Source organism: Phaseolus vulgaris, chromosome 8 (assembly GCF_051622355.1).
Source record: "Phaseolus vulgaris cultivar YP4 chromosome 8, ASM5162235v1, whole genome shotgun sequence".
NCBI lineage: Eukaryota > Viridiplantae > Streptophyta > Magnoliopsida > Fabales > Fabaceae > Phaseolus > Phaseolus vulgaris.
The window spans coordinates 51130497-51202585 of NC_143505.1; the positions used below are offsets into that span (position 1 = coordinate 51130497).

The 72089-nt window shown below is 36.5% G+C and overlaps 2 protein-coding genes across 3 annotated transcripts; both read right to left on the reverse strand.

Annotated features, from left to right (window-relative positions):
* Nucleotides 1-8883: 8883 nt before the first annotated feature.
* On the reverse strand, nucleotides 8884-14787 carry LOC137823470 (Protein kinase superfamily protein). 2 transcript variants are annotated; one of them, XR_011083133.1, is made up of 15 exons: nucleotides 13341-14787; nucleotides 12952-13253; nucleotides 12684-12828; nucleotides 12429-12544; nucleotides 11851-12029; nucleotides 11186-11683; nucleotides 11060-11100; nucleotides 10773-10841; nucleotides 10518-10618; nucleotides 10327-10411; nucleotides 10141-10239; nucleotides 9977-10045; nucleotides 9465-9665; nucleotides 9285-9379; nucleotides 8884-9204 (listed from the first exon to the last, which is right to left on the reverse strand). XR_011083133.1 is itself a non-coding variant. In XM_068628624.1 (15 exons), exons 1-15 carry the CDS (start codon nucleotides 14145-14147, stop codon nucleotides 9108-9110), a joined length of 2835 nt encoding a protein of 944 aa, XP_068484725.1. In that variant the 5' UTR covers nucleotides 14148-14787; the 3' UTR covers nucleotides 8884-9107. The 2 variants fall into 2 exon arrangements, 1 of the variants encoding a protein (XP_068484725.1); XM_068628624.1 differs by having other exon boundaries at nucleotides 9465-9596.
* A 28982-nt stretch (nucleotides 14788-43769) lies between these two features.
* Nucleotides 43770-47171, reverse strand: LOC137825327 (uncharacterized). Its single transcript, XM_090294149.1, has 3 exons — nucleotides 45039-47171; nucleotides 44702-44975; nucleotides 43770-44170 (listed from the first exon to the last, which is right to left on the reverse strand). Exons 1-3 carry the CDS (start codon nucleotides 47169-47171, stop codon nucleotides 43770-43772), a joined length of 2808 nt encoding a protein of 935 aa, XP_090150275.1.
* Nucleotides 47172-72089: the final 24918 nt, after the last annotated feature.

The following is a 72089-nucleotide window of genomic DNA, read 5'->3' on the forward strand; positions in this document are numbered from 1 at the left end:
TGGTACCGGTTGCGGTGGAGATGGTTGCTCGGTGGTGGCTGCTAGTAGCTGGAATGTGGCCTTGCTGGTGCTGCTGTCGGGTGTTTGTAATTTAGGGTTCGCTGCACCACTGAAGTGCGGCTTTTCAATTTCACTTTTTCATATAAGTTACATACGGATAATCCGTATGTAACATTTAATTTTTATTTAATTTTTAATTATATTTTTATAGCATTTATTTTTTTTATTTGTTGATATATGATATCATATTAGAAGTAAATAGTTATTTTAGAAGTAAATAAATATCTTATGTAAATAAATAATATTTAGTAAATAATTATTTTAATATAATTATATATTCATATTTTTATAAATTAAATTTATTGTAATATCTTGTTTGTAATAACTAATTAATGTAAGATGTATATTTTTTAACTATATTTCTGGTTTAGTCACCTTCTAAACTTTATTTTATTGAAACATAATAATAAAAGAGTAATTAAAATAAAATTAGATTAAGAAATAAATAATATATTAATTATAATTATTAAATATATATTGAAATGATTTTAATAAATTGGTCGGATTTATATGAAATGATATATTAATTTTTTAGTTATGGAGTGCCTGTTAATAAATTCGCAAGTTTCATTTTTCACATTTTTAATTTTTTAAAAGAAAATAATATATTTCAAAAATAATTATTTTAGAAGTAAATAAATATCATACGTAAATATATAATATTTATTATTAGAAGTAAATTATTATTTTAATTTAATTATATATTCATATTTTTATAAACTAAATTTATTGTAATATCTTGTTTATAATAACTAATTAATGTAAGATGTATATTTTTTAACTATATTTCTGGTTTAGTCACTTTGTAAACTTTATTTTATTCAAACATAATAATAAAAGAGTACTTAAAATAAAATTAGAATGATATAAATTTGCATGTTAAATTTTTCACAATTTTAATTTTTAAAAGAAAATAATATATTTCCAAAATAATATAAGTTTATAAATTATTTTTTTAATATATTACGTTTTTTATCATTTTTAAATATGTTACATGCAAAATTTATAAAAAAAAACAATGAATAACTTACATACGGACACGACACCATCCGTATGTAACAATTAAAAAAAATATTAACAACTTACACACAGAATCAATCCGTATGTAACAATTAAAAAATAAAATTACATACGGACAAAATCTGTATATAATAATTTAATAAAAAATTAATAACTTACATATAGAAATATCCGTATGTAATAATTTTTATTATTTTTTATTTAATTTTATGTAACAGTTTTGTTTTTAATTAAAATTATAAATAACTTACATACGGATTGGATCCGTATGTAATGTTTCCCGCTAAAATCCGTATGTAACGACTTTTTGCTTACATACAGAAAAATCTGTATGTAACGTTTATTTACATGCGACATTTTATCCGTATGTAAATATTCGTATGTAATGCTCACTTTACATACAGATTTTTATCCGTATGTAATAATCTGTATGTAATTTGAGTTTTTCTTGTAGTGGATTTTTAGGAGGATTCTTTTCATGTTTGATACCGTGTTGCTTGCAATAAACATCGAACGATCCACAATACTTACCACCATTGTCAATATGAATGCATTTCAGCTTCTTGCCTGACTGTCTCTCAACCAAAACATAAAATTCTTTGAATTTTTCTAGAACTTGGTCCTTTGTCTTCAAAACATAAACCCAAAGCTTCCTGGAACAATCATCAATAAAGGTAACAAACATCAGAATGCACCAATTCAAGCAACTTTGACTTCTTTGAGGGAGGATGCTTCTTGAAGGATACTCTGGTCTGCTTACCAGCCAATGATAATATTTCTCCAACTATGCATTCTTCAATCTCGGAAGCACATCCTTTTTAGCTAAATAATTCAACCCATTCTCACTGATATGACTAAGCCTTCAGTGCCACAAAGAAGCATCCATATCCATGGCGTTCACATTGTCTTTAGCAACCAATGCTTTTGTCCAATACAATTTACTAATTCTCTCCCCTTTGGCCACAATTAGATTACCTATGGAGAGTTTCCACTTTCCTGAACCAAAGTGATTTTCATAACCACTATCATCAAGCATCTGCACAAAGATCAAATTAAAGCGGACATCTAAAGCATATTTGACTCCTCTAAGCAACAACTGCATTTCCATATTGGTCTGCAAACAAACATCACCAATACCAACTACCTTAGACACACCATCATTACCCATCTTCAACACTCCAAAATCACTAGAGTGTAAGATGTGAAGAACTCCTTCCTTGGTGTAACATGCAGTGTAACACCACTATCAATTATCCACATGCTCTAATTTGATACAAGATTAACTGAATCATGGTCATGGAGAATAATAAGATCATCATCATAGGTAGCAGTAGTAACACGATCATCATTGTCATGATGTTTCTCCTTCTGCTTCCCTTTCTTATCCTTGTTCTCATTTTTTCATAGAAAACAATTGTTGGGTCTATTAGTGTCTAAGTTCAAGAGGGGAGGGGTGAATTGAGCTTATAAAATTTTCGTAAGAACACACAATTTTTCAGTATTCCAGAGGCAAAAAGAACAGATTGTTTTTACATGAAACAGATTGATTTTTCAGAGCAGTATTGGCACAATTTGAATATTGTTCACTGTAAAATTGTGATCAACAGAGAATCAGAACAGAACCAGATCAGCTTATTTTTGTGAGGATAAAAGATATAGCTATGCTTAGAGATCAACCAAAATTACACAACACAAGATTTCAAGAAAAAAGATCCTTTCACAGGTTTTAATGAATGGTCAGTTTGTTCACAATTCACTTAAGCCATTATATGCAGCAACCTTGTTTATGATCAGAAAACTTTAACAAGACAGGAAGAACAGTTTTCACTTAACCCAGAATTAACAGATTCAATTTAAAAAGAACAGATTTAGTTCTTGACAGAATTAAGCGAAAACAGAAAAGAGTGCAGGGATGAGAATGCAAGATACACACATTTTTATACTGGTTCACTCATACAGAGCTACATCCAGTCTCACCTTACCCCAAGGTGGAATTCACTAAAAAACAGTGCCAATCACTTACAAAACCAGCAGTTCTTGAACACTACAAGAACACCACACACAATGCTGAAAAACCCTATTTCAGCACACCTTGCACTCCAAGAAACCCTATCAAGGAGTGACTAACACTTACACCTTTACAAAACAGAATAAAGGAAAGATTACACCTGAAAAGAAGATGCAAGAACTCAAAACCAGTAGTTCAATTTGCTGCAGAAACTGCACCAGCACCTTCACCAAGATTCAAGGTTTCCTAGAACAAGCACACTTGAAAATCTCTTTGGAAACCTTTCAAAAACTCTTTTTAATCCTTCTTCTCACATGGAAATTGTTTGATCTCTGTTAAAAAGCGTAATTCCTCAGCACCTTTTTCATGTGAGAGAGACATTTCTTTATATAGAAAACAGTTTCTAACTTCTTTTCAAAAAACAGTTGAAAAGCAGTTAAGAAAACAACAGATTCAGTTTTGAATCTTAACAGATTTATTTGTGAAAACTGCCAACTCAGCTTAACAGAAATAACTGTCTGAGTGGTACCTTTGGAGCCCTAACTAACTTGTGAAAAACCTTTCAACTCACCAAGGAATAAACCTGTTCTTTCACAGTAAAACAGATTGAAGTATCACACACAGGCCAGCTCAGCTTAACTGAAATAACGAACTGAGCTTTCCCTTGGTGCCTTAACAGAAATTTAGAAAAGCCTTTTTAACAGAGAAGAAATAAACAGATTCTTTCTCCATGAAACAGATTTATTTGTGTACTGTTTTAAAACTGTTAAAACCATTTTAAAAAGCTTTTCAAAAACCATTAAACGAAAGCCTTTTTAACAGAGAAGAAATAAACAGATTCTTTCTCCATAAAACAGATTTATTTGTGTACTGTTTTAAAACTGTTAAAAACATTTCAAAAGACTTTTCAAAAACCATTTAACCACACCATGTGCTTGATCTAGACTTGGTTAGGCATCTAGGATAGGTTACACAGCAAAAGGCAATCATACACACTTACAAGCCTAATTACAAATGAATCTAAAAACCTATTACAATCTTCAAAGCACCCAAGCCATTTTCTTCATCAAACACACATCAAGCCTTGGTAGGGAAGAAGCTTCCTCCAGCTTCAACAACAATTTCTCTGAATGTGTCCTGTTTTGTGACAATAATGACACTCCACATTTTTGTATCTAGACTTTGACTTACTTCTGATGTTCGGTCTACTCCATTTCAGTTCCTTTTTCTGACTTCTTCCCCTATTTTCAGTGACAAGTACCTCAGAATGAGATGAAGTACCATGGGTCTTCCTTCTCATCTCCTCATTAAGAACACTACTCTTGACATTTTCCAAGGAGACAACACTATCAAGGGATGGATTTGTAATTGAAACTCAAAAAGTTTCCCAAGAATCTGGTAGAGTATTCAGTAGCCATGATCCCAACACTTCATCATCAAACTTGATGCCCATTTTTGACAATTGATCTTAGAGCCCTTAAAAATCATTGAAGTGATCTGAAATAGAAATCCCCTCCTTCTACCTCAAATTCATCAAGGAATTCAATAAATATAATTTATTGTTTCCTGTACTAGAAGTATACAAAATCTCAATCTTCTTCCACAAGGATTTTGCATCTTCCTCATTAGCAATGTGATTATAAATATTATTTTCAACATACTGACGAATAAAACCAGAAACCTGCTGATGCTCAAACTTTTATTCCTCACCAGTCTTGTCTTTTGGCTTTTTAGTAGAAAACACAAGAAGATGCAATTTCTTCTCAAATAACAGATCCTTCATTTTTCCCTTCCATAAGTGATAGTTAGTGTCGTTCAAACAGACCATCTTATTTGTATTTGCCTCCATCATTCAAGCAACTTTGATGGGAAATTCAACACAGTAAAATAATAACTCAATAAGAGCAATAAGCAGCGGATAATAATTTCCCCAACTTGCAAGAATCTGTGAGGAGCAATAACAATGGCAACAACAAAAACACATTGAAGGAAGAGACAAAAAATTTAATGTGGAAAACCTTCTCAATGTGAGAAGTAAAAACCACGGGCACAAGCCAGTCAATCAAGTTCCACTATGATCAAAATTAAGGTTACAAGAGAGTCTCAAATCACAACATAAATTGTGCTCAATAATCAACCAAATAGAAAGACAACATAGATGAAATAGAGAACAAGAAACCAAAAAATTCACAAAACTACAGCTACCATATGCGACCTATAGGTCATTCTTCCGGTGACTTTTCAACAATCTGAATGGTCAAATTGAAGCAACACGAGTTATGAACCTGTTGACAAAATTTCAGCCCGATCCAACAATGAACAAAGCAGCAACGACGATCCGAAAAGTTTTCAAAAAAAACGCTGAAAACACTGTTGCAATGTGAGAAGAATTTCTCATTGCTCAAACAAATTCTAAAAGCTCTGAACGGTCAGATTGACGTACCACAAGTTATGAACCTGTTGAAAATTTTTTAGTCCGATCCAATGGTGGACGAAGCGTTGGCGGTGGCTAGAAGTTGTTGGACAAAACTTTCTCTCTTCATTCTTTTCTTCTTTTCTTTTTTCTCTCTGTCTCTACTGACGACTCTCTATCTGTTTAAGAAAAAAACCCTAAAGGTGAATAATATTGGATTGGACCTCCACATAGGAAGTGAGCCTAACCCAACACGTATAATTGCTGATGTGGCGGTGATATCCTGGTTACTTCGAGTTTCCTTCCTCAAGTGCTGGTGCTCGGTCAGTCGGGGTTACCTGCAAAAGGTACTCCAACGCTCAAGTAAGTACTCTAGTTTAAGAGTGTGTTATGGTAAATGGAGAACGTACCTTACTCCTCCACAAAGAACTCTATTTATAGCTTTGGTTTGGATCCTAACTCTGATGGTCGAACATCAGTTATTAACTGACATACATAGTTCCTTATTACTAGTATTATAAAATAAAACAAAGATGAACAAAAGAGGACAAAGATGAACAAAAGAGTAAAAAAGAAGGCAAAGGATATGAGAATGAATATCTCTAATATTATTCCATTAAGATCAAAATAATTAGTCAGAATATATACAAGCGGTATACTCATTCTAGGTCTAACTAAAGAGAGAAAGAATCAAACAATAAATACTAAAATCATAATAGACAAAGACAAAATCAAGGTTATTCACCTCTATAAAAAGAAACAACTAAGAATTAGAAAGACACAATTAATATTAGTGTGCTGCTGGTCATAGCTCGGTTCTCGGCAGCAATTTTGAGACAACTCGGCTCTTGGGTAGAGTGGGGGAGACAACTCGGTTGTTGGGCCTGGGTGGAACTTGCTTAAACGACCTTTTTCAAGGATAGGCCCAATGCGCACGAGAGGGTCGTTACGTAAATAAATCGATATACATGTGCTTATAAATATATTTGTTATTATTGTGTATATTTGTTATTATCGCGCATATTTATTATTATTGTATATTTGATATTATTGTGCATACTGGTTATTATTACGTGGCAATATTTTTTCTATTACATGTTTGTTGCACGTGGCTAGTTGCTATTAACCCTAAGTAGACGGGGAGATGCATTGATAACAGAAAGTGGACCTGCGGATAGCATCAGAAGAGTGTTAGTGACTGTGGCATGCGGTTTTATGTTAAGAAACAAAAGCTAATATGATTATTTTTAGTTAAGATTTGCTTATCTCTAGGAAGAGTCGTTGCATGTTGCGTGTGCGGTGATAAAAAGGGATGAAGTCTCCTAGTAAAGGTACGCTGCTTTTGCACACTAGATTTACTTTTGGTGAACCCTAGCTGACTTGATCGTTGGAGTGTAATCAACAGGTAGGCGCACTTTGTCCCAACAGAGCCTTATTCTAGCATCAAGAAGGAAACGTGGGTCTGACTCCAAAAAAGGCTTTTTCAGGAAGAGGCGTTCAACCTAGTCAACTGACAAGAACAATTAGGATCCTTCTATAACTCTGGTATCCATATCCTTTAATAACTAGGAAGATGTATCTTTTAGTTAATTGATTTTAGATGACTTGTTGAAAATATTTTTCCTATATTGCGAATACGCATCGACTCATTCAACGCCATCATAACTGTTTGATACTTGTTATTATTGTGTACCTTGATGTGCTACTTGACTCAGACGATTAATCACGAAGATCGAGACGGACCGTTACCAGTAAATGAACATTAAAGGATTCTATGTTGGGAAAGAAAATGCAAAGGATTTTTTTTTTCCGAATTCCGTATAGTCAAGGAAAAAAAAATCCCTCAACAATACCCCCAATCTCCGCATAGTTTGTTTTTTAGTTTCCAACTTCCCGTGCCAAGAGGATGATTTTTGTAGATACATGAGGCACATATATAAAAAGGAGGTGATAGAAAAGAATACACAAACAGAGAGGAGCAAAGAAGGAGAAACAAAAAATGCATAAAGAACATAGAATAAAAGGATAAAGGTATGCTTTTTTCCTCATTCATTTGATTGGGGTGTAGATGTTAAGTAAATTTTTTAACTTTGTCAAGATTTTCGTTGTCGTTTCTATGTTGGTATGTTTGTCTTTTGTTTTCTTCTTCGGTGGAACCTTTACATGAAGCATGAAGTTAAGTGTGTGTAAACGTGTGGCACAGACCATTGTGAAATTTGTTTTCATGTGTGTGTGAAGAAAAAGAAGAAACATGTCTTTAGCATGGCATGGTTTTTATAGGCTTTAGTATTTCATCTTTGTTTGGGTGTTCATTTTGTAAAACATATTGCGCGCCTTATTTAATTTATTTTTATTGTCTAAATAAATAACTAAATGAAAAGAGATCCTTAATAAAACAGTCAGTTTATGCCTAAATAAAATAATTTTTGAGTCATTGCAATAGAATTAATTAACACCTGTAGCTTTTGAAAATGTATTTAAATAAATAACTACAAATAGAGGTGGTTACAATTTTGGATAATATATATGCTAATAAAGCTTTTGTACGATATAACTAAATATTTTATTTTTTTCCTTTTAACTTATGTGTCATATATTAAATATAAATGTCTCATGAACCATTCATTTTAGAAATAATTATTTTATTATAACTAAATTTGGCACAGACTCTTTTAATGTAATGTGTTTTATATAATCCTTATATTTTAAAGAGTCGTTATGTTTATTTATTAATTAAAATTCATGTCTATATTTAAATATGATAAAAATAAAAATAAAATGATTTTTTGTTTGTACTTTACGTTATTTCTAATAATATATATATCTAGTATTTAAAAATCACCCAGGTATAATACATTTAAAAAATAAATTATTTAAAACATATACATCACATATATAATTTTATATTTTATATTCAATTATTAAAAAATTAAAATACAATAAGTTTTATATAAATTAAATATTTTTCAAATAAAATTGACGCGATTATCTACAATATTGAGTATAATTTACATAATTTTTGTTTATTATATGGATTGTAAGTAGTGTAGTTTCTCGCCTTATTGTATTATACGTGAATCATGAAAGTATACAACATAATTAAAATATTATAAATACTAAAAATTTAAAATTAAAATACCACTCTCAATTTTTTTTTTCAGAAAGGTTACGTAATTCTAATTTTCTATGAATGGAAATAGACAAGATCTATCCCCTAAATAAATAATTTTATTACTATTGTTTGAATCTAGAATATAATTTTTTTTTAAATTATGATTACAACATTATATAAACAATATATGTTGTCTTAAGAAATAATAAAAAAAGAATATGACATATTTGAGTAGTTTTGGTATTATTGAATTGAAATGGGGAAAAAGAATAGAAAGTGGAAATAATGAAATTTATTGATCTCAAAGCTATAGATAAAAGAGCTCGAGGTCATGATTTGAAAGTTACTAGAGGCTTGATTGATTTTAAGTGGGCATACGAAATGGGTTAAGCATGAATCAACCGATCCATATACAATTGCAACAAACAATCAAAGGCCTTCATGCCATCATCAATAGGTTAATAAATTTCATCAACAAAAAATCCCTATATATGTTATTTCCCACCCATTTTAATCGCATCCGCTGGTGACTTGAGTAGTTTCTTTAGAGATTCAACTATGCTTGAAAATGATGGGCGATCACCAGGTTTACTGTGCAAAAATGATCAATCCTCAGAACCAACATAACCCATATACACACACAAAAAATCACACACATATATAACACTTACTCAGCCCAACAAGATTCCATCAGAGAGGCCAACGCTGGGGAAATGTTTGGAGGGATAGCAAGCCTCCTATTCTGGAAGGCCACAGCTCCCACTACCTGAACAACATAAACATGATTCACTTTAAAAAACTGACCCATATACACTTAGCAGGTTTCAGATCTAAATGTTCAACAAATTTACCTGGGCATGACTAAGTCCATTCCACGGTTGTTGCAGGGTCACAAGTTCCCACAGGATAACCCCAAAACTGTAAACATCAGACTTCTCATTTGAAGGTTCGCCACGAAGAAATTCTGGAGCCATCCACTCAGGCTGAAAATAAAATTAAGAGAGTTACACACTTATTGAAGATGTGGCACCGTGAGTGAATGAAACTTCAACCTGCAAAATATTAATAGAATGACCACTTTGTTGAAATAAATTTGCCTCTATCTACACCAACATGCACAACCTACTAAACCAGACAATTTGCTTGACACAAAGACCGAACACTCATCAGACAATTGACAGCCATACATACTGGTATTCAATAGTTGAACTTTATGAACAAAGGAGCACTAATGTTAGCAACAATAGCTGAACTTTTTACTTCAAACCTGAAATTGCTACTCAAATAATTTTCAAACCTAACGTCCATAATTTCTTTCTTATGACACATGCTTATGTACATAATCTGAGAACAAGAAACTTACAGTTCCAGCGACAGATTTTGATGATAAGAAAGTGTTCGCCTTAAATCTGGACAATCCAAAATCACACACCTGAGCAAGAAATGAAAAAAAAAAATCATTTATAAGCACAATTATTTTACCAAAACTCAACTAGAAACTCGAGTGCTCAATCGGTTCCATTATACCTTGACAGTCCAATTTCTGTCCACTAACAAGTTCGGGGTTTTGAGATCCCAGTGCACAATTGGAGGCTTCAGACAGTGGAGATAATTGATCCCTTTAGCCTACAATCAGACAAATTACGTATTATCATATAACACAATATATAATATCCAATTTATCAGAGAAAAATAACAATATCTGGCACAAACCACGTCTAAAGCCATCCGTAACCTTCTCCTTGGATCTAGAATTTCACCAGATGCTGGCTTATGTATTAGGCGGAATAAACTGCCCCTGCAATAAATAATGCACCAGGAAACAACAGTAAGACACTCAACTCAAACCATTATGAAAGAAAATTCAATATAATTTTACTGTAAAAAAGGGTTGGATGGCTTACCTAGGCAAATATTCTGTTACTATAGATAGATGTGGACGTTTAGTAACTGCACCCATGAAAAGCACCACATTTGGATGACGTACTCGTTTCATTATGGCAACCTAAAACAATGAACATATCAACTTGCATATTAACTTGCTTCATTTGCCCCATTAGATAAGGAACCAGAGAAGTGAGTTTTGTATAATGAATTCCCAATATTATTATACTCAACATAATAAAATGATATAATTTTAGGGGCGACACGACACTTACCTCTCTGAGAAATTCTTTCAACTGATCATCCTGGAAATCCTGAACTGTTAAAACCTTGACAGCAACATCCTGCAATTTTAAAACCACAGTAAAATACCATTGAGTTAAAATTATAACAGAAAAATAATAGGCTGTATTGACAATACAAGATATATCAATGGTTTGATATAATAAATTCATCATGCAACCAACAGCAATCAATCATACTTAAGAAATTAGGAATTACGAAGACAATACGAAGCAACATTCACGAACTTGTTTGTGCATTAAGTAGTATGAAAACATACCGATCCATGCCATTCAGCACGGTACACTGTCCCAAATGATCCTACACAGAGAGAAGAGAATTTAGATTCGGAGTCACCAGGTCAGCCATGTGCTCTAAAAAAACAAACAGGAAGCAGAAAATTTACCAGCACCAACACGCTCTTTGATTCGTAAATCGTCCCACGGTATCTCAAGCCAGTCCATTGCAAGTGATGGTTCAAGGTTCAAGTATCTTGGAATATTACCAGCACCCTGATTTTCATGTTTATTTTTTACGTGTTCCTTTTCTGATTCGGTGGATGAGCTCAGTATAGATTGCTTATAGATACTTTTTAGCCCCGAACTTCCCTTTACAACGATCTCTTTGGAAGCTTCCATAACTACAACTGAATCTTTTCTGAGCCTTGGGTACTCATGTATCGATGCTCCAGAGACTTGGTCAAGATCATCAGAAACACCTTCATAGATGGCAGGAAACTTTAATAAACCCAGAACAGCACATTCCTCATCATTCCCTTTCAAGCCACAGGGAAATAGAGGTTGTTCTGTACCTCCACGAGTTTGATCTATTGCAGCATAAATAGAGCCATTACTATTTTTCAGTCGATCAGTTTCTTCAACTCGTTGATCTTCGTGTACACAGCCTGCAAGATATTGAGTAACAACTAAGAAAAACTTCAGAGAAAAGGAATGATCTCTGAAAGAATGTATCGAGATTAACGGCTACATACATGGATTCTGAACTTGAAATAAGGATAGTTTAATACAGTAGAAAGACCGAATTTTCAGGAATATATAAAGCACAACACACCTGAATAAGAGTTATCAAGAGATTGAGAACATGCTGTAACATCCACATATGGAGATTGGGATTCTTTTAAATGAGAAATTTGAAACGGGGAAGGTATTGATGAGGCATATGCTCCGTTAATTGAGGAATCTGGCCCAAGGATATTTCCTGGTTCCCCAACCAGATCAACTACATATTCTCTGTTGACAACATGAAATAAATGTCAGGTTTTTTATAAGGTGATCTAGAAGACTATAACAATTAACTGAAATGTTCTACAATCTCAATAAACAGTCAGTCTCAAGCCAAAATTTTGACACGAGCAATCTAAACAGAAAAGTGCAACATACAACTTAACAATCCACAAATTGTAAGGATAATGAAGCCCGGCAAATCTAGATGAGTATGAAAAGGTACAAGTGAAATTAACAATAGAACTCTAGGGTAAAAAAAAGTAAAAATGGTCATAACTACTGAAGCGACCCACTACGATTATCACCAAAGAATAAGTACGTGGGCAGAGAGACATATTTTGTTTGACTTTATACTATCAAAACAAAACTCAGAAGAACAAGGCAAAAAAGGACAACTGCGCTAACCTTGAGAGCTGTCTGTCATCTTTAATCTTGACAAGGCAAGACGATCTATGATCTGAAACACAGTACCTACAACCTCGAGCAATGCGACATGGCAAACCTATGTAATCTGCCAATCTCTAAAGCCGCAAAACCCAGAAAGAGAAATAATTATTTCAAATGAATAAATATAGATTATGAAAATCAGTAGGGAAATACTAACACAGCCTCCTCTTAAAGCATCCAAATGATACAACAACAAAGAAACATATTCTTCACCTTGAAGAGAATCGCGCGATGCCTACAGAGTCCACTGGATAAGCTACCAACAGGAAGCACAAAACATTGGTGAAAGTTCCTCAACCTCTTACTAACCAACTTCCACCGCTTGTGTAGATCTCCTTGCTCCACAGGGAACGTACCCCTTCACACACACAATTCAACACCAAATAAGCATACAAACAATAAAAAACAATAAAAATAATCAAAGAAGGACGTAAAAAAAGTAAAAAGTACGGTGTATCGTAATCTTACGATATTATCTTACCCCATGCATATAGCAACGAGTTTTCCGAGTTTCTCCACCAGCACCAACGCGTTTTCCGAAGCAGAATACAACTCCTGAGCTTTATCTTGAAGCTCCTTAAGCCGAGAGTCCTCCTGTCTATCGAAAAGAACCACCTCTATGGAAGTGTCGCTCGGTTCAACCGCCTTAAGCGCCATCAGAGTCGGTAACCGCTTCCCTTCTTCTTCCACATCATTGCACATCACCCAAAGGTACGGATTCATCCCCAATATGTTGTAAAAACCGTCAGATATCTTGTCCGTGTACGACAAACACCCACTCACCTGAAAATCAAGCAAAGGAACATGTTACTAAACGATAACCTACAGTTACAGCAAGTGTAGTTTCGTTTCGTTGTCGTACATACGTACCCATAAACGATACGAAACGGATTCAGCGTCCCAGGTTTCGGGACCAGCGTCGAGTGTGACAACAGGTTCAGAAGCGAGGCTTGCTAAACAAGAGAGTCTCTGCGCCAACGCCAGTTGCAGGTAGTAGCTCTCCTTATACTTCTGCGCGGTATTGCGTTTTACGTTTTCTTCCTCTTCTTCTTTCCTTTTTCTCGCGTCTTCTTCAGTGAAGACTTGAAACGACGACGTTTCGTCTTTCGTAACGTCGCTGGAGAATGTGGCGGTGCCGTCCAGCGTGAACAAGCTCCCGGCGTAGCTGCTCCCGCTGGACAACCTCGGCAAAGAAACCTGCCGGTCGAAGCTCCGGTCAACGGCATCCTTCACCACTTGCGCCGCTGCAGCCACCGCCGGAGGCGGCGGCGTCGGAAGTAGAAGCTCTCGTTCATCTTCTTCTTCGTCGTCGTCGTTGGGATAGGACTTTAAATGGTGACTCGGTCGATTGCGGTCCTTCTTTTTGTCGATCAACCAATCGCAGAAGGCGGCGATTTGCTTCTGCTTGGTGCGGAACTTGTCGGCGCCGGTGAAGAGGTCGGATACCGCGGATTGCTTACCGGATGAGAAAACGACGTCGTGGTTGTCTTTGGCGGCAGGCGTGGGAATCGGTGTTGGCTTTATGGGCGCGTCGCTTTCATAGGAAAAAGTCGTATCCGATGATTTGATTGAGTTGACAATTTTTCTCTTCTCGTGATCCAATCTCTGCTTGGAAGACTCATCCAACCCTCTTTCCGGGAATTGCCTCGGGAAAAAGTAAGTCGCTCTGTGAGGCATTTTCACAAAAATCTCAGTCTTCCTTCACTGAAAAACCGTGATCTCAACAGCAACAACAACCTTTCTTTTTTTAGCCACACGGTGGAGGTACAACCTCTCACGTGCGAAGACGAAGAACTCTTGTCCGTTGCCGTTGTCTTTGTTGGTGAAGCTGTACGCAGACACTATTGGCTTATAACAGTAACCGCCATGGAACTTGGTTGGTTGTGTATTGCACTTGAGCAGCGAGAGTCGCGGATTGGATGAAGGAGTCCGTTGAAATCTGGCACGTGCGTCCAAAGTCGATGACGACTAGGCCAGCAGCGATTGACCCCTCGCGGAACGTGGAGGCATTGTGAGTTCCTAGAAGTAGTTTTTTAATCTGAAGAAGAATAAAATAAATAAATATCGATAAGAAGCAGCAGCAAAGCAAAAGCAGAAGCTAGAACACCGAATTGAGAAATGGCGTTTTGGAGGCGGTGGAAAGGGTAAGAGAAAGAGAGAAAGAAAGAGAGTGATGAATTTGGTGGAAGCTATGTTTGTGAGGACGTTGTATTTTATGCAGAAGAAAGGGTTGGCATGCTAGTTGGGGGATCATGGAATGCTGCAACCGATGGGGAATCCAAAAGTGTGAAGTCAGTGCTAACGTACACCTGCTTCAGTTAGTGCGCACCCTTCGTCATGTGGCGACACGTAAACCAGTCGCCAATGGGGTTGGGACACGTAAACCGAAGGCACGCGCTGCGCACCTGCGCGCAGTAGTCAGGAGCCGCGGTTTTCTTTTCGGCAAAGAATAAACTAAACTAGTTTTTTTATACTTTTAAAATTGTATTTTATTAACATAAAAATTATATATATATATTATTGTATGCAACCTAAACTTAGATTTTGTTACTAATAATTTTTTAAAAAAAGAAGCATTTAGTAATGGTGGTAGATGTGCATTGTTTATCACCTATGGTTTGTTTTTGGTGACGCTAAATAAGTGTGATTAAAAATTGGTTTTAATTTGATTTTATAGAATAATGGGATGTGAGGAGTGTAACGGTTTAGAGAGATAGGAGTGTGATATGGATGGTTGGATGAATGTCTTGTGTGTGTGCTGTAAAGGGTGGTAGAGATACTATTTTGGGGTTGAAATTTTTATTGTTTTTCCTCTTTCTGCTCCTTTACTCACTTGCTCTGCGTGAACCAATCCACATCTTAAAATCTAATCCAAGCTTTTCTACTTGTTTTTTCGCTAAACAGGTATAGTTCCTCGTGCTTAGATTTTCTTTCCCTTTTCGTATTCTTTGCAGGATTGTCCTATATTTCGCTTTATGTCTCACCGTTAAAAACTATACTCTATCATTCTAACTTTCTATTTTACTCTACCATATATATTTATTTATTTTCTACCAACTCTCGCTAATATTTTAATATATATTAAGAAGTGAAGTAAAATTTGTATACACTTTATGTTCTCGTCAAATAGGAAGTTGGAAGCTTGGAGATCATCTCTGAAGTGTATTTTTTTGTGTTTATAATCTTGGATTGCTCGGACATCATAAAAATGAAATTAGTGGAGTTTCACCTGTTGACAATATTTCAACGATTAAGTCAATGAGAACATAATAATATTGATGTGTATTTTTCTTTCGACACTTACCTTTGTTTGAGGATCTTCATTGATCGCCTCTTTTCGAGAAATAATAAAATATTCTTTAAGTGAAATTTAAATCAAGAGCTTATCGAGGGTGGTGATAGAAATTTCTTATTTTCAGTGCTTCAGAAAAATAATATATTAAAATAAATAAATACCCCCGTAAAATAGGCATAATCATAGTGAATAACAAAAAAAATTATAAATTATACGTAAATTAGAAATCCACTAAGTTGACCTTTGCTAGTTAGGTATTCGAGCAATATGATTCAACCGATCACATTCACATAGTAAATTTATATATTTTGGATTTGTCTTATAATTAGTGTATGTGGGTTTTAAATATGCAAAATCCTTAAAAGGATAAACTTATATTTCATTTAATAATATAAATTATTTTTTATTGAATTAGTTTAATAGAAAATAATATGCTAAAAAACTAAAGAAAATAATATTTTTTTGTAATATATATACTAGATTTTAAGTAAAGAATTATATATGTTTTTCATTCTTGAACTTTCACATGAAATTGATTTTCATTTATAATCCAAATTTTACATTTCTTGGATACTTCTAATAAGGAAACTATTGAAATGGGTCTTTACCAAATTTTTTTAAGTAGCATAATGAATTTTCCATGTGGATTAGGATGTTAAAATATTTCATGCTGACTCATGGCTGACGTGAATGTTATAATATTATAATACAGTCCACCTTGAAAATATGCTTGTTACGTAACAAAAAAATACAGATAAAAACTCATTCCAATAGTTTCTTTCCTACAAATACCAAAAAATCTAAAGTTTGGATTAGAAATAAAAATTAATTTCACATTAGTATCAGTACAAATGTTAGGTGTGATTACTGCTGGAATACTGGAGGAGTTTCTGTTGGCATTAGTAAATTCCTGGCATGGCTATTGTTTTTTCTTTTTGGGTCCTACCAAAACTGGTTTAGTTCTCTTGTCATGATTGGTGCACTTTTGCATGCTATTCCTTGTTATATCTTATGGCTCAGCCCCTGAATTTAGGTGCCATCTAAGTACTGTTATTATTCAACTTCAGTTCTTTTTCAGTTCTTATGTTCTTAGCAATTTTTGTGTGTTTTAGCTTCTGTTTGGATTGAGGAGTGGATTTGTGAGGAGGGGAGGGAGTGGATTTGTGAGGATTAGAGAGGATGAGTGAGGATATGTGAGGTTGTTTGGATTGAGAGATGATAAAGTGGATTTATGAGGATGGTTTATTGTAAGTTTACAAATTTGTCCTTGTTATTAAAATAATGAATTATGATTCTTTTTGTGTGTAGGTTTGAATTAATTAATTTTTTTAATATATAATATTCATAATTACTTATATTTTATAATAAAAAATTAAAAAATATAATATAAATTATTTTTGTGTTAAATTGAAATAAAATTATTAAATATATTAAAATTTATGAAAATAATATTTATTATTATATTCATTTATTATTTTATATAACTATATATATTTTGTTAATATTATAATTTTTTGTATTTTTTTATTTTCATTATTTATAATTTTATGTTGTTATTAATAGTATAATTAAATATTTTTGAAATTATAAATAAATTTATGTAATATTTAATTTTGATATTTTAATAAAATGCATGTCTAGGGGTATTGTGGTAAAATACAACTATCCTACTTAATCCCCACAAATTTCTTCATTTTGTGAAGAATGAAAAAAAAGCACTCACCCTCTCCCCCATCCACTCCCCCACCCTCAAAACCCTTGAAACAAACACAAAAAACACCCGCTCCTCCCTCCCCCATAGAAACAAACACACCCTTAGTCTTTTTGGGGTGAATTTTTTTGTAGGTTAAGTCACACATTGGGTGGTTTTTCTAAGCTTTTGGAGAACTAACAATGTGTTTGATGTATACGGGTTGGAATACCTCTGAAGTATTCAATTTTATTTAATTTATTTTATTGTTGATAAAAAAAAATTAGTATCAGTAAAAAAAAAACATATTTAACCCAAAAATAAATATATCATCAAGTATGGTAATAAAATTATTTCAAAACAGATAACCTACAAAATTTAGGAAATTCGAACATTTAACAAATCAACTTTGCATTCAACATTAACTTGCAAAATATGAGAAAACCTTTTTTTTTGGACATGAAAAAACCTCTTTGGTTATATATAAAACTCCGTGGAGATCTATTCCAAAAGATTCATTATCATTATTATTATTATTATTATTTTTAAATAAACTAAGAAAATCCTGTAAAATTTCCTATTCCAAAAGATTCATTTGCTGATGTATAAACTATGAATGCTATTATACATGATATTGCTGAAACCCATCTAAAATTATTAAATTCAGAATCAAAACGAATAGATGTGTATTTGAATGGACATGTTTTGAAGCTATATGAATCATAGATCTATATTTAACTTGATATGACGCAAAAGGAACTTTATATCACTCAATACATACCGAAAGAAGTCATGATTTTATGAAAGAGATATGATAACATGTGACCATAAACTCGTGCCCATATGCTTGGAATATCCTAAAGAACCGTGACATACTTTTGCGTACAAACTGAAAATTTCCCATTATCTTGCAACAAAATTTCAACCACTTTGCTGGTGTGACCCAGGATGAATCACTTGCCTAATGTTTTGTAATCAAATTTCAATTCAATAGTTCATGTAATCCATCTCCTAGCATCTATCTACTTCAGTTGAGTACGAATGTAGACAACTTACGCCGTTTATAAATTAACTCAGATTATTTTAAAATTCATTATATGTGTTGTAATTTATGTGGTATATTATATTGAGGAGTAAACTTTAAACATAACTCAATCCCATAAAACCGACTTTTAGATGAGGTTTGCACCAATTTATATATTATGAAATGTCTTAATCTCTAATTAATGTGGAATCTCCAACACACACCTTTTTCTAGAAAGAATATTTATTCTATTTTATTTTCCTTTATTAAATCAAAGTAAAGAGTTTGAATATATATACAAGCAGTAACTTATTCCTGGTAGCTAAAGAGACAAAATGTAAAATAAAGAGTCAATCAAGGCTATAATAAGAAAAAACAAAATAAAGACTAGACATATGGACAAAAAGAAACAACTAAGAAGTAGAAAAGACAAAATTAATATTAGTTCCTTCTAGAAGCCTTGTATCTTTATCTTTGTTATTGTCACAATATAAAAGAGATGCCCCAATCACTAAAACCAGAAGTGTTGGAAGAGAAAAATGAACCAAGACTCAAGACTCTTTTAAATGACTTTGATACCATATTTAAAAGTGGACTTTAAGACAAACTCAACCTCATAAAACTAATTTATAAGATGAAGTTTGCACACACTTATATATTATGAAATGTCTTAATCTCTAGTCGATGTGTGATCTCCAACACTCACATTTCAAGAATTTATATAATATTTTTTTTTTATTTCAAAGTAATAAGATGAGAAATTGATAACTCGATATTGATAACTCTCTTACAGAGAAATTGAAAAAGGTTGATGAGAAACTAAACAAGGTCAAGGCAGGCCTCGAAGGATATGACAAGGACTTCAAGACCAAGCCTTGCACTTTTCTCCATCTATAAATGCAAACGGTTTCAGCTTAGAAAAAGATGTTGTGGATGGAGAGTTAGTAGATGATAAGTAATATTTATATTAATTATGATTTTTTTTGTAATTTTCTTTTAAGAACTAAGTGTTATAAAGAAAATTTAATGGTTTACTATAACTTTATTCAATGATCGCGACTTGTTATACTTTGATGATTATTTAACTTTGATCAAGCACTATTTTTTTACCTATGTTAATAAAAAAATTCAATGATCTTTTATATCGATTTAGACACCATTGTTTTGATGATCGTTTGATCTCAAATAATGTTCTTTTGACTTGTTTGGTCTTCTGATTAGTAAGAATTTTGAAGATGGTTTGATTCTCGATTAAGCATTGTTGATTTGATGATTGTTTGATCTCAAGGTGTTTTTTAACTGTTTAGTCTAAGTTCATATTTTTTTTTTGTAAATTTTTTATGATCATTTGATCATGGTAAATATCTTTATAATAAGAATCATTTTTTTATAATAAGAATCGTAGTAAATAGTTATGTAAGAATTAAATTTTTATTCTAAGAATAAGTCTCATTAAAACTTTACTCGGAAAAAATCCTCCATAGGGATAAAAATTGAGCTAAGGAAAAATAGTACTTCATTCTCGTTGATTCAACAATAATACATTTTTAAATGAACTACATTCCAAGTTCTTGGCAAGAGTTTACCATTTAATTCTTCGAGCTTGTATGCCCCATTTTGTAATGAATCAACAACTTGATAAGGTCCAACCCAATTGGGTGCTAACTTCCCTTCATGTATGCCCCTTCGAGCTTCTCCGATTTTCATCCATACTAAGTTGTCTTTATGACATGGTCGCCTTCTTATATGCGTATTATCAATTATAAGGTCATTATTATTATAGCTTTGTCGAAACTTTTTCTTCGCCAAGATGTTTTGCCAAGTTCAATTAGGATCATAGCGTATGCACCATATGTTAATCGAAACAGTGTTTCTCCTTTAGATGATTGAGAAATGCAATGATATCCATAGTATATCGGGTATCTCCTCAGCCCAAAGACCTTTAGCATCACTAAGTTTTTTCTTGAGTTCTTTAAGGATGACCTTATTGGTTACTTATGCTTGACCATTAATTTGGGGATGTTGAACAGAGGATATTCGATGTTTAATCTGAGATGTCGTAAGAATTGTTCCAACCCTTTGTCTATGAATTGTCAACCATTATCAACGACAATTTTACTCGGTAATTTATGCCTACATATCACATTTTTTTCAGAAAAATGTTCTATACTTGTTTAGCTATGATGGTTGTTCAAGGTTCTACCTTTATCTATTTGGTAAAGTGATCAATAACTACAATAAAGAATTTTACATGACCCTTTTGCTAAAGGAAAGGGACAAAATATATCCATACCCCATGTTATGAAAGGCCATGGGAACGAAAATGTGTGCAACTCCTCTAGAGGTAGCATGTGAAAGGGGACCATACTTTTGGCAATCTTGACATTTCTATGTGAAAGCACAAACATCTTTCCAAAGTGTTGGCTAATAATACCCATCCCTCAGTACTCGTGACCTCATACACCGAGCTCCCAAATGCATCCCATATATACGCTGATGAAGCTCAACAAATACGTGTGTCGCCTGATTATCGTCTAAGCATTTCGAGTAAGAGAAAGGTAAAACCTCTTTGAAAGAGCTCACTATTATTCATAACATAAAACCATGCTTGCCTGTGCATCATTTTGGTTTTAATCACATCATTAAGCAAAGTATCATTAGTTAGAAATTCGATGATAAGTGCCATCCAACTCGGTGACCTAGGTTTATTTGTAACACGTCATCGTGGTTACAACTTAGTGTATTTAAGGTCTTTTGAATAAGAGTTCGATGTTGTCCAACCTTTCTTGTGCTAGAGAGTTTGGAGAAAACATCGAGTCAGTTGTTTTGCTCTCTCGACACAAGAGAAATCTCAATCGAGTCAAATTTTTTCATAAGATTGTTTGCTATGTGGTAGTATTTTTGAAATAATAGTTCTTTAGCTTGATAATCTCCTTTTATTTAATTGGTGATAAGCTAGGAGTTACTTTGGAACTTCCATTATTTTATCCCTAACTCCCTAGAAAGTTTCAACTCGGTAATAAAAGCTTTGTATTTTGCTTGATTAGATGTTTCAAAAGTGAAATGAATGCCTTTCTCATGGGTAATGTTGTCGAGGCCCTCTAGAATGATTCTATTTCTAATGCATGATGACTATTTTACGACAAGTGTACTGAGTTAGAAGTAATAAATTGTCCCTAAGGACGGATATTGAACCCACAAGGTGTTACAAATTATGGCTTTAAACTAGAGGGGGGTGAATTGTTTAAAGAAGGTTTTCGCAAACTTTTAAGCCAAGAATGAAATTACTTCAAGAAACAAATGATAAGAAATTCAGTTTGCCAAAACACAAAGCAAAAACAACAGCACCAAAAAAACAATCGGTTGTTTCGCAGAAACAATCGATTGTTTATACCAGTTTGCAAATATTAAAATTGAATTTAAAGAGATTAATGATAGAGAGAATGCACACAGATATTTATACTGGTTCACTTTAAACCCAAAGCTACATCTAGTCTTCTCAGAAACCACTAAGGAATTCCACTAAGCAATCAAACCTATATCACTTACAACACAACCAAGAAAGTGACCTTGATCCCCTCAAGACACCCACTTCTATTGGTCAACACACCAACACTAAGAATGCTGATCTTGATCCCCTCAAGAACACACAACACTTCTCAGCAAACACACAAAAGTTTCTTTCAACAGATACAAGGATTACACTTGTTACAGAAGCAAATCTGAAATCAATACAAGAGAAAATTCTATCTCACACTCTTTGATCAAACTCAATCTCTAAGCAATCTCAACTCTTTCAAAATCTGAAAAAAAACTGAAAAACCCAAATCTGTTTTTCTATTTTTAAAACAAAGTTGTTTGTTATCAAATCTTAACAAACTATTAATTGCCTTTAAAGATTGGTCAAAGCATTAAAAACTGGAGCGTAAACAGTTAGAAAATCATTTAATGCTCAGTCAAAGCACAAAACAGTTTTTCTGTTATGGTACCAAAACAAACAATCGGTTGTTTCCACGAATCAATCAATTGTTTTGGTTTTGACAGCTCAACCATTTGAAAAACAGTTTTCAACATTTTCTAAAAACACCTAAGTATAAAATAAACAGTTGTTTCGATAAAACAATCGGTTGTTTTTCACTTAGATTGAAAAACACTTTTCTTTTAAAAAGATTGAGAATGCCTATGCTTTGGATTCAATCAAGAGTGGATTACAATACTCAATCTACCCCAGATCCTATCTAATACAACTCAGTAACAGCAAGCACAGCCTTCAACATCCTTCAAAGGGTTTTGGATTCTTCAAAGCTTGAACACCACTTCGTTCAACAATCTCCCCCTATTTGATGAAGACAAATCCATGATGCTTGTGTTGTACCTGATTGAATCTGAAGCAGTTCCTGCAAAGCACTGTTTTAAGCAAAGCATAGAACTTTTGATATTTGGTTAGCAAAGAAACAGATATAGAAATTTAGAGCATAATATCAGAGCAAACAACAAACAAATATTGGAGCAAAAACCTATGAGGTTTCACTCATACAAACTGTTTTGCAGAAAATAAAAACTGAATCCAAACACAGCATAAATCTCCCCTTATTTGTCTTCATAAATAGACAAAAAGAAGAGATGAAAAAGATAATTGTTCTTAATTCATCAGATAAAAAAAAAACAGAAACAAAAAACAAGAAAAACTGATACAACCATAAAAAACAATCGATTGTTTCAATACATCAACCGGTTGTTTTTCTCTTCATTCATCATCATCAACATATTGAAGATCAAAGATGTGGTTCTGTACTACCTCAATCTGTTCATCTAGAGTCATGAAACGTGCATCCATGCTGTCAAACCTATTATCAATCCTCTGGAAATTGCTGACACATAGATCATGGAGATTCCTTTGATTCTCCGCAAAGCTATCAAGCCTATTAACCATGAGTCTCTCAAAAGGAGTCCTGGTTTGCATGCTTTCTTCTTGATTTCCAGCACCAACACTAGGTCCAGCATCTTGATGTGCTTCAGGTAGATCTTCATGTTGAAAATCCATATCTGCAGCATGTTCATCTTCTTCATGATCAGCAGCAGCACTAGATGAGGCACCAAGGTCACCATCTTTGCTAATCCATTTGCCACCTATTTTGGTGAATCCCATTTTACTGAGAGATCCATTGTTCAACTCTTAAGTTGAATTGACCAACTCAGATGTTTCATCCTCTAGGTTCACTTCAAAATAGAGTAGAAATTTAGAAACCAAAACAACATATGGATAATGATAGTCACTTAACCTCATTGCCTTTTGCATGTGCTCTTTGATGATGAGGATCCAATTAATTATGATCTTCTTCATAATGCAGAAGATGTACACCAGATCCTCCTCTGTAAGAAGAAAATGATTGCTCCCCCTTGAAGTTAGAATCCAAGTCACAATGAGGGCTAGCAACATTTCATCAAGCCTTAAGCCACCAACCGAGCAAGTCCTAACTTGTGCATTTTGGTTCTTCAAACAGCTCTTGTAGTATTGAACTTTGTTGAAGTCCTCCTCTACTTCAAGGTTCCCCTTGTTAATTCTGAGGTCTGAGTACTTTAAACCAGCTACAGCAGCCCACACATCATGTGTAATCTCCATATCTACACCTTTTACATGAGAAACAAGGTTGTTTCCCTCAAACTTAAGATTTGTGTATAAAACTCTTATCAAATCTGGATAGATATTGCCTTTCATCTCCAAGAACTTTCTGAGGGACTGATCTTTGAGGAGCCTTCTGACATTTTCCAACTTTTTGCTTTTCAGCCAATCAAAGCAAACAACTTTAGGGTTGTTTATCACTTTGGTGCTAGTCTCAAATCTATATCTCTCAATAAGATCATTATCACCAGAAAACCATCCTTCAAGCCTTCCTCCAGACCTTATTGCTCTAGTTTTGACTCTCTTTGAGGTGGGAGGAGTTGAGTCCATGATGGCAGAGAAGAAAACAGAGAAAAGCTCACACAAGATTTGCAAGAGATGTTGCAATTGGTTGTTCTTGTGGAAGAGATCAGCTGCAACAGATTTTATAGCAAAAACAGAATCATAAAGCATTCAATGACATGAGTGGGTACCAGATTTTCAGAGAGAAAGGACTTGACCATGCGCTGCAATGAAAACATCAGAAAAAGAAGAAAATCACATGGTCTTCATATGTGATCTTTGACTAGTCATTAAAAGCTCTTGAATTTCCAAGATTTTGGAATATATTCCTTTATGACTGTTGTAACTTCTTTCTGGGCGTAATCAGCTTTCAAAACAGGTTCATTGACCAAGGATTATTTCTTTAATTTGATCTGCAACGGATAGAAATTCAAAATAGAAATTAAATTGATTTCTTCACAGTGCTGTCATACTCAAAACAATCGGTTGTTTCGAGAAAACAATCGGTTGTTTTTCTACAGCAATAAAACTGATTTTGAGTTTTTAAGCATGAGCAGAAATAAATCAAAGCAGATGAAATTGAACACTTTAAAAAGGTTATACAAACATGAAAACGAACTTAAAAACAGGAATTAAGAATAGAGATAAGGAAGGTCTTATCCTTTGTGTTGTTCTTTCAATGAGCCATGTGCTTTGTGATCAAGAAGCCTTATTTTAACTGTTGAGGGCTTTTGGACAGATGCAGAACATTGATTTAGCTTCAATGTTAGTATTTTTCTTCCAAGAACTTGATCAGATGACTCAATCCTTCACACTTCTTTAGATTTCCTGCACAAACATGAGTTCAAGCAACAAGATTTGGCCCCTTCACAAATGTGGGTCCAATTGATTTCTTTTTCTCATTTGGAACCTCGCATCCTTTAGGAATCCATTTCATGTAGCCCCTCGGAACTGAAAACTTTCTTATTTTGCAGAATTTAACCGAATGGCCATTTTTCATGCAATAAAAGCATGTAACAATCGGTTGTTTCGACTTAACAATCGGTTGTTTTACTAGCTTTCTTAAAAAAAATTGAAAACTTATCTTGTTTGTTTTGTGGATTAAAGCCTAAACCAGCCTTTCCAAAAACACAGCTTTGAGATGCCAAGACATTCTCAAAGTTAGATTTCCCTTTTGAAAGCTTGTCCAGAGTGTTAACAAGATAATGCACCTTTTTCTCAAGATTTTCACAATTTTCGCAAATGAGAGTGTCACATTTGCAAGAAGAATTTTTGAAATAATTTTCCAGATTTTTGAAATCATTTTTAGATTTTTCAATTTCATCTTCAAGTGATTTCACTCTCTTTTCCAGCCAGCTGTTAAGTTCTTTCAATCAGTTGTTTGAAAGCACCAATTGATTAGCTTCATCGTGAGTTTCTTGAAAAGCTTCAAGCAATTCACTATAATTTTGTTCATTTAAGGAAGCATAAGAACTTACTTCACTTGAGCTGCAAGATTCATCATCATCTTCAGCAATCAAGCAGATGTTTGCTTTCTCATCTTCACTTGATGAAGAGCTTGATGATGATATGATGGATATCCACTGGGAGAGGATTTTATTAATGAAGGAAGAGGATTTTCACCTACACATTTGAAGTTCTTCCTTCTAGTCTTCTCTCAAATTAAAAGAAGTCAAAGAGAAGATCAAGCCTAAAGATAAAGAAGTCTACAAACTCTTAAATAATAGGCTTCATATTAAATATCTCTCTTTATAGTTTCTTTTAAATTGTAAATAATATAGAATAATGTTTAGAAAGGTGCTTAGAGGGAAACATGAGACACCTCTTTTGTAAAAGCATCTTTAGGCTTTAGTTTAGAAAATTCTAGAAGCTTGGGGAGTGAGCTTAGTAAGGGGGGTGTGATCTTAGGAGTGTTTTGGGTAGCTTAGGGAATAAGCTATGTAAATGACCAGCCCTTACTCCTATAAAAGGAGGGCTTAGGTCCTTCACAATTCAGATTGGAATTTTATAGTAGAGAGACTATACTCAAATTTGGAGAGAAATTGTGAGTCTTGAGTCTTCTTCTTCCTTTGCCTTATCTTGTGAGCAATGGTGAGCTTCAAGTGGCGGCACTCCATCACTTATCTTGGATCAAGGAACCAAGTGGCGTGAAGTGTTCTTCCAATTCTTAAAATCCAGCAAATTCCTTCTATAAGTGTTCTTCCTTCATGTTCTTTCAATTCCATTCGGTAGATTAGCTTTGTTTGTTGTTTCTTTTCATTTCTACCGTTTGAATTTCTTTTTTCCAGCTTTGCTTCTAGTTTCTGTTCGGTGCAGTAGTTTATTATTTCAATTCTGTCCAGCTTGCAATTTTTGTTCTTCATTTCTTGTGTTTTGATTCCATTTGACAATATATGGACTTCCATATGAGTCTTGGTTGGTGCTAAGTCTTGGTGAGTTCTTGAATTAGAACATTGATCCAATTCTAAAGTAAGGTGCCATTTATGACCAGCTCAAGTTGCTCCTAAGAATGTCAAAGAATCATGTATTCTTGTAGTTTCATTCACATCATGATACCTCATTCTCATCCCAAGCTATGTAGGCTCTCTTTGTCTTGTCCTTCTTTTCCTTGTAGCTAGGCTTTTTCTCCTTGCTTTTGTTTGGACAATCTGCCTTTATGTGACCTTGTTCACCACAACCAAAACAAGTATAGTTATTGGAATTAAAATCATTGGATTTCTTGTTTCCATACCTATCTTTGTTGTTGTCCTTGTTGCGGTTCCTCTTCAAGAATTTGCTAAACTTTCTTAACAGCAAGCTAAGGTTTTCCTCATCACTATCATCATTGGATTCATGTTTGCCTTTGTGCTTGGAAGCTTTTAAGGCTATGCTCCTTACGTGCTTGTCTTCGCTTTCTTGAACATTGAGTCGATTCATCTCTAACTCATGTTCCCTAAGCTTACCAAACAAAGAAGCCATACTCTAGGATGTTAGATCTTTAGATTTGGATATAGCAGTTACCTTAGGTTGCCATGCTCTATCAAGACATTTCAAGATCTTGATGTTTAGCTCTTCCTTTTCAAAGGTCTTGTCAAGGCTCATGAGATGATTGATGATGTGCGTGAATCTTTTCTGCACTTCAGCAATTGTTTCACCTTTGAGCATTCTGAACATCTCATACTCTTGGATTAGAGTATGCTTCCTAGCTCTCTTTACCTCATTTGTACCTTCATGAGTTACCTCCAAGGTGTCCCACATTTCTTTTGCTGATTTGCATTGAGAGACCCTGAAAAACTCATTTGAATTTAAAGCAGAGGTTATAATGTTTTTAGCAATGCAATCGAATTTGGTCTTCTTGCTTTCTGAATCAGTCCATTGAGACCAAGGCTTTTCAATGACAGATCCATCCTTTTCAAACTTTGGGACAAAATGACCATTTTCAATTGCATCCCAAATTCCTTTGTTAAGTGATTCCATAAAGATTTTCATTCTCACTTTTCAAAATTGGTAGTTCAAACCACAAAACAGAGGTGGTCTGTTGATTGAAGCACCTTCCCCAAAAGGTAGTCTATCAGTCATCAAAAACAGTTTTAGGATCACACTTGAATAAATTTCAAGAACCAAGCTCTGATACCAATTGTTAGAAAGGATGGCTTTATACTAAAGGGGGGTGAATTGTTTAAAGAGGGTTTTCGCAAACTTTTAGGCCAAGAATGAAATTACTTTAAGAAACAAATGATAAGAATTTCAGTTTTCCAAAACACAAAGCAAAAACAACAGCACCAGAAAAATAATCGGTTGTTTCGCAGAAACAATCGGTTGTTTATACCAGTTTGCAAATATTAAAACTGAATTTAAAGAGATTAAGGATAGAGAATGCACACAAATGTTTATACTGGTTCACTCCAGAGCTACATCCAGTCTTCTCATAAACCACTGAGGAATTCCACTAAGCAATCAAACCTAGATCACTTACAACACAACCAAGAAAGTGACCTTGATCCCCTCAAGACACACACTTCTCTTGGTCAACACACCAACACTAAGAATGTTGATCTTGATCCCCTCAAGAACACACAACACGTCTCAACAAACACACAAAGGTTTCTTTCAACAGATACAGGGATTACACTTGTTAAAGAAGCAAATCTGAAATCAATACAAGAGAAAATCTTATCTCACACTCTTTGATCAAACTCAATCTCTAAGCAATCTCAACTCTTTCAAAATCTGTAAAAAACTAAAAAACCCAAATCTGTTTTTCTATTTTTAAAACAAAGTTGTTTGTTATCAAATCTTAACAAACTATTAATTACCTTTAAAGATTGGTCAAAGCATTAAAAACTGGAGCGTAAACAGTTAGAAAATCATTTAATGCTCAGTCAAAGCACAAAACAGTTTTTCTGTTATGGTACCAAAACAAACAATCGGTTGTTTCCACGAATCAATCGGTTGTTTTGGTTTTGACAGCTCAACCATTTGAAAAACAGTTTTCAACCTTTTCTAAAAACACCTAAGTATAAAACAATCGATTGTTTCGACAAAACAATCGGTTGTTTTTCACTTAGATTGAAAAACACTTTTCTTTTAAAATGATTGAGAATGCCTATGCTTTGGATTCGATCAAGAGTGAATTACAATACTCAATCTACCCTAGATCCTCTCTAAGATAACGCAGCAACAACAAGCACAGCCTTCAACATCCTTCAAAGGGTTTTGCATTCTTCAAAGCTTGAACACCATTTGGTTCAACACAAGGAACAATAAAATTTAAAGTATAACATTCACTAAATCTAAGACAATATGTAAAAGTTTGTTTGAAAGGTTGTTTGTATCATGAATTTATAAGAAATTAAATAAAAGCAAAATAAATTATTTGAATGAGTCAACTGAGAAAATTGGGATTGTGGTTCATCTTTCTCACTCGTTTGTATTTTCAATGAATAAAAACATATAACATTCTTTATTTACATTGATGCACAAATAAAAACCATTCATATCAATTCCTTGCATACAAAATTATTAAGAGAGTCTCATAAATATCGATTCCTCGCATACAAAATTATTAAGAGTCTTCCAAATATCGATTCCTAGCATATTTATAACAACACCTTATCATTATGAACAAATATTATAAAGCACTTAACATTTCAAATATATTCCTAACATTCAAATATGTTAAGCATTATCATGAATAATTTCAAGCTTTGAAAATAAAATGATAATACTAATCATTAATCAAGAATTGAATATTATAAATAAATATCACCTGAATACATAAGAGATTGAAATAATTACTCTCAATCCCAAAGGGAAAAATTAGCCACTCATGTTGGCCATTACAAGAATGGAAAGCAAGAAAAGAAGATCCAGGATGTTTCTTCTTTATGGCTACCTCCTGTAGGGTTTTTTTTATCTCTCAATATCCTCACAATGATGTTTGGCGTTATGCCTCACGCCTTCTATGATCCCACTTTTTGCTCAAGCGAGATATTGCTTGCTTAAACAAGTTTCACGAGAAAAATTCCAACTTCATTGGAGTGAACTCGCTTAAATGAGTTTTGGGCAAGTTCCTTTGGAGTGATCATGCTTCGACGAGTTTGGGCCAATTTTCAATGTTCTTACTTTGTCTTTTAATCTTGTCTTTAACTTGTTCATTCTCCTTTTGCCCATTTATCTCCAATTTTCCCTATAATCCTGAAATTAACATAAATTTGGGAATAAATCATTCACATTCATCTTTTAATTCAAAAATATGTAAAAAAGTTCAAATTCCTAAATTAGGGGTTGAATTATAATAATTTATCAATTAATATCCATAGGTGTCTGCCTATCTTTTTGTGTGAAATATTACTGAATTGTGACACTTATCAATGTCCTTCTTGTTTGATGAGTCATATACACTAAGCAAACACCCAATTATGACTTTCACCAAGCTGAGGTAATTCAACAAGGAAATAAGCCAAAAATTGTGTTTTCATTGGTCCTCACTTTCAAATTTTAAACTGAACTCATATAACTTTATTGATCAAGTTGTCATTCAGTCCACGAAATCTGGTTTTTTGAGGATTTGTTTGATTGGGTAGTTGATTCTCATGGAACTTTAAAGCTTTGAAAATAATTCCTAAGCCTTTGAGCTGAAAGACAAGGGTTGAAATCTATTTTTTTATTATCTGGTAACATTCCTCAACTGGTTACAAGGTTCGACTAGTGAAATGTACAATTTATTTTTTTTCTCTCTTCATGCATAATCACCAAACAGAAGTCGAGGTTGATACTAACAAATTTAAGAAGAGAGTTGAATGTGGCGGTGGGCTTACAAGCACTAGTAGAAATGATATTTCTCTCTTTATGTTGTGGAACATTTTTTCACACTCTTCATCCCATTCAAACTTCTTCCTTGCCTTGAGGAGCTAAAGAAATTTTTTCCTTTTTCCAAATGTTTGGGAAGAAAACTTGATAATGCAATTAGCCTTCCAGGTAGGCATTGGACTTCCTTCACCTTACTCAGGCTTCTTGTGTTTAATATGGCCTTGCATTTTTCATGGTTGGAGTTAAGGAGCTAAAGAAAATTTTTCCTTTTTCCAAATGTTTGGGAAGAAACCTTGATAATGCAATTAGCCTTCCAGGTAGGCATTGGACTTCCTTCACCTTACTCAGGCTTCTTGTGTTTAATATGGCCTTGCGATTGGTTGTGCCCCATTATAGACTAAGAGGCGATGTGTGATGATTTTCGGACTTACCCCTGGCATGTCACAAGCGGTCCAAGCAAATAGGTCAGCATTTTCGATAAGTGTTTGACTTGCCGTTATACTGTCAGTCGGTGTCAATGGTGTCCCCATATATGTTGTATGTGCATCATGATGTAGGAGTAATGGGTGGAGATCTTTGTTTGGCTTGATACGAGCATCATTAAGTCAGGGATATAAATCTACTAAAGCAACCATATGCTCATTTATAGGAGTTTTCTGTTCGCGGGACCGGTCTTTGTTTGGCCCTCGAGACCTTTGCAATTGTTCCTTTATACGTTGAGGGGATCGTCCATGCGGTGAATCTCTGTGACGGGTTCAATTTGTTGGTTTGACCTTCAAACTTGCAACATAACACTTTCGTACTACTGTTTGTTCCACATATAGAGTGATTATGTGGCCCAAAGCATATGGAAATTTCATGGCGAAATATGGAGTTGAAACCTACCCTCGCCAAAGGTGGTATATAAATCAATATACCATTGTGTATCTACTCATTCACCAGAAAAGCCTACTATCTGGTCATCATATGATTGAATCTCTTTTCTGGAATCCTCATTTTCTTGAATCCTTATTTTCTTGAAGGTTTTCAAGTATAGAATGTCAATCAAACTCCCTTGGTCCACCAAGGTCTTGGTGATGGCGAATTTGTGAATTTCGATAGTGATGACCATTGGGTCGTCTTGGGCTGGATCGATAGCGGTGAAGTCATCATCCGTGAAGAGTATTGGAGGTATTTTCGGTTAGCCTCTGATTGTGGTTGAGTGTGTCGATTGAATAACTATTAGATGTTTCTTTCGAGTAGAGCTTGAACATCCTCCTCGGGCAAATCCTCCGACAATTGTGTTAATTACCTCACGACCGCTTCTTCTTGAAGGCTCAGCCCACTAAGGGGTTTCGCTCTTTCTTTATTGCTTTGTCGGACGTCGTCGGTCATCATCATGATGACACTTAGGGTAAGATTCCCTTTGTTCATCCCTGTGTGAGTTTTTCTCCCTCTGTGGGGATTTATGTGAGCTCCTGTAAGTACCTTGGACGAATTTGCATAGATGACCAGCTTGGATGAGCTCTTCAATATTATTTATTAGTGTTTGACACTCTTCGATTGTATGGTTAAAGTTGGGATGAGGTCGACATTCAATGTTTCATCCATGATTTCCCTATATCAACATTCAATGAGGTATAAGTGTGAAACCGAGGGCCTCGATTTTCTCTGTACTTGTAGGATCGTCCGGGCACATGTCTACCACTACGATTTTTTTCTTTTTTCTTTATCTCCACCTGTATCCGCTCAAACATTATTGTGATAATCTCACAATTCTTCAAGTTGTATAAACTTAGTTGCTCGTTGCCTTAGTTCGTCTTTTACTGATTTTTTGCACATACTATCAACGAACGATCCAGATCGAAGAGTCGTGACTAAATGATGCATGGCTATTTCCAGGATAAGATTTCTGATGTTCAAAGAAATTTTTTTGAACCTCTCCATGAATGCTTGTAGTGATTCTCCTCTCTCTTCTCGTATATTAACAAGCACTATGGATGTTAGATTATGTAGTCGGCTTATTGCGAATTGAGGGTCGACTTTGGACAATAGAGTTTTGGAACTATCCATCGAGTCAGATGGAAGTCATGTGAACCAACTTAGCGCCCCTCTTTTCAGCGAGGTCGGGAATAACTTGCACCATACTGATTTATCCGAGGTGTAGAGAGTCATTTGTGTTTTATATATACTTCACTATGCTCGTCCGGATCTGTGGTTTCGTCGTATCGATTGATAACCAACCCCTTCCAGTTAGGAGGGAGTTGTGCTTCCATAATTTCATCTATGAAGGGGTGTCCTTTCGGGTCGTCTTCTATGATGTGAGTACGCTTAGTATGTAGTCTGAACGAATGATAAGTTTGAGTTCTAGCTGTAGCCGTCTTCTCCCGATTTTACATGCGCTCGCTTAATTAAGGAGATGATAGGAGTTGGATTGAACATAGACACTTTTAAACTCTTAAACACAACATTATATGAGAATGAAAACAACAATTCAAGGATCAAAGAGTGCTTAAACAATGAAAACGAAATTACATCAACAAAACAACAAGCTAAAAACAGAAATGGAATCAAGGAAGCTTAAGAAGTCATCAATGGAGACATAGCCTTCAAAAATGATGATCCAAACTCAATAAGAGTGCTATCTCCTTGTGAACATCCATAGAACAAGATTTTAAACACAATTGAATTAAGAACAGAAAGGTACCGAACAGAAAATGAAGAACAACACAAGGAACACAAAACCAATCGGTTGAAAAGATGAAAAACACTAAAGAGAAACTAACTACCGAATGAAATTGCAAAAGAAGATGAAAGGAATGACACTTATGGAATGAAGCTCGGCTGGAATGAGAATTTGGAACTGCATCACGCCACTTGGAGTCCTTGTTCCAAGATAAGTGAAGAGAAGCCGCCACTTGAAGCTCTCAAATGGCACACAAGATAAGGCTATGGAAGAAGGAGAAACCAAAACTCACAATTCTCTCTCAATTTGAGTGGAGTTTCTCTATATCCAATTTCCAATTCTGAAATTTACAAAGGCAAACACCTTATTTATAGCCTAAGAGGTGCTGAAATGAGAAGCTAAATCAAATTCAAATTCCCCCCTAAATGACACTAAAATGGCGCCAACTAGAGCATGAGGAAGGTGTGACTTCCTTCCTAGTTTTGGCACCTCCTATATGACACCTACACCCCCCTACTAAGTCACATGAACAATGTGACTCTCTCTAATACATTCACACCTATTTATTTAATATCCGCACCCCTACTCTATACAATAGAAATAAGAAGAGTCATCTTTTGATACTCTTGTCCCAAAGCTTGCCATGCTCCTAGTGATTCTTTGGGCTTGGGCCCCTTCTTGGGCTTGGGCGTCATGGGCTTGGGCGTCCTCTACTTGGTTTCCATAAGGAGAAAAATCAGTTCCGTGTACAGGATTGGCTAGTTGTCGCCTCATCTCTTCATTTTGTTCCTTGAGGATTCACATCTCCTTTTCGTTCTTCTGGCGGGTGGCTTCCTCCTCCTTGTTCTTTTGGCGCAATTCTTTCATCCCTTTCTGCAAAGCCTGGAACATAGCGATATGATATTATGGAATTTGGTCATTTTCCATTTTTCATTTTGAAACCATCATCGTCTGTTGTGATTCTATATCGGTCCTAAGGTGGGTGTCAATTGTATTTGTATAGACAAAGTGGACCTATATAGTACGCGAAATTGATTATATTTTGTTGTTGTAGGTGTCAGTCGCTTGGTTATGCTCCCTTGTGTCTCTGTACTTCAAACTTCGACACTTCTTCTCCTTAGTTCCTCAGTGCTCGGTTGCGAGTAAACCTGCAGAAGATTCTCCAACAATCAAGTAAGTACTTTGTATTGAGAATGTATATTGTAAAATTGATAAAACCGTACCTTACTCCATTGTAAAATACTTATTTATAACATTTAGTAATGGACTATCTGATTCACTCAGTGTTAGCTGATTTATCGGGATGTAACTAGGAAGGTATGTTTGGAACATATCTTTAATAAATCAATATTAATTGATTTCTCATAGTATCATCCGAATTTAGTAGAATATACTCTTATTTGTAGCTTTATAAAATGTTTCCTTACTTATCATTTATTATGATAAACAAAAATTATATTTTTAATGTGGTTTGACTAAGCGGTTGATCCGTTACCAAATCATGATCTCGATCGATACAAAAATATTTGAAAACTCTTAAATCCTAAGCTTAATATTGACAATTAGTTATTACGTGTATAAACTAAATCTCTAAAAATATGCGCTCACACTCTCGAAGTGATGAGATGAAGTGACAGAAATAAAATCTTGTACCATGATAAAAAGTGGATAATATATAACAAATTTTATTGACTTAATTTTTTTATTTTTCTATCATTGTCATTTTATAGTTAAAAAGGACTAAAGTAAAGTAAAGGCCAATAACATAATTTTAAATTAAAAGTGGAAATGGCGTATCTAAAAATTTTGTTGCAGTGGATCTCTTCATAGAAAAACAAATATCTGATCATAGATTTATTCAAGAACCATGTACGCGTGTTGGATCTTCACGAGAAAGCATGTCCAAGTTCCTGATTCAATGTATCGTTCATTTTGGCATTAAATTAAAAAGGAAACATAATGATCAAGCAATGAAAAACCGACAGCAATCAGCATTAAGCATAAAATAATTAAAAAAACTATAGATTGTTTAATTAATTAGTACCATAAACAGGAAGTTTGTTTGGCTAATCCTCAACCAAACACTTCATGCATTGACTTGATTAGCATGAATTTGATTTATAATCCCACTGTTTTAACCACTGCATTGTGCTTTTGTTGCTATATACTAAATAAATTGGCCTATGTGATGAGTTCATGAGTTCATAGAAATCTTCCCACTATCACATGATGGGATTATCTTCTAGAGATAGGAGGAACATGCCCAATGGCCACATAATTTTCTATATCAAGAATGTTTATTATATTATATAATATGATCCACATTTCTTTATTATTACTTTAAAGGAACTAATCTACAATGGGTATATGACAAAATAGGTTTATAATGTGGAATGTTATCAATTTAGCTGATGAAAAAATGGAAAGATATTTAATTCTTATATAGAAAAACACATACTCATCAACAAAATGTAATGTTATAAAACTTAATAGTAAGATACAAATTATTGTATTTTATGTACATTAACAACAAAATTAAAAGTTTTATTCTTTCAATAATTAAATTTTTAGCATATGATATCCAGATTCCATGGTATCAAGTAAAGTTGGATTTGATTATTTTAAATAAATTTTTATAATTGATTTTTATAGGTGAAAGGAAAATTTTACATGTACATCTTTAGTTGATTCATCCTAAATTATTTTTTGTTTTAAAATAAAAATGTCATATGATATGATGAGTGTGTAGTAAAAAATGAAGTGTTCGTGTATATCACCTAGATAAAAACATGTTTAGAATAACCCATTAGAGTATTGAAATAAATTAATCATTAATGAAATATTAATAAAAAATGAAAGAGTAAACTATATTCATCACGTCCCTTTCTTTGAAGAAAAGCAAATGAAAAGCATATATGAACATAAAAAAATGGTTCTAATGGCACTCACTTTCTTGGAAATGTAAGCCAATAATGATACTTATTCTTTTATGGGAATTGCTTACATATAAAATAATCAAAATATTTCCATTGAAGGATGGATGATCAACCTCATAATCATTGTCACAATATAATAAATGCAATGTGTAGAAAATAATAATTTCCACCAATGTTTGATTGATTCAATGAGTTCTTTATATCCATCCAAAGCTTATTCTATATCCAATTGTCTTCAATGCCAACATGAATGAATAGAATATAAGTATTTCCATTGATATTGTTGAATAAATAAATTTATTTATAAAAAGTATATATATATATATATATATATATATATATAGAGAGAGAGAGAGAGAGAGAGAGAGAGAGAGAGAGAGAGAGAGAGAGAGAGAGAGAGAGAGAGAGAGAGAGAGAGAGAGAGAGAGAGAGAGAGAGTATATAATTATGCAATGGTCATAATTTGAGATTTTTGTTTAATGTCTTACACTAATAATACACATGGAGTTTTAGATATATAGATAGATATACAGATAATGATACTGACATAATTTACGGTAAAATGTATTTTGTAATTATTTTAGTTTAGGGTTTAGGGTTTAAATATATAATTATTTTAATATTTTTATTTTTATCTTTCTAAAGTTTATAATATTGTTATATCTCGTTAATAATAAAGATAGATGAAGAGCGTGGAGAAGAACATTTATATATATTTTTTATATAGTATAGATGAAAAATATATTTTACTCATTTATTTATTATATGCTTCCGTTTTAAGACCCATGTGGTCTTGGCCTGTTTCCCCTTTCTTTTATTTTCTTTTTCTTTTTGTTATTCCTTTCTTATCTCCTTTTTTCCAACATGTTTCAAGTTTTTCTATTTCACTCTCAATTTCAAATTTTAATCCTTTTCTTTTTCAAAATTATATATCAGCATGTTTATATTTAAACAAATTTTAATCTGGTCTAAGTGTAAATTCTACTCTAATATTAATATTTCTTGATTTTTCATTTTGTAAGAGTTTGACCTTTTTTCTAGTGTTGATAGTTGAGAAAAATAATTATCTCAACTAATTTATTCTTTGACTGAAGTTTGGAATTGTTTGATACTGTCTCATTAAGTATCTAAAATTGTAGTGTCATTCAACATTTTTTAGTTATTACTTGGCTTATAAGTAATTGTCAAATAAGGAAAACTATATTCAAAGCAATATTGCACTTTAAGTTTGGTTAGGAAAGTGAAATTGATTGAAGGATGTTCATGGGTGCATATGTTTGTAATTTGCAATATAGCTTTGTATTAATTCAAGTATTGGAAATTATTTTTTTTGCATGATTGAGTATTTTTGCATGTTGGAATAGATAATCATTCTAAATTAAGGTTTAAAATTGATGTCAGAGTTTGGTATATTGAATCGAGGTATGTTTTGGATTTAATTAAAAAATTGTTGTTGAATCTTCGATAGTGAGTGTTGAATAATCAATTTCAGTTATGTTCCTACTAGGGAGATGGGACCTAGAGAACTGTTGAAGTCTTCTTCTCCTTCCTTCGGTCGGGCAGGTGGCTGGGTGATGAACTGGGATCCTTCTCTTCCTTCTGCTTATCCTTCGGCACTCGGGACTCGGTCGTCGGGTGAACACCGGATGGTGGGGGTACCTGCGAAGGCACTCCGATGCTCAAGTCAGTAAAGCGGGTGGTTAGCTCTCAGGTAGGTGAACAGTAATAATGACATACCTTACTCCTTGGGATGCGCGCTATTTATATTATTCTAATGGGCCTACCTTGTTGGGCCCGTTTATCGAGGTAGATACCGCTTAGGGTTGCATTACCTACTTCTTGATGATGGATTAGCTTTACTGATCTTGGTTTGAGTGTTAATTGTAACAGGGTTCGGCCATCGGCCAAGTTCCCGTGGTGTGGGTCGGCCATCGGCCAAATCCTTGTGGTCTCGGTCGTCTTAGTTAAGTCTTCTAAGGTCTCGGTCTTTCGGACAGTCGGCCAAGTCTTCCAAGGTCTCGGCCTGTCGGCCTGCCGGCCAAGTCTTCTAAGGTCTCGGCCTCTCGGCCTGTGGCCAAGTCTTCTAAGGTCTCCGCCTTTCGGACTATCGGCCAAGTCTTCCAAGGTCTCGGCCTCTCGTCCTGTGGCCAAGTCTTCTAAGGTCTCAGCCAGGTTCCCCTGGTCTCGGTCAGGTTGACTGAGCAACGGGCAGCCAGGTGGGTCCCGGCCTCGCCCCGTACCGGTACACTTGCCCCCCAGACTCAAGGGCAGATGCGTAAGTTATGCCCGATGAGTCTTTAACGATGGGGGTCGGTCGGTCTCCCTTGGTCGTGCGGCTATTTCATTTCTCGAGGTGTGATGTGACCTGGGCGGCATGACGTGACCCTTGGTGACGTGACATGATTGGCATTAATGAGGGGTTTTTCGGGCGGGAAGTATTGTGAACCGTTGGATCTAAGAGATCTAACGGTTGAGATTGACTCGTCGCTTCGAATTTCGAGGCCCATGGGCCCTATAAATAGGGGTCTTCAACAGTGTCGAAACCTTGCATTTTCTGAGTTAGTTTATCTGATAGTCGAGCCTTCCATCGCCCACTGCTCTAAGAACCGAGTGTCCGTTCGGCCTTCTTGCTAAGTTTTGCCTTCGCCTTTCCTTTCTTTTCACAGGTTAGTGATGTCATCCGTGTCTCGGCCAACATCCCCCTCGTCCGGTCATTCTTCCCTCTCTCTCGGTCGTCCTTCTCCTGCCCTTGGGCTTTCTTCCTCTTTGTCAACCTCTTCATCATCCTCTTCGTCTGCCACCGATTCCTTATCGGCTGGGGTGGCCGAGGTGCCACCCATGGTAGAGGTGGTTAGGGGGGACGACTCGGTTAACGCTGTTGACCGGTCGGACTCTCCCCTTATTACCGTTGTCGCCCGGCCGGACTCTCCCCCCGCTAGCGTTGGCGACCGGCCAGGATCACCCCCGACGGCCGTTCCACTCGCGGATTTTAGTTTGGTGGATCCTAGTGTTGTTGAGTTCTCGTCGTCTTATGATACCGAGAAGTCTGTGGCCAAATTTTTGGCCAAGTACCCGGTGTTGAAAGCGGGCGAGGACTCCGACGATTCTAGGGATCCAGATTACTTTAGAATCCTGCCTTGTGGTCCGACCGAGAGGGTGTGTATGGGTCGGGCTGATGTCGGTCCTCCCTTTTTTTTATATGTACACTTGCTTTTTTTCAGATCTTCACGTCTCCCTCCCTTTTGATGAGTTCACAATGGGCGTCCTACGGACGCTCAACGTGGCGCCCACCCAAGTGCATCCAAATACGTGGGCGTCCCTTCAAGCGTTTCGCTTGCTGTGTGACGTCATGCGGCTTCGCCCCACCCCTTCTTCTTTTCTTTGTTACTATGGTTCTTACCCCGGTCGTTCAGCCTCTTGGCTCTCTTTGGCCGGCCGGCCGGGACGTGTATTGTTCGACCCCTTCGCGGTCTCGTATAAACGGTTTAAGGAAAGGTTTGTCAAGGTCGTCATTCGGCCCGAGGCGACGACTTTTTTCTTTGACCGAGCCGGTCGGTCTCGGTTCCCCTTATATTGGACCTCCCAACCCACAGGGTTTAAGTTTTGGCCGAGGCCGACGGAGAGTGAGGAGGAGGTGGAGATTCTCTCCTTCTTCGACGCACTCCCAAGGAAGCTTGCTTGTCGATCGCTGATCGGTGCATACACCGAGTCAACACGTTGGGCGGCCATTAAGGGTATGGGTTCGCGTTTTTGTTGTGCCGGTCGGTAATTTCGTTTACGCTTTCTAACTTGTGTTTTTGTTGTGCAGCTACAATGGTTCAAGAGAAACCGGCCGGCGTTAGCGTCCTTGACGAATACCGGAAGAGGGCGGCCGATCGAAAGGGACGTCGAAGCATCGACGTTCTTCCTGCGAACGCTTCTGCCGCCCCTGCTGCCGAGAGGGACCCGGCCGGTCCTTCCCGGAAGTCCAAGAAAAGGGCGAGGGATGGTGGTAACATTGCCACCACCTATCGTTCCCCCGGCTCTCTGCCGACGCCGCCTCCTTCCCGCCACGAGATGGTCGAGGTGGGCTCTCTCTCGCCTCGGCACGTGGAGCAAGCATCCGGTGCTTCAGCTGGTGGTCATCGGCCGCCGACCTCGGCCCTAGATCTTCTAGGGGGTAGTCACAAGTTTACGCGTAGAGTTCGCGTGGCTCTCCCTGAGGGGACCCGGGAGTCGATCCGGTCGGTCGCCCCCTTGGACCTGCTGAAGAGTGGGCTGGAGCTTATGTGCCGGTCCATCGTTCTTGTTGAGCAAGGGATTGAAGGTCATGGCCAGCACGCCGAGGATGTCTCTCGGTTGGAGCAAGAGCTGGCCGAGGCTCGCGAGAACCTGAAGCGGTCCTTGGCTGCCAATGATGACCTGTCGGCCAGCGCTGCTCGGGAGGCTGCCAAGAGGGAGCTCGCTGAGAAGGATGCTGCCGAGGCGAGACGGCTTTTGGCCTCGGCTAAAGAGGAGGCTTTGAAGGCGGCAGCCGAAGCTGTTGAGGTGAAAAGGATGGCTGAGGAGAAGCTGTCGTCCTTGGCCGCTGAATTGGCTGCCCTCCAAACTGCCAAGGAGCAGGTTGAAGTTGAGCTCGACCAGAATTACGACGAGTCGGAGGAGCTGCTTAAGCAGTGCTTCAACCGAGCCGTGCGCCAAGCCCATTTTCTTTATGGGGGACCGCCGGCCTCTGGTGATTTTAATATGGACTATGAAGTTCACCAAGGTCGGTTGATTCCAAGCGCCGAGGCGGGGGCTTTGGAGGCGTCGGAGGCTCAGGCGGCCGGGACCCATGAGGGGGAGGGAGAGTGCGTGAAAGTTCAAGACTAGGTTTTACCCTTGGCCGGGGTGTGGCCTGTTCTTGTTTTTAATTTCCTCCCAGGCCGGGGTGTGGCTTCTTTATTTTGCTTTTTGATGTATCGCCCGGTATTTCTTGTTTATTAATACATCGTCCAACTTTCTTTTATCAGTTTGACATAAAAATTTGTTAGTTACTCAATCGGTCTCCCAAGAAGATGGGCGGTCGGCCCTTCAATTGCGAATGTAAAATTCAAACAAGTAAAATGTGGGCGGTCGGCCCTTTAATTGCGATTTTAAACTCGAGCAAGTAAAATATGAGCGATTGGTCATTTATTGCGAGCGTTAGACTCGAGCAAGTAAAATAAGGGCGATCGGCCACTAATTGCGATGTTAAACTCGAGCAATTAAAATATGGGGCGATCGGTCGTTTATTGCGAGCGTTGGACTCGAGCAAGTAAAATAAGGGCGATCGGCCACTAATTGCGATGTTAAACTCGAGCAATTAAAATATGGGGCGATCGGTCGTTTATTGCGAGCGTTAGACTCGAGCAAGTAAAATAAGGGCGATCGGCCACTAATTGCGATGTTAAACTCGAGCAATTAAAATATGGGGCGATCGGTCGTTTATTGCGAGCGTTAGACTCGAGCAAGTAAAATAAGGGCGATCGGCCACTAATTGCGATGTTAAACTCGAGCAATTAAAATATGGGGCGATCGGTCGTTTATTGCGAGCGTTAGACTCGAGCAAGTAAAATAAGGGCGATCGGCCACTAATTGCGATGTTAAAATCGAGCAATTAAAATATGGGGCGATCGGTCGTTTATTGCGAGCGTTAGACTCGAGCAAGTAAAATAAGGGCAATCGGCCACTAATTGCGATTTTAATCTTGAGCAAGTAATGGCGATTGGCCGACACTCGCGATGTTAATCGAGCAAGTGGGCGATTGGTAGGCCGGCACTTGCGATGTTAATCGAGCAAGTGGGCGTTCGGTGTGCCGGCACTCGCGATGTTAATCGAGCAAGTGAACGTTCGGTGTGCCGGCACTTGCGATGTTAATCGAGCAAGTGGGCGTCTGGTGGGCCGGCACTTGCGATGTTGATCGAGCAAGTGGGCGTTCGGTATGCCGGCACTTGCGATGTTCGGTAGAATATTTCCAACACTTTGGTGAAAACGCCTCGTTGAAACCTCCCTGGTTGGGTGAGGAAAGAGTGCGTATTTTTATTGATTTTAACTGTAATAGAACTTGAGGTGTGTGGCATTCCACGTCCTCGGTACAATTTTTCCTGAAAGCCATTCTAGATGATAGGCTCCTCCTTGTGCGACTTCTCGGACTCGGAAAGGCCCCTCCCAGTTGGATGAGAATTTCCCTTCATTTTTTCTGGCGTCGCTGCGCATTCTCCAGACGAGATCACCCTTCTGGAAACATCTCGGCCGGACTTTGGTGTTGTACCGTCTGGACGCCCGGGCTTTGCAGGCAGCCTCTCGAATCTTGCTTTTGTCACGCATCTCACTTACTAGGTCGAGGTTGACTGCTAGGCTTTCCTCGTTTAGGGTGAGATCGAACATCTGCCGTCGTATGGTGGGCTCGGCCACCTCAACTGAGATCATTGCCTCGGTACCGTATGTCAGGCTGTAGGGTGTTTCCTGTGTGGTAGTTTGGGGGGTGCACCTGTACGCCCAAAGTACCTCGATCAGCTCCTCGGTCCATCGGCCCTTTGCTTTGCCCAGGCGCTTCTTCAGTTCGTTGAGTATGACCTTGTTGGCGGCCTCGGCCTGCCCATTGGTTTTGGGTGTTCCACCGAGGCCGTGATGGACTTGATGCCCAGGTCGTCATAGAAGGACTGTAGGCCTCGGTCGATGAACTGCCGGCCATTGTCAGTTACTATTGTGTGTGGGACGCCGAATCGGCAAACTATGCTCCTCCATACGAAGTTTTGTTCATTCTTCGCCGAGATGGAAGCGAGGGGCTCGGCCTCGATCCATTTGGTGAAGTAGTCGACTCCCACCAGGAGGAATTTGGTCTGCTCCTTTCCTGGGGAGAATGGACCGATAATGTCCATCCCCCACATGGCGAACGGCCACGGGGAGATGATGCTGTGCAGTTCTTCCGGCCTGGTGTGGAGGAGGGGGCCAAATTCTTGGCACTTGGCACATTTCTTTACGTATTCAGCACAGTCGCCCTGTACGGTTGGCCAGTAGTAGCCGGCTCTCAAGATCTTGGCGGCCATAGTCCTCGCCCCGGCGTGATTTCCGCAGACTCCTTCATGGATCTCGGCCAGGATGTATTCGGCCCTTTTGCTGGTTATGCATATTAGCAGGGGGGTTGAGTAGCCTCTCCGATACAAATCTTTGTTGATCATGGTATATCGGGCGCATTGTTGCTTCATGGCCTTCTCTTGGTCGGTCGTGCACGTGCCGTCCGTCAGGTATTGGATGACGGGTGTCATCCAATTGTCAGCCTCAGCCTCTTCTTCTTCTACAGCTAGACACTCGGCCTCGGCCTCCGTCACACTCGGGTGTCTCAGCCATATTTGTATGACCGACCTCTGATGGCTCTTCTTTTTGGTGACCGAGAGCTTGGACAGGATGTCGGCCCTCTTGTTGTCCTCCCTCGGTATGTGTTGCAAGGGTGCTTTGCTGAAGCGAGCGATACTGTTTTTGGCCGCGTGGTACTATCGCTGCAGCAAAGGTTCTTTAACCTCGAAATCTCCATTGATTTGGCCGACCATCACCTGGGAGTCGCTTTTGCATGTGACCTCGCGCGCTCCCATGTCGTAGGCTAGGTTCAGCCCGACCAGCAGGGCTTCGTATTCGGCTTGATTGTTGGTCGCCCGAAATCCGAACTGGAGGGCTTGTTCCAAGAGGAGGTCGCCCGGCCCCTCCAGGACGACTCCCGCTCCACAGGCTGTTTTATTTGAGGAGCCGTCCACGTAGAGAGTCCAACCGCCTGAGAGGGTGGGCAGTGGTGTCAGCTCGGTCGAGAAGTCGGCCAAGCATTGAGACTTGATGGCGCCCCTCGGCTCATAACGTATGTCGAACTCGGAGAGTTCGACCGACCATCCTATCATCCTCCCTGCAAGGTCCGGTTTAGATAAAATTTTAAAAATAGGGTAGTCGGTTCTTACAGTTATGGAGTGATTTTGGAAGTAGGGGCGCATCCGTCTTGCCGTGAGGACGAGTGCGAGAGCCACCTTCTCAATCATTTGATATCGCTCCTCGCCCTCGGCTTCCTGCACTAGGGCAGCGCTGACTGCTTCTTCCGAGACCGCTAGATATACCAGGATTGGGACGTCGGGTCTCGGCTTCTGGATGACGGCGGGGGATGTGAGGAACTCCTTGAATTTTTTGAAGATTTCCTCGCATTGGTCGTCCCAGACGAATTTTTTGCCTTTTCGAAGCAACTGAACGATCGGCCTCGTCCTCTCGGCCAGGCGGGGGACAAATCGAGAGAGGGCGGTCAGCCGCCCAAGGAGTTGTTGTACCTCCTTCACGATGTTCGGGCTTCTCATGTTGAGTATGGCCTGACATTTGTCGGGGTTGGCCTCTATCCCTCGGTGGGTGAGCATGAAGCCTAGGAACTTTCCTCCCTCCACCCCGAAAGTACATTTTTCGGGGTTGAGTTTCATGTTGACTCCCCTTAGAGCCCTGAAGACCTCGTCCAGATCCTTTAGATGTTGCTCGAACGAGTCGAATTTCACGACTATGTCGTCCACATAGACTTCTACCGCCCGGCCTATCAGACCCTTGAAAACTTTGTCCATGAGACGCTGGTAGGTCGCCCCGGCGTTCTTGAGGCCGAACGGCATGACCTCGTAGTAGTAGTTGGCATCGGCCGTCATGAAGGCCGTCTTCTCCTTGTCCCGGGGGTGCATGCTTATCTGGTTATAGCCAGAGTAAGCGTCCAGGAAGCTCATAATTTTGTAACCGGCCGCCCCATCCACCAGGCGGTCAATGTTCGGGAGGGGGTAGGTGTCCTTCGGGCATGCGCTGTTGATGTTTCTGTAGTCGACGCACATCCTCCAGTTACCGTTAGGCTTGGTAACCATGACGACGTTGGCCAACCATGTCGTGTATCGGGCCTCCCTTATGAATCCGGCCGACAGGAGCTTGCCGGCCTCCTCCTTCGCCGCGAGTCGTTTTTCGTCGCCCAAGTCCCTCTTCTTTTGGGAGATCGGACGGGCCTCCTTGAATATGGACAGCCGATGGGTGATGACGTCCGGGCTTACTCCCGGCATGTCGGCCGGCGTCCATGCGAACATGTCGACATTCTTTTTTAGCGCGGCGTGCATGACCTCGGCCTCGGCCGCTGCCAGGGCTATCCCTACAGCTGTCTTGTGCTCTTTGTCGAGGAGGGGGACTCTCCTCAGCTCCTCTCTTGCCTCTAGCCTGTCCTTGGTTGCCCGGGGATCAAGGTCTACTAGTGCCACGGTTGGCTGGGCCTCCCTCGGCCGGTCCTTCCTGGGGGAGCGGTTCTTTCGGGAGGACTTTCTCGCCCGAAGGGGGGAGGTGTCTGCCCTTGGAGGCTCCACCCGAAGGCTTTCGGCGTAGCACTCTCGTGCTTCCTTCTGGTCCACGTGGACCGTGAGAATGTCTCCTGTCTTTGAAGGGAATTTCATTGCGAGGTGAGGGGTCGATACTATGGCCATCAGCCGGTTGATGGATGGTCGGCCGAGGAGGATGTTGTAGGAGGTGTTGGCGTCGATGACCAGGTACCGGATTTTGATGGTCCTGGTGTTCTTCCCCTCTCCGAAGGTGGTGTACAAGTCGATATACCCCTTGGTACCCACTCTTTCGCCCGAGAATCCTACCACGTGGTCGTCGAATGGCATCATCTCGGCCTCGGTCATTCTCATGGCCTTGAAAGTTTTCCAGTAGAGGATATCTACCGAACTTCCTTGGTCCACGAGGGTCTTCCTTATGGTGAATCGATCTATGTCGACCGCTATCACCATCGGGTCGTCTTGCTGGCGGTAGTCCACGCCTTTAAAGTCTTCGTTCGTGAACGTGATGGGTGGCATCCTTGGTCGGAACGCCACGGCGTTTACTTGGTGTACCGCCCGGAGGTGCTTCTTCCGGGCGTTGTTTGTGCTTCCTCCCCCGGCGAAACCGCCGACTATAGTGTTGATAACCTCTCGGTTACCTCTCCTATCGCCCTCCCTAGGGGGATCGTCTCTTCGAGGGGGGTCAGCCCTTGCGGGTTGCCGGTCGCCTCTGTTATTTTGGTTTTCTCGGCCTCGTTGGGGTGACCTCGTCCGCCTGGGTGGGTCCGCCCGGCCGGGTGGGTCTCGGCCATTCCTGACGAAACGGCGGAGATGCCCAGCCTGGATAAGTTCCTCGATCTTATCCTTAAGGGCCTGACACTCGTCGGTCGAGTGTCCGGTGTTTTGGTGGTACCGACACTGCTTCCTCCGGTCGGCATTATTTGGGCTGGCCACCTTCCTTGGGGGAGGGATCAACTCGGCGCTGAGGGCCTCGTCCAAGATCCTCCCTCTCTCAGCCGTCAATGGCGTGTATCTCGAAAATCGAATCGGTCGGTCTCGATTCTCCCGTCGCCGATCAGTTCTCTGTATCGGCCGCGCCTGGCGGTCCTTTTCTTCCTTCCTCTCTCCGCCGACCTCGGCACGGGCCTGGTTGCGGAACTCTCTTAGTTCCTCCAGCTGCATGTACTTAGCGGCTCTCTTTCTCAGCTCGTCCAGGCTGTCGGCCGGCTGCATGCATAGGTTGTCGGCAAAGGGCCCCGGGCGCAGGGCTGTCAGCATGTGGTGCATGGCGACGTCCGGACTCAGATTTCGGATGTTCATCGCTACTTTACTGAACCTATCCACGAAGGTTCTCAGCGACTCTCCCTTCTCATGGCGGATGCCTACCAGGGCGATTGAGGTCAGATGGTGCGGCCGGTTGGTCGCGAACTGTGTTTCGAACTTTGCGACGAGCGCGGCAAAGCTGTCTATGGAGTTGGGTGAGAGCTTGATGAACCAACTAAGGGCCGCACCCTTCAAGGATGTGGGGAACACTCGGCACAAGACGGCATCGTCCGAGGTGTAGAGGCTCATGTGGGTGGTGTAGGCGTCCATATGCTCGTCCGGGTCGGTCGACCCGTCGTATCGGTCTCGGTTGAAACCCTTCCACTTCTTAGGAAGTGGGACTTCGATGATGTTGTTTGTAAAGGGGTGACGGCGGTTCGGGTCGGCCGTCAGGGTCGTCCGAGTGGATCTGATTAGGCACGACTCGTCGCCCATTTCAGTCTCGCGGGGAGGGGGTCGGCCTCTCGTCCCCTCGGCCACATCCGGGTTGGGGGGAGAGGTGTAGGACTTGCCGACCACGTTCGTCGGTATGACAGAGGGTCCTCCCTCCCCCAGCTTCTTTTTCATATCCTCGTTCTCCCTGCGGAGAACTTGCAGCTCTTGCTCATTTCTCTGAGCGGCCTCCTCGGCCTTTCTTCGCATCTCGGCCATCTCCCGCTGGAGAGACAGCAGCAACATTGTTTGGTCGGCTTCAGTCATTCTTTCCATGCTTCTTGTCGAAACCATCTACTTTTTTCCTTCAGCTAGTTTACCTCGGCCCCACGGTGGGTGCCAATTGTTCCTGCTAGGGAGATGGGACCTAGAGAACTGTTGAAGTCTTCTTCTCCTTCCTTCGGTCGGGCAGGTGGCTGGGTGATGAACTGGGATCCTTCTCTTCCTTCTGCTTATCCTTCGGCACTCGGGACTCGGTCGTCGGGTGAACACCGGATGGTGGGGGTACCTGCGAAGGCACTCCGACGCTCAAGTCAGTAAAGCGGGTGGTTAGCTCTCAGGTAGGTGAACAGTAATAATGACATACCTTACTCCTTGGGATGCGCGCTATTTATATTATTCTAATGGGCCTACCTTGTTGGGCCCGTTTATCGAGGTAGATACCGCTTAGGGTTGCATTACCTACTTCTTGATGATGGATTAGCTTTACTGATCTTGGTTTGAGTGTTAATTGTAACAGGGTTCGGCCATCGGCCAAGTTCCCGTGGTGTGGGTCGGCCATCGGCCAAATCCTTGTGGTCTCGGTCGTCTTAGTTAAGTCTTCTAAGGTCTCGGTCTTTCGGACAGTCGGCCAAGTCTTCCAAGGTCTCGGCCTGTCGGCCTGCCGTCCAAGTCTTCTAAGGTCTCGGCCTCTCAGCCTGTGGCCAAGTCTTCTAAGGTCTCCGCCTTTCGGACTGTCGGCCAAGTCTTCCAAGGTCTCGGCCTCTCGTCCTGTGGCCAAGTCTTCTAAGGTCTCAGCCAGGTTCCCCTGGTCTCGGTCAGGTTGACTGGGCAACGGGCAGCCAGGTGGGTCCCGGCCTCGCCCCGTACCGGTACAAGTTAAAATACTTGGAACATGTAGACTCTACAGTGAGTGGCTGCAATTGTACATTTTAAATTTCTTGGATTGTGGAGAATAATTTTATGGCTGGTTTTAAAAAAATCATGCAAAAATGATAGTTTTACTTAATTGACTCAGGTGGTGGTGAATTGGGATTCACTTAGCAAATTTCAACCTGAGAGTTAGATTCGTTTTAGGCTTAAATTCATTCAACGAATTTAGATTATCCGAATAGTGAATCTCAACCTTAAGAACAATTCGGGAAATTTCCTAATTTAATTCGCTTAGCATATTGTATTTCACTTAGTCATTGAACTTTTATTTAAACAATATCTATATATAAATGTTCTTACAAAAAGGGACCAAGAACACTCGAACTAAAACAAGATGGCCTTTTACACAAATCTTCTGATTTCGGGCTATACTCTCAGGTTTCTATTGGGCTGGATTACTTCTTGGGCTGGATTACTTGGGCTGGACTCTCAACTGGGCTAGGCTCGCGGTTGTTCCTCTCGGCTGCTTCTCTCGGCTATTCATCTCGGCTATTCATCTCGGCTGCTCTTCTCGGCTACTCCTCTCGGTTGGTATTCATCACAGGTGGGGGGATGTACCTGCAAGTCGCTCCGATGCCAAAGTCAGAAACAATGTAATGGTTTTTCAGATAAAATCACTCTTACCTTTTTCTTGTGCTGACCTCCTACAGTACTTTTGGACTTTCTTATCACACCTTTTTATTACTTTTACACCCCCTTGTGCAAGTTCCTTATTTAAATTGGGCTTTATTATGATTTTTATTATCCTTTCAGGTTTCGGTCCAGACCTTCCGGTTCTAATTTATCACTTTGATTATTGGACATGTAGTTCTCGGCCTATACCTCTCGGTTTTAGGCTACCAGTACACTGGCCCCCGAGACAAAAATAATTGATTTAGATTGAAATGATTTGTGTCTTAATATAATATAATAGTTTTGAGTGTTGATTTGATTTGGTATTTAATGCCTTGGTTTTCGTAATTTACTTTTCTGAAAATACATGATTTGACATGAGATGTCTATTTTAACCGTTAGATCATATATATTTTTGATTAATTTTGTGCGATCATAACGTTTCAAATTCTAGGGTTCGCGTGGGTTATAAATAGGTTCCTTTCTGAGTCTTTTTATGATTGTGAAACTTATCGCTATTAACGAGAAGCTCATTTTTCATCTTCAGTTGATTCTGGGAAAGGTAATGTCTCTTTCAAGCTTTTCTGCTAGTGATGATTGTTCGAGCGCGGGTGGTGAATCAACTGGGCGAGTGGTTCGGGAAGAGGATCATCCAGACTCAAAGTCTTCATCTGCTACCCCTTCTTGCATGAATGATTCTAATGGAGCTCCTACTGTTGATGTTCCTCAAGAAGTCGATTTTATGTTGCCTCGGAAAAACCTTCGTCCAGGTTATCAGTGGGTTAACCCTAGGGTTCGGGAATATTTTTCGAAGTATCGTTCTGCTACCGAACTTCGTAGTTTTCTTTCTCATTCTCAGATTTATTATTCTGATATTGAAAACGATATTATTTCCTTTCGGCGTGTTGGAGATGTTGATAATGTTTGCCATGGCCGAGAAGATGATAGTTATGAATTTTTCTATTTTTATGCTTGCTTTTTTAGAGACCTTCATATTCGATTGCCTTTGAACAACTTTCAAATAGGCGTTCTTAATTTTCTTAATGTTGCCCCTACTCAGCTTCACCCTAATGGTTGGGCTGCCATGCAAGCTTTTAGTATTTTGTGTAAATTACTGTCGCTTTCTCCTAGTCCAGCTTCGTTCCTGTATTATTATAGTTCTCGGCCTGGTAAACGACCAGGATGACTTTCTCTTATTAGTAAATCCAACGTTTGCTTCCTTAAACCTTTTACATCATCTTATAAGGATTTTAAGGGAGGTTTTTTCAAAATTCTAATAGAGCCGATAGGGAAAGAGTATTTTTTCAATGGAGAGTCTCCAAAATTTCCTCTTTACTGGACAAGAGATCTGGTGAAGTTTAATTCAATATCTTTTCACTCAATGGGGGCGGCCGATCGTCATGTTATTGAAGTTTTCAGTCACCTCTCGTACCAAGTTCCCACTCGCGCCTTGCTATAATTGTACACTTCGTCCCATCCACGAGAAGATCTTATTGGTAGGTGGTTGTTCTTCATGTACTTGTTTGATAGGATGTGTTTTTTAACTTTGCTAAGTTTTTTATTGATTTTCAGCTTTGATGGCAAGCAAAAATCTGAAAGCTCGGTCTTATTTTTCGAAGCTGCTAAACAAAGTAGGTGATGTAACTCCTCGGCGCGAAAATGTGGTGAATCCTGTTGTTGAAACGGAAGAAGCGGAGCGTGTTGCACCTGTTGAAGTGGTTGAAATTGCGCATCATGTTGATGTTGCTGGGCCTTCGAAAAAATCAAAGAAACGAGATAGAAGCAGCAAGAGATCACACTCTTCTTCTCGGCGTCATCGTCGTGTTGAGAATGTGTCATCGGAACCACTTTCTGAAACCATTTTTTGTGCATCAACTAAGTATGCGAAGTTTGTCCAAACTTCTTTTAACGAATCGTCTTACAATATGTTGAAAAATATGGATGATGCTTCATTGGCTGATTCGATTATTGAATTGTCGAGTAGAAGTTTGTTGATTGGAAAAATGATGAAGGAGAAAAATGGAAATTGTGTGTCTTTATCTGAATTTGAGAAATTGAGGACTGACCTTGCTGAATACAAGGAGAAAACGAGCTCTTTGTTCGAGCAACTAGAAGAAATGAAGAAACAAAAAGGTGAACAAGAAGTTGCAAAGGAAGAGTTTAAAAAAGAAATTGTTGAATTGAAGAATGAAAGCTCGAGGTCAAGTGAAGAAAATGCTCAACTCCGTAAAGAGAATCAACTGCTGAATGAGAAGGTGTTAGCGTTATTGTCTACGAACGAAGCCGACAAAAACGCCATCAAACTCATGGATGAAGAGATAAATCAGCTGAGGACCAACGTTTTTGAAGCCGAAAGCTTTATATTTGAACAACATCAACTTGGTTTTGAGAAAGCGCTTCAACAAGCCAAATATTTTTATAAGATTCCACTTGATGAAGGCAAGTTTGATGTTAAAAAGGATTTTTACAAGGGTGAATTGGTGCCGGCTAACGAAATCCCAGACACAGATGCTGAAGATGTCAATATTGAGAGCTAGAAAGGCGTAGGTGTGCTTGCCGAAAGTAGATTTATTTTGAACTACAAATCCATGTATGGATGCTTTTTGATATGCTAATCCATGTGGGGGGATTCGTTTTGTTAAATGTACTGTCTTTTTGAAAGTCTTAATACATATAAAGTTTGTTAGATTGTCAACTGTTATATTGTTTTGCATTATTGGTCGTATTCTACATAATTGTCACCTACCGAGTTAATTGTACTATTTTTAATGCGATGATGTTTTGTTCATACGCCGAGTATCTGTCGGTTTCTATCCGAAAGTGGTTTCGAAATAACGGATTCTTTGCGGATTTTGTAATCTATGAACGGATGAAATCAAATTTATGTAAAATATCATACTGGGTATTGATTCATAATTTATTAGTGATTTTATCCAATTTATTATCAACAAAAGTATGGTATGCGAGTGAATTTTTTATTGGAAATGGAAGCGTTCGAGATCACAAGTTTTTATGAATATACGAATTTTCGGGTGGATTTTCTCTTAGAGTGAAATCATCTAAAGCCGAAAGTTTTATGAATACGTTTCTTTTCGGATGGGTTTTCACTTAGAGTGAAATCATCCAAGACCGAAAGTTTTATGAATACGTTTCTTTTCGGGTGGGTTTTCACTTAGAGTGAAATCATCCAAGACCGAAAGTTTTATGAATACGTTTCTTTTCGGGTGGGTTTTCACTTAGAGTGAAATCATCCAAAACCGAAAGTTATGTAAATGAACGACACATTGTTGATGGATAATGCTTCTTCATTGATGGATAGATATATATACAACCTTCTTTGTACATCTTCGAATTTCAACTAAAATAAAACTTTAAATGACTTGTATTCCATGTTCTCGGTACTATTTTTTCTTCTAAAGTTTCTAATCTGTATGCTCCATTTTGCAAATTTTCGAGTATCCTGAATGGACCTTCCCAATTAGAGGCCAATTTTCCATGTCGCGGATCTTTTCGTGCATCAGTTCGCATTCTCCATACTAAGTCCCCCTCCTTAAAATCTCTGAATTTTACTTTCGCATTGAACCTTTTCATTGCTCTTCTTTTTACTGCTGCCTCTTTTATCTTTGCTCGTTCTCTAAGTTCTTCAATGAGATCAAGGTCGGTTCTCAAGCATTCATTGTTAATATTTCAGTCTTCTATCTGCCTTCGTAACGTTGGTTCATTCACTTCTACAGGTAACATTGCATCCGTCCCATATGTGAGGTTGAATGGTGTTTCACCACTTGAAGTTTGTGGTGTACATCTATATGCCCATAAGATCTCTGGTAACTTCTCTGCCCACAAACCTTTGGCATTTCCTAACCTCTTCTTCAATTGTCCCAAAATAACTTTGTTTGCAGCCTCCGCTTGTCCATTCGTCTGCGGATGTTCAACTGAAGTGCTTGTTGACTTGATTCCCAAATCTGCATAAAATTCCATAAGTTTTTTGTCAATGAATTGTCGGCCATTGTCAGTTATTATGGTGTGTGGGATTCCGAATCGACATATTATATTTTTCCATATAAATGTTTGAACTTGCTGAGCTGTTATCTTAGTCAGTGCTTCTGCTTCTATCCATTTTGTAAAGTAATCTACAGCGACTATCATGAATTTAGTTTGTCCTCGGCCAAGTGGAAATGGACCGAGTATATCAATTCCCCATTTTGCAAAGGGCCATGGAGAAGTAATTCCTTGTAACGCCTGTGCTGGTATATGGTTCAAACTTCCAAATTCTTGACACTTCTTGCATGTTTTAACATAAATTTCACAATCTTCTCGGAGTGTTGGCCAATAATATCCAGCTCTGCAAACTTTTGTTGCCATTGTTCGGGCTCCACAATGTAAGCCACATATTCCTTCATGAAGTTCTTTCACTACATACTGAGCTTGCTCTTTTGAAAGACATTTCAACAAAGGTATCGAATATCCGCGTTTGTAGAGTTCATCTCCAATTAACACAAAACTAGCTATTTTTTTGGTCATTTTTGTATCCAATTGAACACCTTGCTCTTGATTCTTTATGGCTTCCAAATATGTTTCTATCCATTCATCTGTTGTTGTGGTGACGTTGCAACATTCCTCGAAACCGACTGTCGGGTGACTGAGGGTTTGTTGTATAACCGAATTGTGTTGGAGTTGCCGTTGTTGACTTGCCAATTTGGATAATGAATCTGCTTTCATGTTTAGCTCTCTCAGAATATATTTTATTTCAGCTTGTTTGAAACATTGCATGACATTTAATACCTTATGATAATATTGCATCAATAATGGATCTTTTACCTGATAATCTCCTCGTACCTGTCCCACTGAGAGCTGAGAATCACTTTTGCAAATGACGTTTTCAACTCCCATGTCTCTCGCCAGTAGTAGTCCTGCAATAAGAGCTTCGTATTCGGCCTGGTTGTTGGATGTTCTGAACTCGAATCTCAATGCCATCTCTATTTGGAAGTTGTCTGGTCCTTCAAGTATTATCCCTGCTCCGCTTCCTTTTTTGCTTGACGCGCCATCTACATACAATATCCACTGCTCCTGCTGTGTTGTTGTCGGCATCTGGATGATGAAATCTGCAAGGGCTTGAGCTTTGATTGGTCCTCTCGGTTCATACTTGATTCCATATTCGGAAAGCTCCATTGACCATGTCACCATCCTACCTGCAAGTTCTGGTTTTCTCAAGATTTTTGATATTGGATAATCTGTCCTCACAATTATCTGATGATTATGAAAGTATGGCCGAAGACGTCTTGCGGCGTACACCAAGGTTAAGGCGACTTTTTCTACTTTGGGATATCTGGTTTCAGCATTTTGGAGGGATCTACTTACAAAGTATATTGGTTTCTGGTCTGGATTCTCTTGGATTAACGCTGCTCCTATGGCTTCATTGGAAGTTGCTAAGTAAACTATGATGGGTTGGGTCAACTCAGGTTTGATTAGGATTGGTGGTTCAGCTACCATGCTTTTGATTTGAGAGAAGGCTTGCTCACATTTTTCATTCCACTCAAAGGTTTCAGATTTTTTTAACAGGCTTATTTTTATCGGTTTAGTTTTTTCGGCTAAGATCGGTAAAAACCTTGACAATGAATTTAGCTTTCCTACTAACCTCTGTACCTCTTTCAGGTTTTTCGGGTTCCCCATCTTCATAATTGCTTCACATTTATCAGGATTAGCCTCAATCCCTCTGTTGGTCAACATAAAACCTAGAAATTTTCCACCTTTGACGCCGAATACACATTTTTCTGGGTTGAGACGTATATTGTACTCTCTTATGCGTGAAAACACCTCCTCAAGATCTCCCAAATGTTTCTCCACTTTCTCTGACTTCACAACCATATCGTCCACATATACTTCCATGTTTCTTCCAATTTGATCTTTGAACACCTTATCCATCAATCTCTGATACGTTGCTCCGGCATTCTTTAAGCCGAAAGGCATGACTTTGTAACAATAATTTGCTGTATCTGTGGTAAAAGCTGTTTTGGGCACATCTGACTCATACATCTGTATTTGGTTATACCCTGAATAAGCATCAAGAAAACTCATCATTTCTTGTCCAGACGCCCCATCTACCAATCGGTCAATGTTGGGCAATGGATATGTATCTTTCGGACAAGCCTTATTTAAGTCTTTATAATCTGTACACATTCTCCACTTTCCATTCGGTTTTTTGACGAGCACCACATTGGACAACCATGTCGTATATTGAGCTTCCTTAATGAAACCGGCTTGCATTAACTTCTCAGTTTCTTCCATTGCTGCCTTTCTTCTCTCTTCACCCAACTTTCTTCGTTTCTGAGATATTGGTCTTGCTTCTCGGCATACCGACAACTTATGACAAATTACCTTTGGATCAATTCCAGGTATATCAGACGGTGTCCAAGCGAACAAGTTTTTGTTGTCGCGTAACAATGTGACAAGTTTGTTTAACAATTCTTCGGGCAAACTTCCACTTATATAAGTGCATTGCTTCTCATCCCGGCCTAATACCACGGCTGTAGTCTCTTCTTTCGGTTCCAACCTTTCATCATTTAATCTTGGGTCCAAATCCGCCATTGCCACTATTCTTTCGGTATCCTTGTGTGTTTTTAAATTCATCTTCAGACCGGCTGCATAACATTCTCGAGCATCTCTTTGATTAACATAAACTGTTGCTATCTCCTCCTTTTCTGTTGGAAATTTCATTGCTAGATGTGGCGTTGAAACTATTGCTCCCAACTTATTCAAAGAAGAACGTCCTAACAACACATTATACGACGTAGAAGCATCCACCACCAAATATCTGATTTTAATCTTTTTAGTCTTACTTCCTCTTCCGAACGTAGTCATCAAATCCACATACCCTTTCGTGCTGACTCTCTCCCCTGAAAAACCAATGATTTGTTCTCGGAAAGGTACAATGTCTTCTTCTTTCAGATGCAGTCTTTTGAAAGTATCCCAAAACAGAATATCAACTGAGCTGCCTTGATCAACCAAGGTTTTCATGACGGCATATTCGGCTATTTCAATTGTTATCACCATAGGATCGTCGTGATCGGGATCAATTTCTTGGAAATCTTCATCTGTAAAAAGCATTGGTGGCAAAGTTCTTCTTTTAAAAATGTGGTTAATGGTCCTTATACTTCTCCAATGTTGTTTCCTTGCTGATGATGATTCTTTTCCAGAGAAACCACCTGAAATAGTGTTTATAAACCCCCTGACAGGTCTCCCCAAGCTTCGTTCCCTACTTCTCCTTACTGATTGTGTGTTTTGATAAACCCTGTCATTTCTTCCTTCTGATCTTCCACCTCTTCTATCATCTGTTTTTCTATTCTTTTTTCTCTTTCAAATCTGTTTGCCCTTCTTCCCCCTGTTTCGATTCCTTTCAATCTTCTCTCCGGACTGGTCCTCAGTCTAACATTTCCTCCTTGAACAAAACGCTTCAACTGCCCAGCCTGAATCAATTCTTCTATTCTATCTTTCAACCCGACACACTCCTCTGTATGGTGGCCATGATTTTTATGATATTCACAATGTTTGGTGTGGTCGGCCCTTTCCGGTGTTCGCGCTTTTCTAGTTGGTGGTATTATCTCTGCCGCCATGGCTTCTTGTAAGACTCTTGTTCTGTTTGTATTTAAGGGTGTGTATTGCTGGAACTTTCGGCTTCTGAATTCTTCCCTGGCTCTTCTAGCCATAGGTCCACTTTCTTTTTCTATCACTTTTTTTCACCTCCATCCATCCTTGCCTGATTCCGGAACTCTCTCAGTTCTTCCATTTGCATGAACTTTGACGCTCGTTGTCTTAGCTCATCTAAACTAGTCGCAGGTTTCTTGCAGAGACTATCAGCAAACGGTCCCGGCTTTAGTGCTGTTATCATATGATGCATGGTAACCTCTGGGCTGAGGTTTCGAATTCCCAGGGCAACCTTCCCAAAGCGTTCCATGAACATTCTTAACGACTCTCCCTTTTCTTGCCTTATATTTACCAAAGCAATCGAGGTTAAATGATGGGGACGACTAGTTGCGAACTGAACTCCAAACTTTTCCACCAATGTATCAAAACAATCTATGCTCAAAGGCGGAAGGCGTGTGAACCAACTTAACGCTGTCCCTTTTAACGTTGTAGGGAACACTCTGCACATAATAGCATCGTTCCACGTATATAGACTGATTTGCGTGGTGTATACCGCAACATGTTCATCAGGGTCCGTGCTTCCGTCATACTTGTCAATAGTTAAACTTCTCCAATTGTCAGGCAATGGAGTATCAACGATAACATCACAGAAGGGATGTTTTCTTGAAGATGCTCCTACAAAAACTTCAGAATCTCCAAGGAATCTTCTTTTCGTTTGGGAACTTTCATTATGATAAATCCTCTCATTGACTTGTGCTCTTGGCTGAACAGTTTCAAATGATGCATTCAAAATTGTCTCCTCTTGTAGTTTTCTCCTCATGCGTGCATTTTCGGCTCTTAACATACTCAGCTCTTCTTCATTACTCTTTTTTAACGTCTCGAACTCTTTTTGCAGCTGCACCAACATTGTCATTGGCATACTGACGTTATCTACTTGCTCTCCTTCTTGTCCTTCTCTCTGATCCATCTTGTCTCCTACCTTTCTTTCTAACTAGTTCTCGGCCCCACGGTGGGCGCCAAAATGTTCTTACAAAAAGGGACCAAGAACACTCGAACTAAAACAAGATGGCCTTTTACACAAATCTTCTGATTTCGGGCTATACTCTCGGGTTTCTATTGGGCTGGATTACTTCTTGGGCTGGATTACTTGGGCTGGACTCTCAACTGGGCTAGGCTCGCGGTTGTTCCTCTCGGCTGCTTCTCTCGGCTATTCATCTCGGCTATTCATCTCGGCTGCTCTTCTCGGCTACTCCTCTCGGTTGGTATTCATCACAGGTGGGGGGATGTACCTGCAAGTCGCTCCGATGCCAAAGTCAGAAACAATGTAATGGTTTTTCAGATAAAATCACTCTTACCTTTTTCTTGTGCTGACCTCCTATTTATACAGTTTCGTTGATGGGCCTTCTACAGTACTTTTGGACTTTCTTATCACACCTTTTTATTACTTTTACACCCCCTTGTGCAAGTTCCTTATTTAAATTGGGCTTTATTATGATTTTTATTATCCTTTCAGGTTTCGGTCCAGACCTTTCGGTTCTAATTTATCACTTTGATTATTGGACATGTAGTTCTCGGCCTATACCTCTCGGTTTTAGGCTACCAGTACAATATATATATATATATATATATATATATATATATATTGTATACCATTATTGTGATGAATTTGGTTATGAAATAATGTGTTATAACTTTAACTGTATGATGAATCTCTTTAACCTACAAGCAACACTAGTTTGTATGAAAATTAAATAAAAGTAAAGTAGAAGATTTGTATGAGTCAATTGAGAAAATTGGGATTGAGTTTATTCTTCTCACTCTTTTGTATTTTGAAAAGTATGTAATATTCCATCTTTGATTGATATTGATGTTCATATAAAAATCATTCACTACGATTCCCCGCATACAAGATTATTAAAAGAGTCTCCTAAATATCGATTATTTGCATATTTATAAAAACTTCTTATCATTACAAACATATGTTAATAGCAATTAACCTTTTAAATTTATTCATATCATTCAAATATATTAAGCATTATCATCTAGGTCAGATGTTTAAAAATATTTTTCAGTCAAATCTAAGGATAAAAATCATGAATAATTCAAGCTTTGAGAATAAAATAACAATACCGATCATCAATCAAGAACATAATATTATGAATAAATATCACCTTAATACATAAGAGTTTGAACATATTACTTTCAATCCCAAAAAAAATAGTTAGTCACTCATGGTAGCTATTACAAACATGGATAACAAGAAAAGAAATTCTAGAGCGTTTCTCCTTGACAACGGCCTAAAATTTATCTCTTTTAGGATTTTCTTCTTTTGGTTCCTTCCAATGATATCTTGATTATGTCTCATACCTCTTTTTAACTTAATTGGATTTGGGGTAGGTGACATATTTATTCATTATATATCATTTTGTTTCATCTCTCTTAAATTCTTCAAAGTAATATAAAGAGAAAAAATCGTTTTTATTTATCTAGTAATCCAAAAATATGTAAAAAATAATATTCAAATTCTCAAATTAAAGATAAATAGTACAAATAAAGTCAATTTGATAAATAACATATATGTCGAAGAACATTGAAACATGATGAATTATTTATATAAAATGGTAAATTAACTATTTCTTTTTACTTTTTATTATATAAAAACTTAACTATAATTTGTACATGAACATATAAAGTTGGATTTAGGAACCGGAAACGAATTGTTAGCCCTATAGTAATGTAATGTACATATTTAATATATATATATATATATATATATATATATTATTGAAGAATTTAATTTTGTAAAACCTTTTTTTTTTTAATTTTTAGTGACAAAGCTAATGTGTATGTATGCATAGTAATATTCTTAATGGTTGTATGGTTTATTATCACGGGATAGTTTATGAGATGTTTCTTTCATAATATGCAAAATATTTCTTTAGTATACATGTATGCTTAATTTTGTCCAATATATATATTATTTTAAAAAAATCAATCAATTATTGTTTTCTTAACAACATATATATTACTCAATTATTAGTATGTTAATTAAATACTCATAAAATTAAATGATTTTCTAACTACATTATAAATTTCCAACACTTTTAATAAATGTATTTTTTTATTAAAGATAGTTAAGTGTCATTTGGTTTGAGAAATTATCTTCTTATTTTATGTCTTAAGTTTGTATAGACCATAAAAAAAAAATCACAAATTTTTGTATAATTTTGATAATAGGAAATAAAATGAAACAAGAAGATGTAATATATATTTACAAATCTAAAAGAAAATGTATTGCAAGAAAAATAACATGTTATTCCATTTTATCATAGTAAATTGTATAACTATTCTTTTCAAACAAAAATTTTCACTAGTGCAGAAACATAAAACAAATGTGGTTGTTTTAAATTTATAAATGCGGCTTTATAACCGCATTTGATCAACACGCACTTGTAAATCAAGAAATATAAATGCGGCTATATAGAGCCGCATTTATAAATACCATTTACAAATGCGGTTATTTGCTTTAACCGCATTTGTATGTGCCGAATCATTAAAAAAAATTAAAAATTTTAAAACATCGTCAATCTTGTGTGAACAACGGTGGCGGCAGCAGAAGCGACGACGGACAGGGAAGCAGCAACGGAGCAAACCAAAAAATCCACAAGAAACCACGAAGACAATGAAAGAGTGCTTCGAGACCACTAATGCAAGGAAAAAAACATATATAAGAAAAACGAAAAACATTTATGCATATATTTGTGAAGATGAAGAGGAAAAAAGAGAGTTCAAGAAACTTACATTGCACAAATGGAATGCAGATGCAAGACGAACTCAGAGTGCAAACGCGAAACGAAGGCAAAGACGAGAAATAAAGTTTGAAATTGTGTGAGGCGCGCTTCAAAATTTAAGGTAAAAAAGGATTTACGAATGCGGTTAAAGGTAAAACCGCATTCGTAAATCAAATTTTGATTTACGAATGCGGTTATTCAAATAACCGCATTCGTAAATCAAGCGCTTTGATTTACAAGTGCGGTTATTCAAATAACCGCATTCGTAAATCAAAATAATTTCAAAAATGCCACCGCGTTTTCTTCGAAAGCGGGTAGCGCAAAAGCCGCACTAAATAAAGCGTATCATTTTCTTCTTTTTGCACTAGTGTTTATTACCTTGGAAGAGATTTTTTTTTTTAATGTGAATTTTTTTTGAAGATAGAATTGGCACATGTTTTACACATAAAAGAAAACATTGTTGATAGAGTGAATAAAATGTCTCATAATGTCCTTATCACCATGTTGAATATTTAAAATTTGTGAACACCCAATTTAGAAAAATGACAATTTGTATGGTTGTTAATAAATCAACGAGGGTATGAAATGATGACGACGATGATGATGCTATGATTTCACTTGAAGTATGATCCCACGTGATATCAAAAAAACAAGTTTCAATCAAGTCACGTTAAGTGTTTTGGAGCCACTTGATCTTGGATCAAACTTCAAACGTATGAATATTTTGAAAATAATCACATCAAAACCTTTGACTAGGTTTTCTTGTAACTTGCCATTTTGTTTATGAAACCTAAAAGGTAAGGGGAAACACCAACCATACAAATCAACGAAGGCCACGATGTATGGCTATGTTGGCTTGTTAGTAGCTTTAGGTTAACTTGTTAGGAAAGAAAAATAATTATGAAAAAGTAAAACATGTATGGACAAGATTTTCCTTAAACCACAAAATATAAAATAAATACATTTAACTTTTTCACAAATTAAAAATAATTTATACATAAATTTAAATTAGTTTATTCATAAACTAATTTATAACAATTACTTTTTCTAAAATTTTATCTTGTATATAAATTAATTTCGACTTGTATAAAAGTTTTATTTTTTTTCTTCATATTTTTTTGAAATTCTTAAAGAAATTGTTTAAACAAACCTTTAGAAGAATGAAAAATAGAAAAAGTGGATGGGAACACGTAGACTTATTCCAATAGAAGAAAAGGCAGCTAGCTAGTTAAGATAAATATTTAAAAATCGGAAATAGATAAATATTATTCTTTCGGGGAAATAGATAAATATCCTTCTATTACATAGTAAATAATCTCTAATTTTGTTGTTGTTTTAGTTTTCTAATTTAACTTTTTTCCCAATAATTTTCTTGGATATTAATCAAACAGACAAATGAAATATTACATAGACAAATGAAATATTACATTGGAAAGAAACACATGTAACACCCCAAAAATACATTTAATTATTATAATACATGTTCCACATATTTCTATACAAGTTTAGAGTTTTTCTAAACATTCATATTACATGATTAGAGTTTATAAAAATACAAATATTTACAAAATATAAGTTTCAAAAAAACATTCTAAAGCCCTCCAGATCTTCCGACACATGTATGATCATCTACTCGTGTACAGTCATCGTAGTTCAGAACACAACAAGAAAAGCAAAGGTAAGTTAGTGAACATAAAATTTCATAATATACACAATTAAATTAAAAGAGAAAACCAAATTACATGGATCAATTTCTCAATTATTCAATCTTCTTCAAATCCCAACATAAACAATCACATAAAGCTCACATGGATCTACACATCCAGGATATTCAACAAACATAATAACAATTGATGTCTTCCAGAGGACCCGTATGAAGTAAGTCCTACCAGAGACTAACACCTAATCCAAATATTCCCAGCAAATCCAAGTGAAAGGATCAGGATAAGTTTAATACAACCTAAGTCATGCATCTCATATGTTACAGTGTGCATGAACTTCCCCATCAACTTCTTACCACATGATATCTTAGTCTATGTGGTGTAATGTGACGTGGAGAGAAGGGTTCTATGCGTGTTTTTTTTTAACGTTGTTACAACACCTAGGTAAATGAAAAGCATTTTGGTTTCTTAATATTATTATAATTGGACGCAATGCTAATAAAATAAATTGGACTGAACTCTTACTCTTATTTATTAGGGTTATAAATACAATTTTCATTATTCTATTTTTTTTTAAAATATGCAATATTGATCTTCTTATTTTAAAATATAGATATTTAATTTATATATCTTAAACGATATGTAACTATGGTTTATTATTTAAATTTGTCTGCATTTTTATTTTATTTTATTGATATAAATACATTTTAATGCTTTAAATATATTAGGTGGAGAGTTCAATAAAATAAATAAAAACATATGTAACACTAATGATTAGGTTCAAAATTACATATTTTTAAATAAGAGGATTAAATATTTATTGTAAGGATCTAGAAAATAACCTTAAAGTAGAAGTGATATATTTTAAATGACACATGAATATTTTATTAAAATGAAAAGAGCATATAAATAGAAAATTCAGTTATTCAGATTTCATTTTAAAAGACCATCTCTCTAGAAGTTTCCTTTTCCTTTCTTCTCTCTTCTCTCAAAGATTGTGACATCCTCGCTCATCAGTTCGACGATTGGAGTCCGCCAATAGACTCCTGGCAGCGAAGCGAAGATTATAATATTGCCTGATCAGAATCTCTGATAGAGTAAGTTCATTTTTGTTATTCTCTTTGAGTCAAATTTTGAACTTGTTAGGTTTGTATCAAATCTAGGTTTTTGCATGTGATGACTTTTTACGGCAAGTGCAACGCGTTTGCAGAAGTAATAATTGTCCCTAAGGACGGATATCGATCCCACAAATCGAGTACAATATTCGCTAATTATAACAACAGAACAATAAAAAAGAGTGTGAAGTGATTATGTTGGCACTGATCAATAAGAAAACAAACAAAGAATTAGTTGCTTCAATTGGAAAAATTGGGATTAAGTTTCATCTCTCTCACTCTCATGTATTTTGATTAGCATGTTAATATTAAGTTCTTTAATTGAAATTGATGCCCGTATAAAAATCATTTATATCGATTCCTCGCATATAAAATCCTTAAGAATGTTCCCTAACTATCGATCCCTCGCATACTTATAAGAACAACTTAGAACGAAGCTCAGACGTTTAATAACAATTAACATTTCAAGTCTATTCCTAGCACTCAAATATGTTAAGTATTGTTGTTTAGGTCCGAACCCTAAAAATACCTCCCGGTCAGATTTAAGATTCTCAATTTGTCACGGAGAATTAAAAGTAAAACAACAATACCAATAATCAATCAAGAACTGAATATTAATATATAAAATATCACCTCAATACATAAGAGTTTGAGCAGATTAGTCCCAATCCCAAAGGGTAGAATTAGCCACGCATACTTCTATCACCTTCCATTCTCCCAATTGGGTTACAATTCACTCTATGGTGTTTTCCTCTCAATCTGGCACACTAAGGTTGAGCCTCTAGCCCTCTATTTATCCTAGTTTTCTAGGGTTAGGTTGTTTATTGTGTCGCGCTAATGGGCTAAATGATAAAACATAAAAAAAGGCCCAATCTTTCTTTGCATCTTTTCCATTCTGGGACCTTCTATCTTTATCTTTTTAGCTCAAATCATTCATCTTTAATCCAAATCTCCAATCTTCCTTAGAAATCTGCAATTAACACCAAATTTGGGAATAAAATACTCTTATTCAAATAAAGATCATAAAAAATGTAAAAAGGTATAAATTCATAAATTAGGGATTATTTTATATGTAAATTAGCAATAAATCCTCATAAGTGTCTATATTTTAATATGAAATATTACTGAAATTAGACACTTATCAACATGTGACTCTTTTAGTTTTAGGATTAGTCTCTGTTATCTAAGAGTCCTAGTGATATAGTTAGATTTTTATCAATGCTCTGCGGTGCAAGTTAATTATTTTTGAGTTTTTGGTAGATTTGGAGATCCTAGTGAGCATCTGCTTAAGTTCAAGTAAGGGCAGCTAGTTTTAAATTTTCAATAGAACCTTAGACTAGAAGATCTAGATGTGGGGGTGACGTGGTCACCAATCTTAAATTTGCTTGCAGGATTGTCTCTTTTAAGAATAAAGTAATATATGACCTATGGTTGATTTTATTATATATTGATTTTAAGGCGAGTAAGTTATTGAAAGTGTTTGTGATTGATAATTGGTTGTTTAATCTTAGATGATGATTGATTTAGAAAGCATATATGAGTAAGAATTCTCATTTTTAATGTTTAGATTATTAAAATTAGGAGTTGAATGATAATTGATTCCAGAATATAATAGGATTATGCATATTTCTCTGCATATCTCACTCAGGCAAGCTAGTTCTCACTCAAGTGAGAATAAAATGGAAAAATGAGGTGCTCTCGTGTCCCTTCTCGCTCAAATGAGAAGGAATCTCGCTCAGGTGAGACTTGAGATAAAAATCTGGGTGTTCTCGGGTTCAATCTCGCTCAAGCGAGAGAATTTTCGCTTGTGAAACCCATTCTCGCTCAAGAGAACAAATTCTCGCTCAAGCTAGACTCTTTGTAAAAAAAAATAACTTAAAATTTTCATTTTTGCTTTCGAAAACCTAGTGTATTATTGCTTATTGCTTTTAAGTGGAAAATTCTATGTTTTATTTAAAAATATAATTAAAGAAACTTAATTATATGTTTAAGGGACTTTTGAGATATTTGGATTGTTTAGAAAAGTTTAAAACATGATGTGATTGAATGGTATATTGATGTGTGATCAAGACATAGTATTTTCAGGAAGGGAAATATGTATTAGGGTGTATTGATTTGTGAGTGTCTCGTGGAATCACATAAATGAAGTTATTCAGTTGATGAGAGTTGAAGAAGATTTATGTGACCGAGTCTGAGGTTTGAAAGAACTGATCAAAGAAGATAAAATGGATTTACCTTGTCATATGAGATGATGAGATATTGAGATGATTATGCGCATGACTGTGTAGATTCACAATGAGTAGTATGACAGGTGCAGGTCTCTGGATGCTAATTTTAAGACATGAGTCTTCCAGAAGTAGAGTCAAGTGTCTGAGTATGTCAGTCAGTTGAAATCTGAAAGGATTAATGTGATAGATGTGATAGACACTTGATGACTTTGTGTAAATTATGAGAATTTGATGGATTATGCTTGTTCTTAAAATTCAAATTTATATTAGAATTCTTTAAAATAATTAGTTTATCCTATGCTTTGTTTTGTGTTTATTTTCTTTAATATGTGATGATCATGTTAATTTATACGAGAGCATATAAAGTTGTAGGTGGTAGAGCTCCTCAGTGAACAGCCAAAGGAACAAATATTTTTATTTTGAATGTTTTGGTTGTAAACTTGTGTGTATATATTAAAATCCCTAGAAAGATATATTTTAAGATAAAATATAAGATAATAGCATATATTTATATGATAATTAGATATTACATGCATAATATATTATTAAATATGGTTACAATGAGGAAGTTACATTTATATTTTAAAATGGGAGAATTAAATTATATGGTTTGAACAAATGAAAGCAAAGGTAGGTTTAAGCCCATAGTTAAAAACACTATAGAACTTGTATAATAATGTACGAGTAGTAGTTAAAAAGCAACGTATTCAGTCTAAATGAATATGGAATGACTAATATTTAATTTGTTATGATTTTTAAGGATTGATATTAAGTTGATGAAAATATAGAAGGAATAGAATAAAAATAACTAATAAAATTTAGATATTTGAAAAAAATATCTCATTTCTTTTGTACCTAATATGTTCATCTCTATATGTTTTTAGTTTCTTTAAAATTAAAATTTATTTTCTAATCCTTGATAAATGTATGAATTTTTTGTTTTAATTTTTGACAAATAGTTTTTTTAATCTTCCAGGAAACTACTAATCTTAATTTTAGCATTCCTTCATTACCGGATTTTGATAACATAATAGTTGAAGACATCATTATATCATAATAGTTGAAGAAATTATTTAAATTTATCATTTAAATCTCCCTTCAACACATATATAATTGGTTAACAAGTATCACATAATACTGGGAATAAACAATAATAATTTTCAATTTTAAAAATACTTAATAAAAAATTATAGAAACCAAAATTAAAATACACATAGATCATATTTTCATTTGATTCTAATTTATAACAATAATAAAGAAAATAACTTTAATTAGTTACACATTTCTTCTTCTAAAATTACTTCAAACTATTACTTCTGTTAATTTATATAACTATACATAATTTTTAACCGCTAATCTCTTGAACTTCAATTTAAACAATTTTTTTTTAATCAAAAGAAAAACTAAATAAAAAATAATATTTTATCCAACCCTTATAAATGATAACAAGAGAAAAAGATATTTTCAAAATAATACTCAATTATTAAAAGTTTAAGACATGACTTTTATTAAAGATTAGAGAAAAAGATTATAAGTTTAAGGTATGACTTTTATAAAATTTGATTAAAACATATTAAAAACAAAAGTTTAAATCATAAACAAAAATTTGATAAGGGTCTCGTGAGTCAGAATGTCTAAAAAGTTTTAGCCCTTTCAGAAGGACAGGTGCACGAGTAGGGCCAATTATGAAGTTCAATTAATAGGATGGTTGCATAACCACAATTTTGTTGACTCTTATGTCTTATCCAACTAACTTTCTATTTTTTTTAAAATAATATTAATTTTTTGTTTTTAATTTTTTAAATTCTCGTCATATTATTTGTTCTACACCATTTCACGAGGAGAAATATTAAATTAAGAATATGAAATCTTTAATAAAAGATATGTGAGTGAAATTGTAAAGTGAAGATTATCTTTTAGTAATAGATTGTTTGAATTGTAATAGAATAAATTTTTGATAATTTAAAATAATAAAATATTTTTTTTATCAAATCTTAAACAAAATCTTAAATAAAGAAGTGGTACAATTAAAATAATACCTAGATATTTTATTATTAAAGTGAAAAGAGTAAATAAATAGAAAATTCAGTTATACGAAAGATATTTTTTTCTTCATATTTTTTTTGAAATTCTTAAAGAAATTGTTTAAACAAACCTTTAGAAGAATGAAAAATAGAAAAAGTGAATGGGAACAAGTAGACTTATTCCAATAGAAGTAAAGGCAGCTAGCTAGTTAAGATAAATATTTAAAAATCGGAAATAAAAATAAATATTATTCTTTCGGTGAAATAGATAAATATCCTTCTATTACAAACTAAATAATCTTTAAGTTTGTGTTGTTTTAGTTTTCGAATTTAACTTTTTTCCCCAATAATTTTCTTGGATATTAATTAAAAAGACAAATGAATTATTACCTTTGAAAGAAATACATGTAACATCCAAAAATACATTTAACTATTACAATACATATTTCACATATTTCTATACAAACTTAAAGTTTTTCAAAACATTCATAATATATTATTAGAACTTATAAAAATATAAATATTTACAAAATATAAGTTTCAAAAAACATCCTAAAGCCATCTAGATCTTTTGACACCTGTGTGATCATCTGCTCGTGTACTGTCATTGCAATTCACAACACAACAAGAAAAGCAAGGGTAAGCTAGTAAAAATAAAATTTTATAATATACACAATTAAATCAAAAGAGAAAACCAAATTACAAGGATCAATTTCTCAATTATTCAATTTTCTTCAAATCCCAACATTAAACAATCACAAATCTCACATGAATCTACATATCTAGGATATTCAACAAACATAATAACAATTGGCACCTTCCGGAAGACCCATATTAAGTAAGTCATACCTGAGACTAACACTTGACCCAAAGATTACCATTGAATCCAAGAGAAAGGATTCAGATAAGTTCAATACAACCCAAGTCGTGCATTTCATATGTCATAGTGTGCATGAACTCCCCCATCAGCTTCTCACCACCTAATATCTTAGTCTATGTAACATAGATCATTAGTGAAGCTCGGAGATATATGTTACCACATAGGCATCAATACTTAATACACAAACAAACATCAATCCATACATTATCCCAAATGTATGAATTCCATTCCATATCATTTTCATCATACACTATCATTCAAAACGCGATCCACAAAAGTTTATTTAACATTAAAAAAAACAACACTTAAATACTAAACCATCAAAATCTAATATTTCTACAAGTTTTGAACAATATATAAAGAAACAACACAATATATAAACACACTACATCCCTGCAAGGGAAATTGAATATTGGGACCACGTCCCCTCCACATCCAAATCTTTTAGCCTAGGGTGCTATTAAAAATTAAAGTTAGTTTCTCTTACCTTAATTGGTTGCTTTCCTAGTAACCTCGAAAAATTTATCCTCTTAGTTTGGATAAACTTCAAGATTTAAGGACCTAATGCAAGTTATCTTAACAGAACAAAAATTCAGTATATAGTAGAATAAGTTGAGAGGATTACCCTTCTCAATTGATCCCACCAAGATTGAATACTAAATTATAAGAAAAAATAGATGATAAAGGATCTTTAGAGCAAAAATGAACTTACTCTGTTTAAAAATCTGATCGGGTAGAAATGTTCCTTAACTCTTCAGCTACAATATGATCTGAGATTAGATTATAAAATAGATGATGTATGGAGTGAGAAATAAAGAGAGAAAAAGAAAGAAATAAAAGAAAAGATATTGTGGTGTGGTGGGGGAAGGGTCTTGTGCGTGTTTTTTTAACGCTATTACAACACCTAAGGAAAAAAGGCATTTTAGTTTTTTAATATTATTATAATTGAACGCAATGCTGATAAAAAAATTTGACTAAACTCTTACTCTTATTTATTCGGGTTATAAATACAATTTTCATCATTCAATTTTTTTCAAATATGCAATATTGATCTTCTTATTTTAAAATATAAATATTTGATTTCTATATCTTTAAAGATATGTAACTTTGGTTTATTATTTAAATTTGTCTACATTTTTTTATTTTCTTGATATAAATACATTTTAATACTTTAAATATATTAGGTGGAAAGTTCAATTGAAGTAACTAAAATAAATAAAAACATATGTAACACTCATGATTAAGTTCAAAATTACATATTTTTAAAATGAGGATTAAGTATTTATTGTAATGATCTAGAAAATAATCTTAGAGTATAAGTGATATATTTTAAATGACACATGAATATTTTATTATTAAAATGAAATGAACATATAAATAGAAAATTCAGTTATTTAGGTTTCATTTTAAAAGAACCACCATCTCTCTAGAAGTTTCATTTTCCTTTCCTCTCCCTTTTCTCTAAGATTTTGACCTCCTCACTCATTAGTTCGACGATCGGAGTCCGCCAATAGAATCCTAACAGCGAATACTACAAGACTGCTTTATCAGAATCTCTGATAGAGTAAGTTCATTTTTGCTCTTCTCTTTGAGTCAAATTTTGAACTTGTTAGGTTTGTATTAAATCTAGGTTTTGGCATGCAACTCTTTTAGCTTCAGGATTAGTCTTGTTAGCTCAGAGTCCTAGTTGTATTAATCTAGGTTTTTGCATGCGACTCTTTTAGCTTCAGGATTAGTCTTTGTTAGCTCAAAGTCCTAGTGATATAGTTAGATTTTTTGTCAGGTTAATTATCTTTGAGTTTTTGGTAGATTTGGAGCTTCTAGTGAAGTGAACATCTGCTTAAGTTCAGGTATCGAAAATAGAACCTTAGGCTAGAAGATCTGAATGTGGGGGTGACGCGGTAACCCGTCTTAAATTTGCTTGCAGGATTGTCTCTTTTAAGAATAAAGTAATATATGAACTGAAATGGTTGATTTTGAATATATTGATTTTAACGAGAATAATTTATTGAAAGTGTTTGTAATTGAGAATTGGTTTTTTGATCTTAGATGATGATTGATTTAGAAAACATATGAGTAAGAATTCTCATTTTTAATATGTAGATTATTAAAATTATGAGTTGAATGATAATTGATTCAGGAATATAATAGGATTATGTAGATTTCTCTGCATATCTCGTTCAGGTGAGCTAATTCTTGCTCAAGCGAGAATAGAATGGAAAAATGAGGTGCTCTCGGGTCCCTTCTCATTCAAGCAAGAAGGAATCTCGCTCAGGTGAGACTTGAGATAAAAATTTGGGTGCTCTCAAGTTCAATCTCGCTCAAGCGAGAGAATTTTCGCTTGAGCGAGACCCATTCTCGCTCAAATTAGATTCTCTGTAAAAAAATAACTTAAAATTTTAGTTTTGCTTTTGAAAACCTAGTGTATTATTGCTTATTGCTTTTAAGTGGAAAATTATAAGTTTTATTTAAAAATATAATTAAAGAAACTTAATTATATGTTTAAGTGAATTTTGAGATATTTGGATTGTTTAGAAAAGTTTAAAACATGATGTGATTGAATGGTATATTGATGTGTTACATGAGGTATGTGATGATGTGAATGTGTGATCAAGAAATAGTATTTTTAGGAAAATAAATACCGTGTTGACATTGTATTAGGGTGTATTGATTTATGAGTGTCTTGTGAATGAGACGATCATGACTCTACCGATATAATGGAATCACATAGATGAAGTTATTCAGTTGGTGAGAGTCGAATGAAGTTCATTTGGCTGAGTTTGAGGTTTGAAAGAACTGATCAGAAAAGATCAAATGGATTTACTCTGCCATATGAGATGATGAGATATTGGGATGATTATGCGCATGACTGTGTGGATTCACAATGAGTAGTATGACAAGTGCAGGTCTCTGGATGCTAATTTCAATACACGAGTCTTCCGGAAGTAGAGTCAAGTGTCTGAGTATGTGAGTCAGTAGAAATCTAAAAGGAATAATGTAGATGATATAGATGTGATAGATACTTGATGACTTTGTGTAAATTATGAGAATTTGATGGATTATGCTTGTTCTTAAAAGTCAAATTTATATTATAATTCTTTAAAATAGCTAGTTTACCCTGTACTTTATTTTGTGTTTATTTTCTTTAATTTGTGATGATCGTGTTAATTTACACTGGAGCAGATGAAGTTGAAGGTGGTAGAGCTCCTCAGTAAGCAGTCAGAGGAACATATGTTTTTATTTTGAATGTTTTGGTTGTAAACTTTTGTGTATATATTAAAATCCCTAAGAAGAAAGATATATTTTGAGATAAAATATTAGATAATAATATATGCTTATATGATAATTAGATATTGTATAATATATTATTAAATATTGGTAAAATGAGGGATATTAGATTTATATTTTAAAATGGGAAATTAAATTTTATGGTTTGAACCAATGAAACCAAAGGTAGGTTTAAGCCTATAGTTAAAAAACACTATAGAACTTGTATAATAATGTACAAATAGTAGTTAAAAAGCAACGATATTCAGTCTAAATCAATATGGAATGACTAATATTTAATTTGTTATGATTTTTAAGGATTGATATTAAGTTGATGAAAATATAGAAGGAATAGATAACATGATTTTTAATCTTCCAGGAAACT

Bases quoted from the DNA above. Each gene is read 5' to 3' on its own strand.
- LOC137825327 (XM_090294149.1), bottom strand. From the start codon at position 47,171: ATGGACGCCTACACCACCCACATGAGCCTCTACACCTCGGACGATGCC. The intron at 44,976-45,038 runs GTGGATGGGGCG...GGCTATAACCAG, and splicing joins TCCCGAACATTGACCGCCTG to ATAAGCATGCACCCCCGGGA. The intron at 44,171-44,701 runs GTACTTTCGGGG...CGGACCTTGCAG, and splicing joins GAAACTCAACCCCGAAAAAT to GGAGGATGATAGGATGGTCG.
- LOC137823470 (XM_068628624.1), bottom strand. From the start codon at position 14,147: ATGCCTCACAGAGCGACTTACTTTTTCCCGAGGCAATTCCCGGAAAGA. The intron at 12,030-12,428 runs GTTAGCGCAGTT...TGTTGTCAACAG, and splicing joins GATGACAGACAGCTCTCAAG to AGAATATGTAGTTGATCTGG. The intron at 10,619-10,772 runs GTAAGTGTCGTG...TCATTGTTTTAG, and splicing joins TGAAAGAATTTCTCAGAGAG to GTTGCCATAATGAAACGAGT.